Source organism: Oryzias latipes, chromosome 19 (assembly GCF_002234675.1).
Source record: "Oryzias latipes chromosome 19, ASM223467v1".
In the NCBI taxonomy this organism is placed as follows: Eukaryota; Metazoa; Chordata; class Actinopteri; order Beloniformes; family Adrianichthyidae; genus Oryzias; species Oryzias latipes.
Window position 1 is genome coordinate 21270607 of NC_019877.2, and position 72089 is coordinate 21342695.

General features: G+C 43.7%; 1 protein-coding gene and 4 long non-coding RNA genes across 14 annotated transcripts in view; 4 read left to right on the plus strand and 1 right to left on the minus strand.

Moving 5' to 3' along the window:
- Window positions 1-11946: 11946 nt before the first annotated feature.
- LOC111946470 lies at window positions 11947-19922 on the plus strand. Of its 4 annotated transcripts, XM_023949841.1 has the most exons (4): window positions 11947-18758; window positions 18833-18894; window positions 19255-19301; window positions 19551-19922. In XM_023949841.1, the coding sequence occupies exon 1, from the start codon at window positions 12409-12411 to the stop codon at window positions 18439-18441; it is 6033 nt and encodes a 2010-aa protein (XP_023805609.1). In that variant the 5' UTR covers window positions 11947-12408; the 3' UTR covers window positions 18442-18758; window positions 18833-18894; window positions 19255-19301; window positions 19551-19922. The 4 variants fall into 4 exon arrangements, with proteins under 4 accessions (XP_023805609.1, XP_023805607.1, XP_023805608.1 ...); XM_023949839.1 differs by having other exon boundaries at window positions 11947-18894; XM_023949840.1 differs by lacking the exons at window positions 19255-19301; window positions 19551-19922 and adding an exon at window positions 18990-19226.
- A 191-nt stretch (window positions 19923-20113) lies between these two features.
- On the plus strand, window positions 20114-55394 carry LOC111946473. Of its 5 annotated transcripts, none has more exons than XR_002872202.1 (5): window positions 20114-20342; window positions 20666-20812; window positions 21104-21208; window positions 22350-22520; window positions 22614-23157. It is a non-coding gene; the product is annotated as an uncharacterized LOC111946473 (long non-coding RNA). The 5 variants fall into 5 exon arrangements; XR_002872201.1 differs by having other exon boundaries at window positions 20116-20342; window positions 21101-21208; XR_002872203.1 differs by having other exon boundaries at window positions 20123-20342; window positions 21101-21208; window positions 22430-22520.
- LOC105358205 lies at window positions 40207-41557 on the minus strand. The gene is made up of 3 exons (XR_002872215.1): window positions 40812-41557; window positions 40570-40631; window positions 40207-40406 (listed from the first exon to the last, which is right to left on the minus strand). It is a non-coding gene; the product is annotated as an uncharacterized LOC105358205 (long non-coding RNA).
- On the plus strand, window positions 51377-52882 carry LOC111946474. 3 transcript variants are annotated; one of them, XR_002872208.1, is made up of 4 exons: window positions 51377-51512; window positions 51834-51979; window positions 52271-52378; window positions 52767-52882. It is a non-coding gene; the product is annotated as an uncharacterized LOC111946474 (long non-coding RNA). The 3 variants fall into 3 exon arrangements; XR_002872206.1 differs by having other exon boundaries at window positions 51378-51512; window positions 52271-52882; XR_002872207.1 differs by having other exon boundaries at window positions 51378-51512; window positions 52274-52882.
- Window positions 55395-68705: 13311 nt separating the features above from the next.
- Window positions 68706-72089, plus strand: part of LOC111946472 — a 3785-nt gene continuing 401 nt past the window's right edge. The window contains exons 1-6 of the long non-coding RNA XR_002872199.1: window positions 68706-69286; window positions 69569-69645; window positions 69822-69902; window positions 71405-71672; window positions 71767-71877; window positions 71971-72089. The exon at window positions 71971-72089 is cut by the window's right edge and continues 401 nt beyond it. This is a non-coding gene — a long non-coding RNA (uncharacterized LOC111946472). The remainder of the gene's footprint in view (window positions 69287-69568; window positions 69646-69821; window positions 69903-71404; window positions 71673-71766; window positions 71878-71970) is intronic.

Below are 72089 nucleotides of genomic sequence, written 5' to 3' on the forward strand. Positions count from 1 at the left end.
GTCTTAGTGTATGAGGTTCTGTTTGTGCCAAAAATATCAAAATGGGTTTTTGCGTCCACTGTTATGTCTTTGGTTCATGTCTATGTACTACTAAGCAATATCCTCTGCATGCCCATGCTTCTTTGATTAATACTTTGTTTTTACTTTGTGATGTATATGCTTGCTTTATGCTTAAAACTTTGCATTTGTCTTTGTCCTTACCCCATGTCATCTCACTACGGCAGTGGCGGTTCTACACTAACTTACTCCCTGGGCGAGTAACCCCACCAGCGCCCCCCCCCCTCCCCGCACACAAAATTTGACAACATCCTGCTGTGTTCCCTATCTTCTATTTAGCCATTTTACTCAAAATATGCATGAATTTTCTAGACTCGTATTACAGGGGGGTCAAACTCAGTCACACAGGGGCCTAAGTTAAAAACACGCTTAAGGTTTTGGGCCGAAGAAGATAAATGTTTACTGAACACACTAAACCTAAACTTTTAAACCTTTTAAACTGAACTTTTTGAACATAAATATGAATAAAAACAGGAACATTAATCCAGAATAACTCCAGTTAAACCTTAAATAATTTGAAATATTTTGTTCTCCATAGAAATATATTCTGTCAAAATTATACAAATATGAACATGCTGCAGGACAAAACAAAGAAAGCCTGGAAATAATAATAAGAAATTACATATCAAATAATTCCATTTTTATGCTCTTTCATCCTTCTTTAGAGCATTTTTTTAGAGCTGGACTCCTGCTTCATTTTTAGCAATAATTTCTTAATGAGTGACGTCCTGTGTGTGTCTTTGTAAAACATATCAGAGGGATTAGATCTAAAAAATAAAACTTATTGTGATTAATATGTTTAGGTCTTATAAAACATTAAAGACTAAATCTTAGAACTCATCAGTGGGATTACTCCAAAAATGTTTGGCATTTCCCTAAATTTGTGCAACACCAACAGTAGAAATCCTCCAAAAAACCTCAATCCATATAAAATGGTCTGCGCTCCCCCCCCCCCCCCCCCCTTCCCCTTCCCTCTCACACGCGGCTCCGTCTCTATGACGGGAGGCGCAGCTGCGGCCCAGAGTTGATTGTCAGATAGAAAAAGACTCCCAATCACCTGTTAGTGTGATTCAGCCAGCCACCGGCGAGTTGCGCTCCCCTCTCGAGTTTTTTGACTTGTGTTCCAAAGACTAGCGCAAAGAGGTGTGGCCGCAAGCGTCTTGCAGCAGAGGGCGGTGGTCACGTGCGCATCGGGTCTGCTGTGTCGGAGCAAAGAATTGTGGGAAATAATCTCCATTGCCTGCTTTTTTCGAAATTGGGTTGAGCACGGATGTTTGTTCTACCTAATTCCTTTTCATGTGCCTGTTTTACGTTGTTTCACTCTGAGTTATTCTTTTTTTTTTTTTTTTTTTTTTTTTTTTTTGCACCATAAGTGTGAAGAGCAAATAGGAGGAAGACATTCTTAAGAGTCTGATGTGTCAACATAAAAGTATTAAGTGTCGGCTGCTGAAGTAATTGCAAATTAAAACTTCAAGCTACCTCTTTGAATATTGTATGTAGCACATTACTCATCGGACACGCCCCCTATGAAGTGCCGCCCTGTGCGACCGCCCACATCGCCCATATCAAAAACCGCCACTGCACTACGGCGTCAGGAAAGTCCTTAGCAACCGTTGCTAGTGACGTTAGCTATGTCGTCTCACCATGTCATGTCAAAGTTGTCAGAAAGTTGTTTCCTGTACTACCACGGAACAAAACACGTTTAAAAAAACAAAACTTTATTGATATTCCTGCAAACGCACACTGCCAGAAAGGGGGGGGGGGGGGGGAGTGCATGCGTACAACGGTTTCATGTTCCCGTTTTAAGTTATTTAGTATTAAGTTATTTAGAGTATGTCTTCAGTTAAATCCGGTGATGAAACTATTATTTAAACTTCTTTTGAAAAGTAACTGATCTTTATCCAACATGTTCTTACAAATCTGATGGATAAACGATGAGCAGAGGCGCCCAAGAGCATTATACTGGTCCCGAGAGCGCCACCTCATGGTCATATAAATACATAACAGATTGAAAAGAAAAGATCAAAATCCAGTCAAAGATTTTGGCCCGTCTGCTCCTCGTTTATCCACCCGATTTGTGACGACATTTTTGATAAAGATCAGTTATTTTTTAAAAGACTTAAATAGTAGTTTCATCTCAAAATTTAATTGAAGCCAGACTCTAACGAACTTGAAACAATTAGCAAGAGTCGCGGGAACGTGAAAGTGTTGTATGCATGCGACCCCCCCTCTTTCTGGCAATAAAGGTCATTTTAAAAAATGTGTTTGTCATGGTTAACCCTAGCGCCGGCTTTAATAAACATTTATTTTTTCGTTCCGAGGTAGTACAGGAAAAAATTTACCTGGCCGTACAAAGGACTTTTCTGACGACTTTGGCAAAATTTGAACAACAACAAGATCTAACGACAAGACACGGGGAAACATCGTAGCTAACGACAATAGCAACGGTTGCTAAGGACTTTCCTGACGACAAAGTCAGACGACACAGGGTGTAACAAAGACAAATGCAAAGTTTTACACATAACGCATGGACCAATGTTCAATGAACTCAGTCAGTAGACACAGACTGTGGACCAAAGACGTACACAGTCGACACAAAAACAGATTTTTGGCACAAACGGAACCTCATATTAGTGATGTTGGAGTCCTGATGACTTGCAGGAGTTCATTCCAGGTTTAGGTGAACACAAAAAGGAGGGATTTCTGTTTGTAGCAGTTCCTAAATGCTGGTAAAGCCAAGAGTCCAGTTGTGGTTGAGTTTTAGAGCCATTGCAGTGAGTGCTGCTGAAGTGTGTCCATTTAAAACTTGGTAGCACACTTTGAGTCTGTGGCTTATTGTATCATTCTGAAACGATAAAGCATTCAACAGTGAAAACACAGAGCAGCAGTGAATCCAGCCCAGGAGTCCAGGATGGACCTGAGGCTCAGTGGTTCACACCTTTTATTTGTTGTAAATCACCAAACAGGCAGACAATAGGAAACAGTAGACATGATGATTGCCTGAAGATATGTTTCAGAAACTGACACAGACAAATGTGGTCTGATTTTACACGTAGCAAACAGAACAGGAAATACGCAAATTACAGCAATTTTTGAGATCTTTTTATGTCAAATATTCAAAGATTATTTATTGCCATTTTCAGTGGGCAGTTTTGGAATTTGCTGCGGTGCTAATGTGCGACAAAAAACACTTAAGAATAAAAAAATAAACAACAGTGAGCAAAAAAATAACAACACAAAGGACACAGCAATAAATAGAGGTACAATGGTGCAAACAGTGCAAACTGAGGATGGAGAAGGTGCGGGTAGTGGACTGGTGACTGAACATTTATGTGAAAAGTTTAAGGGGGGAGGAGTTAAAAGGTGTTCATGAGTCTGACCTTAGAGTGAAAGAAACTGTTCTTATGTCTCCAGGTTCTGGTCCTGATGGACCTTAGCCTTCGTAATCCATGTCCAGGGTGAGAAGGGTCGGCTGCTATCCGACCTGCACGCCCCGGGTTCTGGAGACGTATAGGTAGCTTGGACTTCCTGGAGCGCTCCAAAACAGACGTGTGGTCCTTTCTCCTTGTCACCTGTTTATGAGAAAACCTGTCATGTTCACTCAGTCAGTCAGCTTTCTGAACTGTTTTTTCTCTGCAGCAACATTATTTTATGTCTAGACTCCTGAAATAACAGGCATGGAAAAACTGTCAGACAGTTTTTGCCAGCCACATCATTTCCCAGCAAAAGCGTAACACCTTTTATGGGCGGGTCCAGACAAACTGCCTGTAGAATACCTGTAATTAACTAAGACTTCAGGTGGACAAGGTGAACTGGGAGAGGAGAAATCTCCATGCCAATACCACGAAGCATACAGTTATATCCACAGAAGGATGAACCAGAAAACGGTGGTGCATTTGCTAAAATCACAGTCTGGGAACCCTCAAAATGCGGTTTCTGCTCAGGGAGATAAGACCTTCAAAAGCAAAAGGTTTAAAGCAGGTGGCTGGGTGTTTCTTACCTTCACCTGACTTTAAGATGACTCCAACCCCTTTTGGACTGGAAGGACTCTGTTGAGCGTTTTCAGATTCATAAGAGAGTGCAGTCAGCGATGACATGTCCAGTTTTATGACAATAAAAACACTCGGGTGTCTCTCTGGATGCATGGGGTTCAGTGTGAGTCGGCTGAGGTACAGAAGCGGCTCTCAGGTGGTTGTTTGGCACAGGGAAGGATGTTTTATGACTCAACACGTAGTCATGAACCAGCACCGCTGCTGATGTCACAGAGTTAACTTTCTGCTCATTCAGATAGACCACAAGCCTCTCGGGTAAACTTCTTTTGGACTCCTCCTCCTCCAACCTTTGGCGATAGGCTTCAGGCACGGGTTCATATGCCTGTAAAACTGACATTTTAACCATATCATAACTGAATGAATCCTCAGGGAGCCACGCTACAACCTCTTGGACCTTTCCACTCATCTTACAGTGGAGCAACAAAGGCCACATCTCATGGGGCCACTTCAAAGTACCAGCGATGCCTTCAAATAATGCTAAATAGGAATCAACCTCCACTTCCATGAAAGCAGGAACTAGACGGATGGGTTTGTGTCATTACACACTGCAGAGCGCCCTCTGCTGGATAAATAAATAACTGTATCCACAGATGACAGAAACCCCTGGCTGCAGCCTGCAGAACTGTACGTGACACAGCAGCACAGCAAAATGGAGGAACGCATCAACAAACTCTGCCGTATTCATTCATTCCTTTTTGTATTCCGTTTAGTCCCTTTCGGGGTCACGGGGCTGCTGGAGCCTATCCCGGCCACATGTGGGGGAAGGCAGGGGACACCCTGGACAGGTCGCCAGTCTGTCGCAGGGTAGAATGTCCTCAATCACACACCTATTCATTCTCATACCTATGGACAATTTAGAGATGCCAATTAACCTATGAAGCATGTTTTTGGACGGTGGGAGGAAGCCGGAGATCCCGGAGAAAACCCACGCATGCACGGGGAGAACATGCAAACTCCAGACAGAAAGATCCCCATTGATGTTGTTTTTCATGTCCCCCAGCCGGGACTTGAACAGCCGTTTTAACCATATCATGACTGAATCCTCAGGGATTTTCATACTGAAAAACGTTTTTACTTGTTTTTTCTTTAATTTTGTACATTTGAATATTTGTGTTTTCTACACTTTATACCACATTTATGGAGCTGAAGGAGTGATTATATTTAATTTTGAAGAGTATTTCGATGTTTAGATGACTAAAGATTGTGAAAAGCACTTCCTGTTTTCTCCTAGAACAGCACATATGAAGTCAGAACGACTGACTAAAAGAGAGCTATGATCCCTTGTGCTATCCTATGGGGTCAAGATGAACATTGACGTGTTATTCCTACTATGACAGAGGTGAGAAAAGATGGAGAGGATTTCATGTTATTCCTGGAATCCAGTAAATATCACAAATCATTGAAGAAAAAAGTTTCAGGCTCCCAATTGGAAAAACTCTAAGTGCCATTCTGTAAACCAGATTATCAACAGCTTTAATTCTTTTCCTAAAAACATCGTTCTTTGGTCCAAACCTAAAACACAATTTGCAGTTCAGGCACAATTAGCAAAACTCTGAGTCTAAGCTTTGCAAGATGCATGATATATTCTGACTTTTAAATGACCTTCATCATGCAAAAGCAACTTTGTTTTAGCTTTAAGGGTGTTATTATGTTGATTTCTCAATATGAACCCCAAAGTGGTATTTTGATCCATTCACGCATTTCTGAGTATTCCTCTAAAACCCTGCTCTCTGAGCACCAGCCCCTCCTAATCCACGAAAGTGAGTGGGTCCTCACATTGTAATGTCACAAAGTGAGGAACAGCCCCTTCCAGGAAGGGCTGCCAGCACCGCCCCCAGACTAACACACACAGGCCCACTTTCAGGTAGCAATAATCGGCTAAACGCTCTCATGTCACATGCACATCTATCTTTGCAAAAGTTCGGATGTTGTCTGTTTACGTAGACGAGATGCAGACACAGTTGGCGTCATGAAATGGGCGGCACCCACAAGGAGCGAAAGGCTGAAGAATAGCTTGGTATAGGCCCTTTCAAACATGGTTGCTATTCATACCAATGTACAAGATGCCAAAACACAAATTGGCAAAACGGCTTCTATTACCATTAACACAGTACTGATCAATGGCAGGGCAGTCCTGGAAATATTGAGCGGCTTTTCAAAGATGGATAACGGAGCAAAGCAAGTCAGACCAAGAAGAGTGAACCATGAAGGAAAAAGGTCAAAAGGTCAACCGCCAACTCAGCAGGTTCACTGTTTCATCAATAATACAGACATTCAACAAGAAAATGTCAGAGAAGATGTAGCGTTTTTGTTGTCTGGGACAGTTTCAATTCTCACAAAGGTCTTCTCTTCAGACAGTGGTTTAACACAAATCCCCTATTTGCATTAGTCTTGTTTTCACCTTAGTCTCCATTCTTTAACCTAATTGGATTTGTATCAGCTGGGCGTTGGAAGGTATAAAAGAGAAAACCATCCACTCAGGAAAACTGGTTCCAGGCCACGGACATGGCTTATGGTGACATTTCCAGGGAATCCTGTACAGGTTGGATCAGGCACACAAGATCATTTTTACCCGTTGTCTCAAAAAGTAAATCCCAGATACTGTTTTACTCTAATTTCTTGGAAGGTGGGGGGCATTACTATTCTTTCTAAAGCATTGTGTTTACAGCATGATGTGTTTTGTTTCTGCAAACATGAACCTTTGGGGATTTCTTCATACATGGTGTTTTACGGTGATGTGACTGTAACTTTGCTGCTGTTACTGCAAGACTGTTTGGAATACGTCCCGTTCATGCAAGTGGCTCTAAGTTTCCCTATCAGGCCAAGACGAAGTACACAACTCCGCACCCGCCATCCTTCTCCAGGTTAAGGGTCCCGCAGTCCATCCAGTTCTCCAGAACTAGATGAATTCTAAGTATCGAGCGGTTCTGTTAAGCATCTGCACACTGAGGTGCAGCTCAGACCCTCCATGTATGAAGACAGATTTGGTCAAATATACACATATTCAAGTACTACAGTGGCTTTTTGGTCATTTTACTCTGAAAAGATCTGCTATACCAGGGGTCGGCAACCCATGGCTCCGGAGCCACATGTGGCTCTTTCATCCTTCTGTTGTGGCTCTCTGTGACTTTGGAAAATAATGAGTATTTTATAATAATTCAATTTTATTTTAGTTTGTTCATTTTTCATGGCATTTCAAAGGCGCTGCTGGCTCCGCACGAAGCGCGAGCCACGTAAAAACCAGCTTTGTAATGAGCTCGTATTTATCGGGCGAGACCTGCAGGGCTGATAACAGGAGGAGACACGCGGGGCGGCTTCAATAAACACTCCGATCTTCTGCCGGGAACTTGACGTGCTGCGGGGCAGAGACCAACTCGCTGATGACAGAGAGTTTGCGCCAGTGTTGCCAGATAGAGTCACAGTTTTCCAGCCCAAAAGTCATCTGAAAACCGTCAGACCCAGCCAAAAACCGCCCAACACAACTTTTGTTGATATTTTTTTTCCGTACTGATTTAGCAAAATAAAAGATTTTTCTAAATAAAAGATAGTTCAGACTAATAATAAAATGTGTACAATATTGAATATTTTTTCAGTGGGCCGCCTTCTTCCATTCATTTGCTTGACCCGCTCTATCCCTGCTATAACCTGCGTCCGGCTCTTTCATCCGTGTGCTGCGCTGGAGCGACCTGACTATCGTGTCAACCTATGATGACTGTATTTTGCACTCTCTGTGTAGGACACACTGAGGAGCGCGGGGGAAACAAGTCTCAGCTGCAGAGGGTGTGAACAGGTAGAGAGGAAAAGCAGGTGAAGAGGCGGAGGAGGGGCTTTGGCTTCAAACTCTGTCAGATGGAAGCACGGGCGTCAGATTGAGACACAGCTTTCCCTGCAGGAGTTGAAGCAGAGACTTTCCCTGTGATGATTTTATGAACTCAAACATGAAAACATGATTACCAAGTAGAAATCTTCAAAATAATAAACCTGATCTCTCCACATTCTCAGTTTCTACCATGCAATGATAAACGCATCGCTCCATGCAGCGATCAGACCAGAACCAGTAGCTCCTCCCAACGCGACCGCGGTATCATCCTTTAAAGGACACAATGTGCATTTGCAGCGACGTGTGCTTCAGATGATGTACGATTGGCCAATCTACATGTCAATCAAGTCCCGTACTTCTCAGTGAGGATTTTGATTGGCTGGTGGATTTTAAAGAAGTACTTTTTTTTTTAAATCTTTTCTGGCTCGTGATCTACACTCATGTCATTGAAGATCGACCGGTCGATCGCGATCGACGTAATGACGTAATTGAATAATATATACATGCATAATATATATAATGATGTCAAAACGGGTTGTGGCTCCGGGTGCTTTCTTTTTTATTAGGGGCGGTCCCAAATGGCTCTTTGAGTAAAAAAGGTTGCCGACCCCTGTGCTAAACAAAACAGTATACAGAATAACATTTTGTTTGCTTTTTATTCATTTGTAAGATTTCTATTTTATTTATTTAAAGTGTGGACGTTTTTCTATTCTCCTTGTTCTGAGCTGTTGGATGGAAATAAAACAAACGTGCCAATGAAACATCCAGTCCTGCAGCTTCTGCACGGAGCAGCTGGAGTTGTGTTACAATCAGAGATTGCACACACAGACCCGCTTTGTTTCCTCAATCCAACACCTGAACACAGACGGAGGACCACGAATCATTCAGGGCTGCTTGATCTGCTGCGACGTCACGGTGGAAGTGGGGGCCTGTGATGAGCTTCTGGGATGTCCCTGAACTGCAGAAGGTCATGGGGGGGGGGGCAGGTAGCTGTTGGACGGCGCCGGACCTCATCAGAAGACCTGGGGCCTCATTTATAAAACTTTGCGTAGGATTTGCGTCAGAAGTGGCGTACGGATGAAACATAGGACGTGCGTACGCACAGAAATATTCGGATTTATAAAACCGTGCGCACGTACATCCTACGCATCTTTCCCTTAATAAATCACAACCATTCTAAATGCAGCGCAGCTTTTGCGGCGCCATGACACGCCCATAGTTGCCCATAAATAGTCTGTAAAACGCCCACAAATGAATATTCATTGATTGCGAAATCATGGCAAATACAGAGAGGAAATCAAAAAAACGTAACTTCACTCAATGTGAAGTAGAAGTTATCTTTGGCGAGGAGGAAAAGAGGAGAAAAGTGTTGTTTGGAGGGCACAGTGTGGGCATTACTAATGCCAAAAAGGCACGTGAGTGGCAAACGGTGGCAGACGCCGTAAAGCTGTAGCCTCACAACCTCGGACCGTGGCCGAAATAAAAAAGAAATGGTCGGACATCAAAGTCGAGGCGAAAAGATGTGTAGCGCTCCATCGCCAGAGTGTGTCTGCCACGGGTGGGTGGGGGGGACGACACCGGAGCTGACCTCTCTTGATGAGAGGCTGACGGCAATTATTGGGGAATCCCTTTTAAGTGGAGTTGTGACTGAGGCGCAGGGGGAACACCGACGCGCCAGATGCACCTGGTGACACAGGTAAGAGAAATAACTAAACTGGAAAAGAGAAAAAAAGGAAAATGCAGGGAGAGGATCAGGAACGGATGAGTTTAGCTGATGTCTAAATGCCATCTGGAGTTTTCCTCCAGGTTTGAAAACACAATAATGCAAAGACAGAAACAGCTGATCCCCAGCATAAATGAGAGCCTCCAGGCTTTCCCTCTGTCCGTACTGCGCCGCCACAAACACAGGGGAGATGCCATGGTTGTCCAGAACCTCCCGGTTACTGACCTTCACCAGGATGGACACAATTTGGCCGTGACCCTGGAGGAGAGACGGCGCATTTACAGCTGTTTGTGTGTGGACGCCGTGTGTGTCCTGTTAACCTCTGCGCCCTTAGACAACAGCAGGTCAACCACGTCCATGTGCCCCCTGTCTACAGCTGAGGGAATTACACCTTTGCTACAAAAACAGCAGACAGCACCTGTCAGCGGCAGGTAGCAGCTTCACCTGCATACAGAGGACAGGACAAGTCATCTGGTGATGTCGGCGTGGGCTTTCAGGAGGAGGCGGACCACTCCCCCATGCCCCTGCTGCGCTGCCAGGTAACAAGCAGACTCCCCCTGGTGGGTTTGATCGTTCACCAAAGCTGGAACTCTTTTGCAGGAGCGGGCTGTGGTAGGGAACCAAGATGGAAACATGAGTACGGCGAGGCTTGATGGGATCGGCGGCTGCACTTCTAGGGACGTTTAAATGTCGACATAACACAGAAACAAATGCAGAGAGACATTTAGACAATGAAAAACAAGCAGAAATGAGAAAACTCTCTGAAAAGTGGGGCATATTTTTGAAAAAAACAAATTCATAGCAGAAAGATTTATTTTAAAATGGCCAGAAAGTTCATGTCAAATGCACGATGTCTTGATTTAGCTGTACAGGAGGTGGGGATGTTGGACTAGAACAAGTTTCAGCCTGTCCTACCATCTACTGAAAGATAGAATTGATCTAGATAGAATCTAAAGACCCAATGCTGTTTTGAACATAATCTTGTAGCATTTTGGAGGACACATATAAAGAAAATTTAGAACAAATTTGCATTTTGGAATATTTCTTTAGTCAAATTGTTGGGAATCCGGAGCAGACGACAAAATGTTGCTTGAAAAAGAGTTTATTTGTCACGTAGAAAATACGCCGAGTGGGCCACAAGCTGCCTGCTCCCAATGACTAATATATACATTTGAACATGGACAGTGGAAATGTGTCAGTGCTGGTTTTATTGGATCTCATTGCTGCATTTGTTACAGTTGAGCATGTTTTATTACTCAAATGTCTGGAAAACGTGGTGGGTCTCAATGGGCCAGTACTTTACTGGTTCATGCTTGGAAAACAGAAAATATTTTGTGTCCTTTGGTAACTTTACATTGGAGCCAACAGAAATGACCCGTGGAGTTTATGCTTGATCTAAATTCTGTTCTTTTTAACAATAATAATGGATTGGATTTTTCTGCGCTTTTCCAGATGCTCAAAGCACTTACATTGTGTCCATTATTCATTCACTCCTCATTCATACTTGGTGGTGGTAAGCTACTGTTGTAGCCACAGCTGCCCCTGGGGCAGACTGACAGAGGTCTGGCTGCCAGATTGTGCCTACGGCCCCTCTGACCATCACTGGGATCATTCATGCACATTCACATACCAGTGGAGCCACACTGGAGTCAAGGAGGGTGAGGTGTCTTGCCCAAGGACACAACAACATTTCACTGGTGGGAGCGGGAATTGAACCTGTAACAGTCCCAAACATTTATGTGTTTATTCTGTTGTTCTAAATTATATTTTAATTTGCGCCATCTAGTGGTGAGAGCATGTGGAACAAAGTTCAATTAAAGTTCCACACGGACACATTTAACTACGCACCCAGCTATCAGTGCATTGCTGCAGCCACGTGAAGATCTCCGGTAAGATCAGTAGAGATCACATCGATGTATAACAGAATTATCAATGTAATAATTTGTTTATTGTGTTTATTTAGAAAGTTAAAGGAAAGCTGAAGCCAAATGAGTAATTAGCCCCTCGTGGATGTCAGCCCACGAGGTTTGTGTGCTTTTATTTGTATAATTTAAGATTCATATTTTGTAAGCTGTAGAATTATTTTTGATGCATATTTGTGTTTTTTATTTTGCTGCCAGTTCTCACGGGTTGTGAAGACCAATAAACCCTGTTTTAAACACCTCGTGCTCATGCTAATTCCTCGAGGGTGCTACAGTGAGAACTCTTCTGCTCCGCATGGGTAGACGAGACGGTGCCAGCGCCGAGAGGGACAACAGCGCCACCCTGCGACGGCCAAATGCACAGAACGCAACTTCAGGTTCCTAAAGATGAATGTTGCATCAAGGACTCAGATTAATATTAGTTAATATGAAAGTATAACCGTCGACAAGAGACTGCAATAAGAAACAAGATATTTTTCGTTTCTGTTTAATCGAAGGGACTGAGATTATTTTATTTTATTTTCCTGTTCAAGTTTAAGTGAATTGTTAAAAGGTGAAATTTATCTATAAGTAACCTGTATATTGTTCATATTTAGTGATTCATAGTTACCAGGAATTAGATGTAATATTTGCCTATTCAAGACAAGTTATTGTTGCTTACTGCACACAGTGGTTTAAGTTCAATATTTTAAGTTGAATTAGAAAATTAAGACATTTTGCAATACTGTTAAGTTAAAGGTGCAGTAATTTAAACCAAAGTTTTTCTATTTTCCCTACAAAGTACATAAAACTAAATCAGTACTTTAATCTTTAAAATCAAACGCAAGCTTAAAAATGTCAAGATTGGATGTTTCATCTGAAGTTGGTGAAGATGATGTGACATTCAGGTTAAATGAGCAACCATCAGAAGCTGAGTGCGTTGGAGATGATATCCCCACTACCTCACAAGATGCACGAAGGAGCCAAAGAGTCCGTACGCTAACGGAAAAGGGGCAAGAGCTGCATGATGAGCAGGTAAAGAAGGCCGCACATCGTTTCAGCACGTGCTACGAGAAGTGGAAGGCTGTCATTAAAGAGACTAAGAAAGCTATAGATGGACAATGCTCAATGGATCTCCTGGATGAAAACATCACAAAAGTAAACAGTGCTGCTACCAATGTTTGTGCTGCATATGATGATTTAAGACGCATTGACACTCCTGACAATGACACAAGACGCAGGATGGATACCTGTGATGCAGTAACAAGGAGCATCATGGAAGCAGCTGAAAGATCCCAAACATTAAGAAACAGAGGTCAAAAGGATGAAGAAGTTTGGAAGGTCGTAGAGTCAGTGTTCAAGTCTGCTGCTTCTGCAAGGTTAAGTGTTAAATCTCATCACAGTCCAAAGACTTCTTCCAAGTGTTCAAGCAGACACTCCAGCAAAAGACAAGAGGCAGCAGCGGAAGTTGCTGCAAATGAAGCTGCCTTAGAAGTTCAACTGGAACAAGAAAATCGAATTAGGGAAATTGAAAAACAAGAAGCAGAAATTGCACAGAAACAACGAGAGCTGGAAGCAAAGCGCAGAGAAGTGGATCGACTGGAAACAATCAAAAGCCTTCAAGCTGCTAAAGCAAGACAAAGAGTATATGAGCAGAGTGAAAGTTCAGAGGAAGACACGTATGATGTGCTCCACCAGCAATCCTCTGGTAAGGAAAAAAGGGTTAAGTCAGAAACCAGTAGCTTACCCCTCAGACCTCCTTTCCCATCTCAATATGTGTTCTCCACTCCAGAAGTGAACACAAAAGAGCTGGTAAGAGCCTTCGCAGAATCTCTCAACGCAAGTCGTCTCCCAGTCCCAGAGCCAACTATATTCAATGGTGACCCACTCAGATACAATGACTGGAAGATTTCATTTCTGACTCTTGTTGACAGGAAAGCTTTACCAGCCGAAGAGAAGACATACTATTTGCGGAAGTATGTAAGTGGACCTGCAAGGAAAGCCATTGAAAGTTACTTTTTGCTGGGTACAGAATCTGCCTACAATGCAGCATGGACAGTTCTTGAAGACAGGTATGGCAATCCATTCCTCATTGCTAAGGCATTTAGAGACAAACTTGACGCATGGCCAAAGATCAGTTCCAAGGGCAGTGTGGAACTTCAAGAATACGCTGACTTTCTTCGCAGTTGTAATGCAGCCATGCCACACATCAAAGGTCTCGAAGTACTAAATGACTGCAATGAAAACCAAAAAATGCTTACAAAACTCCCTGACTGGCTCACATCAAGGTGGAACAGAAAGGTTACAGAAGTCCAAGAGCAGAGCCACATGTTTCCAAGTTTCAGCGATTTTGTTGCGTTCATCTCATGTGAAGCCAAAATTGCATGTAATCCCATAACTTCTCTCTATGCTCTGAAACCAAGAGAAAATGATAAAACAAAGTTACAAACGACCAGGACTCATGGCGCAAAGGTCATGGCACTGAACTCCAATGAAAGGGCTGTCAGTTTAAGCTGTGTCTATTGTGAGAAAGCAGGTCACAGTCTGCAGAAATGTTTCAAATTCATGAATGAGAACATTGGAGAAAGACTGAAGTTTGCACAAGAGAAGAAGTTATGTTTTGGCTGTTTGAAGGTAGGCCATCGCTCCAAGGATTGTCACAACAGAGAAACCTGTGACACATGTAAGAAAAAACATCCAACATGTCTTCACGACACACGGACTAAAGAAGAGCGAACTCAGACAAAGAACAATGAAGCAAGGAGCACTGATAAAACAAAACAAAGGAAACAAGATTCAACACTACAAGACACCAATTTCACACAAACAACAAGTGAAGCAACTTCTAACAGAGTAATGCAGAATGTTAAGGATACTCACACATCCTCTATTGTTCCTGTGTGGGTTTCAGCTGAAAGTGAGCCAGAACGTGAAGTTCTAGTGTATGCACTTCTTGATACGCAGAGCGACACGACCTTCATTTTACAGGAAACTGCAAGAGCCTTGCACACTGTAAATGAGGTAGTTCAGCTAAGGCTTACTACAATGTCATCAAGAAATACTGTTGTTACTTGTCACAAACTCTCCGGTTTACAAGTAAGAGGATTTTACTCAAATCAGATCATCCCTCTGCCAGTAACGTACACCAGAGACTTCATTCCAGCGAATCGGGATCACATTCCAACACCAGCAACTGCCAAGGCATGGCCCCATCTTGAACACATTGCAGATGAAATTGCTCCACTCCAAAGTTGTGATGTCGGTCTTCTGATTGGTTATAACTGCCCTCAAGCACTCATACCCCGTCAAGTGGTTTCTGGCAAGGAAAATCAGCCCTTTGGACAAAAAACTGATCTGGGCTGGAGTATCGTGGGCTTTGGCAATCCACGTCTTGATTATGGTGATGCCTTTGGAGTAAGCCACAAAGTCATTGTGAAGCAAGTGGTTCCAGGTGTTCAACCATCTTCAAGGTTCACCAATGAAGTGCATTACGTGTGCAGAACTCAAATAAAGGAAATGGTCTCACCTGCTAATGTAATCAAGCTGCTGGAGTCTGACTTTGCGGAAAGAGCTGCAGAAGATGTTAAGATCTCCCAAGAAGATCTCAGGTTTCTGACAAAGATGAAGGAAGGCATCAGGCTCAAGGAGGATGGACATTTTGAGATGCCACTTCCGTTTAAGAGTGACAAACCTAACTTACCTGACAACAAATCATGTGCCATACATAGGCTCAGATGTTTGGAAAGAAAGTTGAGACGAAACAAGCAATACTACATGGATTACAAGAAGTTCATGGAAGAAATCATCGCTCACGGCGACGCTGAAAAAGTTCCTGAGCAAGACATCAACAATACTCCAGCATGGTACATTCCCCACCATGGGGTGTACCACCCACAGAAACCAGGAAAGATTCGCATTGTCTTTGATGGCTCTGCTAAGTTTCAAGGAACATCCATTAACGACCATCTTTTGACCGGCCCAGAGCTTACAAACACCCTGCTCGGAGTCTTGTGTCGTTTCCGTAGAAGCCCAGTGGCTATAATGTGCGATATTGAACGCATGTTTCACCAGTTTCACGTGTGTGCTGCTGACCAAGACTACCTACGGTTCTTATGGTGGGAGAACGGCGACCTCGACACCCCATTTACCATCTACAGAATGAAAGTTCATCTGTTCGGTGCGGCATCTTCTCCAGGCTGCGCTAACTATGGCCTCAAACATCTGGCAGCTGAAGGAGAAGGACGCTTCAGTAAGGAAACAGTGAAGTTTATAAAAACAAACTTCTATGTCGACGATGGCTTAGCAAGTGTTGATACGGAAAGCCAAGCAGTACAGTTGGTCAAAGAGGCACGTGAACTCTGCAGCACAGGCAAACTTCGATTACACAAGTTCATATCAAACAGCACAAAGGTCTTGTATTCCCTTCCAAAGGAAGAATGTTTAGTATCTGCCAAAAATAAGGACATGGCATTGAGTGAAATCCACATAGAGAGAGCACTAGGCGTGCAATGGTGTGTGGAATCAGACCAGTTCCAGTTCAGAGTGACTGTTAAGGAAAATCCACTCACTCGAAGAGGAGTTTTATCCACAGTCGCCTCTGTGTTCGATCCACTTGGATTTGTGTCACCCTTCATCCTGCTAGGAAAGCAGATCCTGCAGCAGATGTGTCGAGATAAACTCAGCTGGGATGACACCTTACCTGAAAATCTTCGACCTCAGTGGGAATCTTGGCTGCTTGATCTAAGGAATTTGGCAAAGGTAAAGATTCAAAGATGCTACACTCCAAATAACTTCAAGGCAGAGCATTATGAACTGCACCACTTCTCTGACGCCAGTGCTTCTGGATACGGCATGTGTACCTACCTCAGAGCAGTAAGCACATCTGGTGAAGTCCACTGTTCCTTGGTGATGGGAAGATCAAGAGTTCCACCATCGAAAGTTACAACCATTCCCCGACTTGAGTTGTCAGCTGCTGTAGTTGCTGTTCGCACTGGTGATATGCTGAAAAAGGAACTGGAAGTTGAAATGTTGCAAGAAACCTACTGGACCGATTCAAAGGTTGTTCTAGGATACATCGCGAATGAAGCCAGGAGGTTCCATGTTTTTGTTGCAAACAGAGTTGAACGTATCAAACAAAGCACAGAGCCTGAACAGTGGAGGTATGTGGCGTCTGAAGAGAACCCAGCAGACCATGCCTCTAGAGGTCTTACAGCTGAACAACTTATATCCTCAAACTGGTTTCAAGGTCCAGATTTTCTCTGGCAGAAAGTCATGTCCAGTGGTGAGATCAAGGTGGGAGAGATATCAAGCAGTGATCCGGAAGTCAAGAAGGTTCAGGTGCTCAAGACACAAGCCAAAGAACAAAGATCTCTCCTGGATCGCATACACAAGTTCTCAGACTGGTCAAGAATGATCAAAGCCATTGCTAGACTCAAGCGCCTTGCAAAAGAAGTGAAGGAACGCAAGAGAAGATCTTGTGAAGTCAGTAATGTGGAAGAAAGAAGGGAAGCAGAGCTGACAGTTATCAAAATGGTTCAAGGTGCTGCCTTCTCGCATGAAATAAAGTCCCTTCAAAATCCCACATCAATACAAACCAAAGACATTGTCAAAAAGTTACATAAATTGAGTGCATTTCTGGATGACCAAGGCTCACTTCGAGTTGGAGGACGTCTCAAGCATGCTGCTTTACATTCTAATATCAAGCATCCAGTTATCTTACCAAGAGACAGCCATGTGTCAATGTTACTCATCAAGCATTACCATGAGAAAACTCACCATCAAGGACGAGGGATCACTATGAACGAGCTACGCGCAAGTGGATATTGGATCCTTGGCTGCAGCAAGGTTGTATCCTCTTATATCCACAGATGTGTCAAATGCAGAAAGTTCAGGAGATGCACAGAACAGCAGAAAATGGCAGACCTCCCGAAAGATCGGATGGAGACTACTCCACCATTCACCTACTGTGGGATGGACTGCTTTGGTCCTTTTTATGTCAAGGAAGGCAGGAAGGAGCTAAAGCGTTACGGCTTGTTAATCACCTGCATGTGCTCAAGAGCAGTGCACATAGAAATGCTTGATGATTTAACCACCGATGCCTTCATCAATGCACTGCGTGCATTCATCGCCATAAGAGGCTCAGTTCGTCAGATAAGATGCGATCAGGGAACAAACTTTGTTGGTGCAAGAAATGAGTTTGCAGAGGCATTCAAGGAAATGGACCAAATCAAGCTGGAAAATCTGGAATGCGAGTTTCTCATGAACACCCCAGCTTCAAGTCATATGGGTGGTGTCTGGGAACGACAAATCCGCACCATAAGAAGTGTTCTGTCATCCATCCTTGAACAATCAGCTAAACAACTTGACAGCTCCTCTCTAAGAACTTTCCTTTATGAAGTCATGGCAGTGATAAATAGTCGACCTCTTACCACAGATCAACTATGTGACCCATCAAGCCCAGAACCTCTGACGCCAAACCACATATTGACCATGAAGTCCACAATCATCTCTCCACCACCAGGCAAGTTTGTCAAGGAAGATCTTTATCTTCAGAAGAGATGGCGTCGTGTTCAACTCCTTGCCAATACCTTCTGGACAAGATGGAAAAAGGAGTACTTGCTGAATCTTCAAAGTAGACAAAAATGGACTAAACAATACCGAAATGCCCAAATCAATGATATTGTGCTTTTGAAAGATGAAATAACACCACGAAACCAGTGGAAGTTGGCAAAAATCGTTGATGTGTACCCTAGTAAGGATCAAAGAGTGAGAAAGGTCAAGCTACTGATGAGTGATCGCACTCTAGATGAAAAAGGAAAGCGTATCTCCAAACCTGTTTATCTGGAAAGGCCCATTCAGAAGACAGTTGTCCTTTTAGAAGCAAATTAAGGAGACTGAACTCTTAATACTCTAAATAAAAGAGTAACAAGTCATATTCCATAATTAGTTCACAATTCATTGCATATTAAGAATAACTAGTTCATAAGTTTAAAGGCAATATTTAGTTCTATAAATCACAAGTGATTGGTGGGAGTGTAACAGTCCCAAACATTTATGTGTTTATTCTGTTGTTCTAAATTATATTTTAATTTGCGCCATCTAGTGGTGAGAGCATGTGGAACAAAGTTCAATTAAAGTTCCACACGGACACATTTAACTACGCACCCAGCTATCAGTGCATTGCTGCAGCCACGTGAAGATCTCCGGTAAGATCAGTAGAGATCACATCGATGTATAACAGAATTATCAATGTAATAATTTGTTTATTGTGTTTATTTAGAAAGTTAAAGGAAAGCTGAAGCCAAATGAGTAATTAGCCCCTCGTGGATGTCAGCCCACGAGGTTTGTGTGCTTTTATTTGTATAATTTAAGATTCATATTTTGTAAGCTGTAGAATTATTTTTGATGCATATTTGTGTTTTTTATTTTGCTGCCAGTTCTCACGGGTTGTGAAGACCAATAAACCCTGTTTTAAACACCTCGTGCTCATGCTAATTCCTCGAGGGTGCTACAGAACCGCTGACCCTTTGATCATTGGATGACCCGCTCAACCGCCTGAGCCACTGTCGCCCCATTTCTTTTAATGTTTTATGTAAAGCAATTGCCTTTGTGTGTTCATGAAATGTGCTTGCCTCGTCTAAAAGGGTCTTTTTTTTGTTTTATTCTTTTACAACTCAATAAGTGTTTTCTTGACTCTTTTAGTCAGACGCCAACATCAGCCTTTCATCCAAGGATGAGGAAATGGACAGGTGAGTCTGACAGATCCTGCAGTCTCTGTGGTGGGAGGAGCCAGAATCACTTTATTTAGAGGTGTTTATCATCCTTACTATAAAGGCGGTTTAAAAATCTGTATCAACCGCGATCACAGCTTTAATCAATGAGGAAAACTAAGTTCTTGTTAGTCCTCATCATCAAACCAACGACTGCAGTGTGAGCTGATGCACCGTAGACTCTCCGCGCACGCCCAGACCTCCAGCTTCTTCCTTCTTACTGTGCAGGGCCGCCAGGATTTCTCGCATGCACGCACTGTGGCCGCCTTGTGCAGAGCGGTCCAGCATGGATGGATGGATGGATGGATGGATGGATGGGTGGGTGGGTGGAATAAGACACCCACAGTGTAGAAACGAGCACTACTGCAGGTCTGTCATTCCCACTGCTATCAGACTGCACAACTCTGTATTATCAGGTCATCAAAAATGTGCACATATATAAATGTACCTATTTACTGATTTGTTTGATCTGATATCTGGTGATTTGCAATTGTACTATAACTTTATTTTTCTTTGGGCTTCCTTGATGGGTAAATTTCTCCCTGAGAGATAAATAAAGTTCCATTCAATGTCTCAACCAAAGCAAGAAATTAATTTTCTATTTTTAATTTCATTTTACTTAATTTTTGAAGAGAAAACAATTCCTTCTAAATGTAACCCAGGTTAAAATACCCTTAAAAATAAATAATCCAAAAAATAAAAATATATTAAAATACACGAAAAACATAAATGGGAAATTGTTCAAAATGTTATTTCATATTTGTTCTCTTTTATTTTGAAAAGTTTTGCAGTCTCTGGGTGACGCGATCCACGTGACCGACAACAGCCAATCAGGTTTTTTCAGATGGGAGAGCTTTCCTGTACGTTAGCAGAGCAGCCATTATGCAGCTTATCAAACGAGGGAGAAGATGAGATGATCAGAGATCGATAAAAGTTTGGTTTTTGTTCATTTTACTCGGTGGTGAAGTTGGGTTTTGCCTGAAGAAAAAAATACTATTTTCATGTACTCAACGGGACTTGGTGAGTGTGTTAAAAATATATTTTATTTGCATAAATTTCATATTTAACAATGTTTTATTAGTAAATGTCGTGAAATAGCAGACTAAGACAGTGAATTTATGTTGTTTTATGATTTTTTAGTCAAGTTGTAGATGTTTTGGCGCGTTAATGTAGGCCTCGCGCGGACATCCAACCGCCATTACGTGATGCGTAACTTGAAATAGTTCTGTTTAAAAAATAAAATTAAAAACAAGGCGACCTTATTTTTATTTATTCGTACTGACTGCCTGGTGTTTATTTTGCTTATTTGAGTGTATTTTATGTTTGTCTGATGGGCCATGAAGGTTGGGCCGAATAAAGCGGATTCTTTTCTGAGATCCATGAGCGGAAGAAACAAGATGGCGAACCAACCCTGAACCATGAAAGTGATCCTAGCGAAGCACCAAGCGCCCTCTGCTGGACACTGGACAACCCTTACTCTACTGGAACTGGTAGGAATGGAAGCGTTTCTGTAGAATAACTGAAAATATAAGTCAATACCAAAAATGCTTTTTCTTTTTTAAAATGGCTTAATTCAAATATATATCTGGTGTGTCAGAAGATTCATAATCTCTGTTGTAAAAGTAAAACATGTTAAAGTGGCCTTTGAGCTCTCATTTGTTTCCTCAGCTGTAATAAAGAAAAACAGGAAAGCATTTAGTTGAATTCTTTATAGCATCAACCAAATGTTTTCCCTAATGTTTAAGTGCCTTACGGGTGAAGTTACACCTTTCCACCAGCAGGTGGCGTTTGAGTCTGTGAGGCGGTATGGAGACGTTAGCCAGCATCAAAATGGCAGAAGGACCAGAGTCATCGTCAGTCGACTTTGTTGCTCTCCAGTCTTACAGGTTGGTAAGGCAGTGAGATACGCAAAATGGATTATAGAAATATAAATATTCAACACATTTAATTGAGAGGTATCACTTTAGTGAACAAATACTGCACTATTTTTTAGGGGTCTAACAGTACACTAATCCCCCAAGTATTGTTTACGCGTTTAAGATTCCATCCAAACGCCCTTCATCATCTCCAGATTGTGGAAATGAACCCAAACGACAGAAAAAGGTTCTGATTCTGCAGAGGCTCTGGGAGTTTTAAAACAGCGTCAACTATTCGTGGATTTTCGTTAATCGCGGGGGGGGGGGCGCTGTGGTTCACATAGAGCTGTTCTGAAAGTGTCTGAGTCTCTGTTCACTGAGCTGAAGGCTGGCTGGCTTCTGCTGCTATCAGGACATATATTCTCATCATTTTGTGCTTTAAATAAAAAGATTTTTACTTTTTTTCCCCATAAGTGTTGTTTTTTTTTTTCTGAAAAAACTCAACTTTCAGGATTTGTTCTGTGGTCCAGAGTTCATGGGACAGCTAACAAATCCTGTGTGCACACCTGTGTTTGGGAAAAAATAATTTCTGGATGCTTCTTGTTGGTTTAGTCACTAACCCTGTTTAACCATTGATATTATATTTCATCCACACATTTCTGAGACCTCTATCTAATAACCAGGATCCAAACTTTCCTTCAAACTCCATTGTGTAGAACGTGGTCCATGTTTTCTAAAGATTTGCCTTTTTTCTGAATATTTTTTCCTCTTAAACTGACATTATTGAGAACAAAAACTGATCATGATGTAGAAATCTTTCTCATTAAAAATGACATTAAATATCCTGTAGTGGATTTTATCAAAGGTTTAAAGTCCCACTCTGATCATCTTTTCATTCATTTTCAGAGTTTCCAGTGGTCTCTTCACTATTATTTAGCTAAAATCACTAAACCTGTCTTTTTCTAGGACATAGTTTCTGCAGAGCAGCAGGACTTCATTAGAAATTCACCTCTGAGCTGTGGGCGGGGCCATTAGCATGGAGCCACCTCGCCCCCTTCCCCTAGCAACAAAAACAGCCAGAAATATTAGAGCTATGCAGCCGTACAGTTTGGATGCAGATTCCAGCTCAGACCAGGAAAACAAAGACCTTCATGGATCTATTTGTCTGCAGGATGGTGTTTTCCAGGAGGGGGGTGCCGTTTATAAAAACTTGTAAACTGGCCCACGTGGTTTGTATTTGAATAAAAACAGAAGTGCCTCAAGCTTCAGTCAGTGAGGCCAGAGAACATGGCGGCGTCAGTCAGCAGCTCCGATTCCATTCCTACAATAGGATGGCAACCCAGTAAGATATTCAGAAAAAAGTAATATATTATCATATACGTATAGCCTGAGATATATGTCCTTTAAATCAGCTGTCCCCTCTGTCTCTGTTTAGGATGGGAGCTTCCAGGAGGGGGGTGCCGTTCAGCAGTGGATCCGGGTTTGTGGTGTCGTACGATGGCCACATTTTGACCAACGCCCATGTCATCAAAAAGAGAACAGGAAATAGATCTGATTGTGTCCTCACCCTTTTCCAGGTGGAGCTGAAGAATGGGGTCCCTGACCCCTGTAGTAGGGGGTGTCAAAGATCTGCTCAAATCTGCATTGACTGACACATCACCTGACCTCATCTTAACCCTAACCTCCACCAAACCAACCCCCCCCCCCCCCCCCCATCCATAGCATAACCTCCACCCATCCCTGACCTGACACTAATCCTAACCCCGACCCCAACCCAAGTGACCCCCCCACCCCTAATCCTAGTTAGGTTATGTGTATATTTGTGTATGTTCTAAAGAATGTTGTACATTTTTATCACATGTATTAAACTGCCCTGCTATGTGTGTTTGTGTGTATAAATGTGTTGCTGTTTCTCATAGTTCCATCAAATGTCTAAATGTGTAAAATCAGAAAAAGTTAATAAAGGTTTTATTGTTTCATTCTGTAGATTTATTGTATGAATTTATCAACAGTTTACATGAAGTCTGTATTAAAACTATTGCTATAAAGAAAATCAACTTTACTGCTTTTCATGAATGGAAAAATAAATGTTTATCCAGTCTGTGATGGATTCAAATAAAGAGATGATAAAATCTTTTTTTTTTTAACTTGTCCTGTCCAACAGCTGGGCAGGCAGATGAGAGCTGAGGGCCTCTTGTGTTGGACATATTTTACTTTAACAAGAGGGGTTATTAATCTTCATACAAACCAAAGGTATGTCTGGATAAACCCCTTTTGTAATTGAGGCCAAACTTTATAAATTTAAACCATGTTTGAAAATTTTGTGTGTTGGACCGGACGGAAAGAAGGGAAGAAAAAGGGAGGGATGTTAGAGAGGGGGGTAGGAGGGTGATAATAGGAGGGGAGGGGGGATAAGACCATGAAGCAGCATAAAGCAACCAGTTTACTGGTTGTTTATCATTACGGTAAGGTTCAAATGTAGTACAAAAAGGGCGGGGCCTGTCCACACACACACTGAAATGTTATCAACATACTTGCTAGCTGCAAAAATGTCAACATGTACACAAAACAGTGTTCACACACGCATACCTATGCCTTTAAACCAAGTAGTGTGAAATCTTTCATTCATTCAATCATGCAAACTATTAGTGCAAAGGTGAGCTAACACCTGTGCTCATGTGAGTGTTTATGTTCTTCTAAAATGGATGGTGGAATGTGAAAAGAAGGAGGAGGAGCGCCCAGCCACACCCAGACCCCCGCCGCAGCGGCAGCCGGAATCCCCCCAACGCCACACGGGAACAGGGAGGGAACAACCGCCCCCCGGGCGACCAAGACCGCCACCCAGGCCAGGGCCAGCAGGATCGCCGCGAGGCCCACAGAGAGCTGGGAGGCATGGAGGGAAAGAGAGCGCCGCCCCAGCCCAACCAGGAAAGCAGCCCCCCCTGCCGGGCCGGGAGAGCCCAACGCAGGGCCCCACCGGAGAAGGACGCCCACAGCCCCAGACGAGCACCCCATCACCACCCAGGAGTTCCGGGCATCCCCCCGCCCCAACCCCAGGTACGAGCCTGAAGTTCTCCATCAGGTCTTTGTTGGTTATTCCATGGAACTGGTCCCGGATCTGTTAGGATTCAGGATTCTTTGTTGTCATTTCACCACAGAGATGAAAGAAAACTTGTATCTCTGGTCCCGGGCCAGCCGTTTAGTGACAAACAGGAAGAGACATGTCAATGTGAAATATGATGATTTCTATAGAGAATTGCACAGCGGAGGATATATGATAGTACTGCACGGGGGGGGGGTTTCCAGTGATCTTCCAGAGTTCAGCGTCTGACTGCTTCTGGGAAGAAACTATTCCTCATCTGGTGGTCCTGCTCTTTATGCTCTGCAGCCTCCTGCCTGAGGGGAGCAGGAGGGAACAGAGTGGGTGAGGGGTGGGTGGGGTCTTTCAGGATGGGGGAGGCTCGTTTCCTTCATCTGGTCTCATAGATGTCAGTGGTGGTCTGCAGGTTGCAGCTTTAGTCACTCGTTGCAGAGCTTTTTTCTCTGCCGCAGAGCAGCTGCTGTGCCACACAGTGATGGAGGAGGACAGGACGCTCTCCACCTCACACCTGTAGAAGGACAGGACCTTCTCCACCTCACACCTGTAGAAGGACAGGTTGCTCTCCACCACACACCTGTAGGACAGGACGCTCTCCACCACACACCTGTAGAAGGACAGGACGCTCTCCACCCAGGAAATAGAGGCGCTGATTTGCTTTTTTGGCCAGACAGGAAGTGTTGGTGCTCCAGGTATGGTTGTTGGAGATGTGCACGCCCAGATACCTGAAGCTGGAAACTACTTCCACCACAGCCCCTCCAATGTGAATGGGGTGGAGGGGGGTGTCTGTCCTTCCTGAAGTCCACGATCATCTCTTTGGTCTTCTTCACGTTGATGCAAAGGTTGTTGTCTCTGCACCAGCCCTCCAGATGTTCCAGAAGAAAATGCAGAGGTAAATTTGCTGAAGAAATGGCTGAAAATGTGAAGATGTTGAAACTCTGAAACTTAAAAAAATAAAGAAATGATCAAAGTTGACCATAAATAAAGTGAAAACAGCACAAGAACAAAGAAGATATGTTAGTTAAAAATGGGAGCATCGGGTATCATCAAAGCAGAGAAGTTGTTCAGCACAGCTCACGTGTCTCGCCATGACGACGCCACCAAGCAGGTACAGTGGACAGGAGCTGTTCTTCATCATTTAGTGAGAAAACAGCTGTTTGTTTTGTTTGTTATTCCCTCTACAGTCCAGCAGGGGGCGGTGTAGGAGCAACAAGAAACAATGTTTTTCACTAAAAACAGAAAACTCGTTAAAGTTTCCAGAAGCTGCTGGATCAACAACTGTGGGAGTTCTTGTCAGAATATTCTGATGAAGAGTACAGAGTAGATCAAAAGGCTGGGTCTGGATGTTTCTTCAGGCTGTGCTACAGCGTCTACTCTCAGGTGTGATCTCACTGCTGAGCGGCACGCGGGCTTTGACCTGCTCCGTTTCCGGCCTGGGCCGGTTCACCCGTCCTTAGACGACCTGGTCTCCCCGGGCTCCCCCCGAAAGACCATATCGGTACCGAACTCAGTGCAGACACCCGATCAGCACAGTCCACTGCAGCTCAGAGCTCCTGAGCTCCAACCATCCTCCAGCCTCAGCCTCCATGAGCGCAGATTACAGGCGTGCGCCACCACACCCGGCAGGAAACACAGATCAGCTGTTGGACTAAGATGCTGCAGTCACAGCATCTTAGTCCAAGAAAAGATGGAACTACAGAACTCTGAGATGGAATATCCAGACAGATGCCATCACTGAAGTTGGGGGTGAGTCTTTTTGCCTGTGCAGGTGGGGGTTGGCTTTTATTGGGGGGAGGGGGGCTGCCCTGGGGAGAGTCAACCCTATTGTTGCACTGCCTCGGTCCCGTCGAGGCCTAACCAGGGTTTTCCCAGGGGCGGTGCTCGGGGGCGGGGCCTGGGTTTGCTCCGGGGAGCGGCGCTTTCTTTTCTCCTCTCTCTTTGTGTGGGCTGGGGTGGTGGGGCATGGGGGCACTGCGCTTTGGGAGATGGGGCCCGTGGGCTGGGGAGACCTTGGCCCAGTCCTAAGCGGGGGCTGGGGGACAGTTTTTTCACCAACCGGGGGCCAGTCTACCTGCTGTCCCGACTTGCCCCCTTCCTCATATAATCACTTATCAGGGTGATGGGGGGGGAGGGGGTCAGCCTGCGATGCACCTTGTGGGGAGGAGCTACCTGGTAATGGTCCGCCTCCCATGGTTGCCGTGTGGTAACAGGCTCCTCCCCTCTCGGTTTTAATTGAACTTAGACATGTAGGACCCTTGGTGGTGGTGGTGGGGGTGCTTGGACATCACTGCCAGCAAGCAGCAGATGTCTTCTCAGTGCTCCACCCTCCAGTTCTAACTGCACCCTTTAGAAGACACACACACACACACATACACACACACATGAAAAGGATCTTTGGTAACGATTGGAGCAAAGAGGACCCCCCCCCCCCGGGAACTGTGCTCTGTTCTCTTCGTCACTCTCTACACTTTGAACTTCATGTAAAAAACCACCAGCTGTCATCTCCAGAAGTACTGTGAGTCTGAAGGAGGTGCTGTGGAGGAACGGTCAACCATCAGGAACTTTGTGAGCTTGTGTGAGAGCAATGACCTGTGCTCAAACACCAGCAAGACCAAAGAGATGGTGGTTGACCCCAGAAGACCAAGAACGGTGGCCCACTTCCCGGAGAACATCCAGGAAGTGACATTGACATGGTCGACAGTTTCAAGGAGGTGTACAACAAACTGGATTGGTCCCTCAACACAGATGACCTGTAAAGGAAGGGCCAAAGTCTCCTCCATCTTCTAAGGAGACTGAGGTCCTTTGGAGTGTGCAGACCTCTGCTCAGAACCTTTTCTGGCTCTCTGGTAGCCTCTGCCTTTCTTTATGCTGTTGTCTGCTGGGACCAAGCAGCACGACCGGGACAAGAGGAGACTGAATGAGCTGGTCAGGAGGTCCAGCTCTGTCCTGGGCTGCTAGCTGGACTCTGTGGAGGAGGTGGGTAAGAGGAGGATGTTGATCAAGCTGCTGTCCATCAAAGACAGCAGCTCTCACCCACTGCAGGCGACTGCAAAATGACTGAGAAGTTCCTGCAGTGACAGATTTGGACACACACAGTGTAGAAACGAGCTGCAGGTCTCACATTCCCACTGCTATCAGACTGCACAACTCTGTGTTACCAGGTCTTAAAAAATATGTAAATGTGTAGATGTACCTATTTACTGATTTGTTAGTTTGATCCAATATCTAGTGATTTGCAATCGTGCTATCACTTTTTTTTCTTTGGGCTGCTGCTGGCTACATTTCTCCCTGAGATAAATAAAGTTCCATTCTATTATTAATACAAAGCAAGAAGAAATTAACTTTCTATTGTTTTTTTTCTTTTAATTTGTTTTGGAGGGGTTGTTAAATACGACAGAGTTTTAGACCCACCAAAAAAAAAAAGTAAATTTACGAGTTTTTATCTCCCAAATTTACGAGAAGAAAAGTTTTAGATTAAGGAGAAAACACCGAAGTTGTCCGTTTATCGGAATCTAGCTTGAAGATGAAATATGTGGAGCCTTTTGTGAAGCTTTATTTCCGGATTATTATAGGTTTAAAACAAAGAGATTCTGAACCTTTTGGCGACTCAAAATCAGATTATTTTCCGTGTAGCCGTCTTTCTGGGGTTCGGTGTTAGTAAAGCGGAGTTTCATATGTAAAACAAGGAGCTCAGAGACACGTTTGGGTGTAGAGGATCGCTGCAGCCTTTATTTTCATTTTCATTTTTTCGGAATCTCACATTTCAGAATCAATATTTTCCAAAGTAGCTTTGCTTTTATTTCACATTGCTGTTTTTCAGAATGAATTATTTATTTCTTGATGAGCTTTTTCAGCAGAATGAGTCTGTCTGTCAATCACTGAAAGAGGGTGGGTCTAAATGTTCATTGGCTGATCCCTGAACTGACTCATATTCCTGGATACCCGCTCTGCTGTGTTCCACTTAGAGAGATGACATATTTCAGCGACATCTGCACGGCTTTGCTGACATTACCTGATTAAATAGAGACAGACAACCTGTCTGCTGCAGAAGATGCAAACATCCACGACTCTATTTTCTAGTTTGAGGGTTTGTGTGAACCACAGAGGAACTTTCTTTAAGCGCCGGTCGTCCACGTCTAGAAGTTCCCGTTGAAAAACACAAGAACAAAAAAGACAGCTCTTTAAATAATGACAAGACATGAAAGAACTAAACACAGATGCAACTGACCCCAGTAGAACCAAAGGAGTCAGGGCCTGAGAGACAAAGAAAGACCCAGAAACCGAAGACACAAGAGACAAATCAGAAGACACACTGCACAGCAGACATGTGGGGAGCAGCAGCACTGTGAGACAGAAAAGAACCACTGTACATTGGAGCAACTCAGACCAGAGACAAGTTTGTTTATGAGAAATCCAGGAGCAGGTCTTTGGAAACTGGGCTGGAAGCTAAACTAATTTGAGTAAATATTAATAATTATTGACCTCTGAAAACACAGAAGAATGTTTCTGCTGTCTGAATAGTCAGCTGTAAAAATGGTGAGTGAGATTCGGGAAAAGATCTTAAAGGCAGTTTCCTTTCCAACACATGTATAGAGCTCTGCGTCTCTGTCCATGATCACTGCAGGCTTTGGATTGATTTTCAGCACTGGACAGCTCCCGTGTGGCTTCACAATTGCTGCAGAGTTTGAAAACAGCTCTTGTTCTTGCTCTGTCCTCTGAGAGTCATCTCCAATGGATGTTAAAAAAAAGACTACTGCCGCCTGTGGAAAGAACACTAGTTAAAAGAAATCAACTGACATTGAGATCCAGCTTCAAGAAGAGGAACAAAACTCAAAGGTTTCCATGAATCTGGAAGATGTGGAAGGAGCTTCAGAAGAACTTCATCTCCATCAGACAGACCCAATGACACAACTGTTGGTAATGAAGTAAAAACTATTGCTGGGGAAGGTCCATCACCAACAGAACTTCTAGAAGGACAGGAAGGCTTGGCTCTGCTGTGAGACAACAGTATCTGGGAATCTCTTCATACCAAGAGGCAGCTCAGCCGTACGAGCATCGCCGCAGTGCCCATCCAGACCGGGACAGCAAGGGGTCCAATTCACAGCCGGGAGGCTGCAATGTTAAACTCCAGCTGCCCCAGCAAGGGCAACAACTGCAGCAACAACCACCGACCAAGCCGGCAAGTCCTGGCATTGAAAAACAGACCTGACTCAGTTTAAAAGTGGTTTTCAGGAGGTTCTTGCTCTGCAGAACAATTAACTCAAGACATTCATCACACATACCAAGACAAAACAGAACAATCCTACAATCATAAACAGTTCAAGAAGAGACAGCATGAGGGCAGTTAGAAGCAACGTCAGTGGTTGCAGCTGGATTTCCTTCAAACAAAGTAGAAATAGTCTTAGTGTATGAGGTTCCGTTTGTGCCAAAAATATCAAATGGGTTTTTGCGTCCACTGTTATGTCTTTGGTCCATTGTCTATGTCTACTGATCGTGTTTTTGCGTCCACTGTCTATGTTTTGGGCCCATTGTTTATGTCTATTGAACCAGTTCATTGAACATTGGTTCATGTCTATGTACTACTAAGCAATATCTTCTGCATGCCCATGCTTCTTTGATTATTACTATGTTTTTACTTTGTGATGTGTATGCTTGCTTTATGCTTAAAACTTTGCATTTGTCTTTGTCTTTGTCCTTACCCCATGTCATCTCACTACGGCGTCAGGAAAATCCTTAGCAACTGTTGCTAGTGTCGTTTGCTACGTCGTTTCCCTGTCGTCAGGAAAATCCTTAGCAATCGCAGCTAGTGTCGTTAGCTATGTCGTCTCACCATGTCGTGTCCTTAGATCTTGTTGTATATCAAATTTTGCCAAAGTTGTCAGAAAAGTCCTTTGTACGGCCGGTAAATTTGTTTCCTGTACTTCCACGGAACGAAAAAAGAAATGCAAACAGTGCAAACTGAGGATGGAGAAGGTGCGGGTAGTGGACTGGTGACTGAAGATTTATGTGAAAAGTTTAAGGGGGGAGGAGTTAAAAGGTGTTCATGAGTCTGACCTTAGAGTGAAAGAAACTGTTCTTATGTCTGGAGGTTCTGGTCCTGATGGACCTTAGCCTTCGTAATCCATGTCCAGGGTGAGAAGGGTCGGCTGCTATCCGACCTGCACGCCCCGGGTTCTGGAGACGTATAGGTAGCTTGGACTTCCTGGAGTGCTCCAAAACAGACGTGTGGTCCTTTCTCCTTGTCACCTGTTTATGAGAAAACCTGTCATGTTCACTCAGACAGTCAGCTTTCTGAACTGTTTTTTCTCTGCAGCAACATTATTTTATGTCTAGACTCCTGAAATAACAGGCATGGAAAAACTGTCAGACAGTTTTTGCCAGCCACATCATTTCCCAGCAAAAGCGTAACACCTTTTATGGGCGGGTCCGGACAAACTGCCTGTAAAATACCTGTAATTAACTAAGACTTCAGGTGGACAAGGTGAACTGGGAGAGGAGAAATCTCCATGCCAATACCACGAAGCATACAGTTATATCCACAGAAGGATGAACCAGAAAACGGTGGTGCATTTGCTAAAATCACAGTCTGGGAACCCTCAAAATGCGGTTTCTGCTCAGGGAGATAAGACCTTCAAACGCAAAAGGTTTAAAGCAGGTGGCTGGGTGTTTCTTACCTTCACCTGACTTTCAGATGACTCCAACCCCTTTTGGACTGGAAGGACTCTGTTGAGCGTTTTCAGATTCATAAGAGAGTGCAGTCAGCGATGACATGTCCAGTTTTATGACAATAAAAACACTCGGGTGTCTCTCTGGATGCATGGGGTTCAGTGTGAGTCGGCTGAGGTACAGAAGCGGCTCTCAGGTGGTTGTTTGGCACAGGGAAGGATGTTTTATGACTCAACACGTAGTCATCAACCAGCACCGCTGCTGATGTCACAGAGTTAACTTTCTGCTCATTCAGATAGACCACAAGCCTCTCGGGCAACAAAGGCCACATCTCATGGGGCCACTTCAAAGTACCAGCGATGCGTTCAAATGATGCAAAATAGGAATCAACCTCCACTTCCCTGAAAGCAGGAACGACACGGATGGGTTTGTGCTGTCACATACTGCAGAGCGCCCTCTGCTGGATAAATAAATAACTGTATCCACAGATGACAGAAACCCCTGGCTGCAGCCTGCAGAACTGTACGTGACACAGCAGCACAGCAAAATGGAGGAACGCATCAACAAACTCTGCCGTATTCATTCATTCCTTTTTGTATTCTGTTTAGTCCCTTTCGGGGTCACGGGGCTGCTGGAGCCTATCCCGGCCACATGTGGGGGAAGGCAGGGGACACCCTGGAGAGGTCGCCAGTCTGTCGCAGGGTAGAATGTCCACAATCACACACCTATTCATTCTCACACCTATGGACAATTTAGAGTTGCCAATTAACCTATGAAGCATGTTTTTGGACGGTGGGAGGAAGCCGGAGATCCCGGAGAAAACCCACGCATGCACGGGGAGAACATGCAAACTCCAGACAGAAAGATCCCCCATTGATGTTGTTTTTCATGACCCCCAGCCGGGACTTGAACCGGGGGAGGGCCTGTATTCATACTGAAAAACGTTTTTACCTATTTTTTCTTTAACTTTTTATATTTGAATATTTGTGTTTTCTACACTTTATACCACATTTATGGAGCTGAAGGAGCAATGATATTTAATTTTAAAGAGTATTTCGATGTTTAGATGACTAAAGATTGTGAGAAGCACTTCCTGTTTTCTGCTAGAACAGCACATATGAAGTCAGAATGACAAACAACTAAAAGAGAGCTATGATCCCTTGTGCTATCCTATGGGGTCAAGATGAACATTGACGTGTTATTCCTACTATGACAAAGGTGAGAAAAGATGGAGAGGATTTCATGTCATTCCTGGAATCCAGCAAATATCACAAATCATTGGAGAAAAAAGGTTCAGGCTACCAATTGGAAAAACTCTAAGTGCCATTCTGTAAACCAGATTATCAACAGCTTTAATTCTTTTCCTAAAAACATCGTTCTTTGGTCCAAACCTAAAACACAATTTGCAGTTCAGGCACAATTAGCAAAACTCTGAGTCTAAGCTTTGCAAGATGCATGATATATTCTGACTTTTAAATGGCCTTCATCATGCAAAAGCAACTTTGTTTTAGCTTTAAGTGTGTTATTATGTTGATTTCTCAATATGAACCCCAAAGTGGTATTTTGATCCATTCACGCATTTCTGAGTATTCCTCTAAAACCCTGCTCTCTGAGCACCAGCCCCTCCTAATCCACGAAAGCGAGGGGGTCCTCACATTGTGATGTCACAAAGTGAGGAACAGCCCCTTCCAGGAAGGGCTGCCAGCACCGCCCCCAGACTAACACACACAGGCCCACTTTCAGGTAGCAATAATCGGCTAAACGCTCTCATGTCACATGCACATCCATCTTTGCAAAAGTTCGGATGTTGTCTGTTAACGTAGACGAGATGCAGACACAGTTAGCGTCATGAAATGGGCGGCACCCACAAGGAGCGAAAGGCTGAAGAATAGCATGGTATAGGCCCTTTCAAACATGGTTGCTATTCATACCAATGTACAAGATGCCAAAACACAAATTGGCAAAACGGCTTCTATTACCATTAACACAGTACTGATCAATGGCAGGGCAGTCCTGGAAATATTGAGCGGCTTTTCAAAGATGGATAACGGAGCAAAGCAAGTCAGACCAAGAAGAGTGAACCATGAAGGAAAAAGGTCAAAAGGTCAACCGCCAACATCGATAGTGCAGACATTCAACAAGAAAATGACAGAGAAGATGTAGCGTTTTTGTTTTCTGGGACAGTTTCAATTCTCACAAAGGTCTTCTCTTCAGACAGTGGTTTAACACAAATCCCCTATTTGCATTAGTCTTGTTTTCACCTTAGTCTCCATTCTTTAACCTAATTGGATTTGTATCAGCTGGGCGTTGGAAGGTATAAAAGAGAAAACCATCCACTCAGGAAAACTGGTTCCAGGCCACGGACATGGCTTATGGTGACATTTCCAGGGAATCCTGTACAGGTTGGATCAGGCACACAAGATCATTTTTACCCGTTGTCTCAAAAAGTAAATCCCAGATACTGTTTTACTCTAATTTCTTGGAAGGTGGGGGGCATTACTATTCTTTCTAAAGCATTGTGTTTACAGCATGATGTGTTTTGTTTCTGCAAACATGAACCTTTGGGGATTTCTTCATACATGGTGTTTTACGGTGATGTGACTGTAACTTTGCTGCTGTTACTGCAAGACTGTTTTGAATACGTCCCGTTCATGCAAGTGGCTCTAAGTTTCCCTATCAGGCCAAGACGAAGTACACAACTCCGCACCCGCCATCCTTCTCCAGGTTAAGGGTCCCACAGTCCATCCAGTTCTCCAGAACTAGATGAATTCTAAGTATTGAGCGGTTTTGTTAAGCATCTGCACACTGAGGTGCAGCTCAGACCCTCCATGTATGAAGATAGATTTGGTCAAATATACACATATTCAAGTATTCGGAGCACAACTGAACAAATCCTGACCGCGCTGAAAAACTTCTCCTGCTGCTCCTGCTCCTTACAAGTGAGGCTGAAGCAGGAAGGACGGCTCCAGCCCTGAACTCAGGAGCACCGGAACCCAGAGGCAGGCAGAACCGCTGCAGCTTCCAGCCACACTCAGCATGCGCCTCAGCTCCTGCAGCGTCAGCGTCCTCCTTCCAGAGCCCTTGGAGACTCGTTTCGTAGAAAGCATTGATGCTGGAGGATGAGCTGCAGCAGCTGTGAGCTGTCAGAGACAAAGACCTGGATCCAGTCTTGCTCCTCTAGAGCAGCTCCTGCAGCCACCAGCAGACCCACACACTCCCTGAAAGACATCCAGGCTGGATTATTGGACAGGGAGCCCTCTGCAGGGAAACCTCATGGATGCACACCTGTCCCGGCGGGAGACAGGTCAGGGCTCCGTACCCCGTACGTCCGAATTCAGCCGCTGCATGGATGGGAAGCTGAGGCCATTCGTTTCTGCAGGCCTGGTTGAGATCTGCCTCAAGGTCTAACAGAAGGTCGACGCATGCCATGTGACCTTCCTGTGAGCCAATAAGGAGGGGGGTGGCTAGATCAGCGGCTGGGCTGTTGACATCTGCACCAGGAAAAGAGAAAAAAAGGAAAATGCAGGGAGAGGATCAGGAACGGATGAGTTTAGCTGATGTCTAAATGCCATCTGGAGTTTTCCTCCAGGTTTGAAAACACAATAATGCAAAGACAGAAACAGCTGATCCCCAGCATAAATGAGAGCCTCCAGGCTTTCCCTCTGTCCGTACTGCACCGCCACAAACACAGGGGAGATGCCATGGTTGTCCAGAACCTCCCGGTTACAGACCTTCACCAGGATGGACACAATTTGGCCGTGACCCTGGAGGAGAGACGGTGCATTTACAGCTGTTTGTGTGTGGACGCCGTGTGTGTCCTGTTCACCTCTGCGCCCTTAGACACCAGCAGGTCAACCACGTCCATGTGCCCCCTGTCTACAGCTGAGGGAATTACACCTTTGCTACAAAAACAGCAGACAGCACCTGTCAGCGGCAGGTAGCAGCTTCACCTGCATACAGAGGACAGGACAAGTCATCTGGTGATGTCGGCGTGGGCTTTCAGGAGGAGGCGGACCACTCCCCCATGCCCCTGCTGCGCTGCCAGGTAACAAGCAGACTCCCCCTGGTGGGTTTGAGCGTTCACCAAAGCTGGAACTCTTTTGCAGGAGCGGGCTGTGGTAGGGAACCAACATGGAAACATGAGTACGGCGAGGCTTGATGGGATCGGCGGCTGCACTTCTAGGGACGTTTAAATGTCGACATAACACAGAAACAAATGCAGAGAGACATTTAGACAATGAAAAACAAGCAGAAATGAGAAAACTCTCTGAAAAGTGGGGCATATTTTTGAAAAAAACAAATTCATAGCAGAAAGATTTATTTTAAAATGGCCAGAAAGTTCATGTCAAATGCACGATGTCTTGATTTAGCTGTACAGGAGGTGGGGATGTTGGACTAGAACAAGTTTCAGCCTGTCCTACCATCTACTGAAAGATAGAATTGATCTAGATAGAATCTAAAGACCCACTGGTGTTTTGAACATAATCTTGTAGCATTTTGGAGGACACATATAAAGTAAATTTAGAACAAATTTGCATTTTGGAATATTTCTTTAGTCAAATTGTTGTGAATCCGGAGCAGACGACAAAATGTTGCTTGAAAAAGAGTTTATTTGTCACGTAGAAAATACGCCGAGTGGGCCACAAGCTGCCTGCTCCCAATGACTAATATATACATTTGAACATGGACAGTGGAAATGTGTCAGTGCTGGTTTTATTGGATCTCATTGCTGCATTTGTTACAGTTGAGCATGTTTTATTACTCAAATGTCTGGAAAACGTGGTGGGTCTCAATGGGCCAGTACTTTACTGGTTCATGCTTGGAAAACAGAAAATATTTTGTGTCCTTTGGTAACTTTACATCGGAGCCAACAGAAATGACCCGTGGAGTTCCCCAAGGCTCCATCCTGAAGTCGCTTCCCTTTCATTTCTAAAAATTCTGCAAGGATTAAAGATCTGGACCTGGAAAAACTAGCATCATTAGTTAACCTGACCACTGTAACAGTGTTTTTACAGGACTACCAAATAATAATAATAATAATAAAATCAATCAGGAAACTGCGGCTTATTCAGAACTCCACTGCTCGGGTTCTCACACATCAGTCCAGTTCTGAGGCCTTTGCACTGGCTGCCAGAGGATAGACTTTAAAATTCTGTTGCTGGTTTATAAGGCTTTGAATGGTTTAGCACCAAAATTCGTGATGTATTGACTTTCTGGTCATCTGGATCCAGTTTTGACTCAGTCCCTAGAGTCAAAACCAAAAATGGAGATCTGGAACAGACTTCCAGAAAGCCTTAGATCAGCTGAAACACTCTGTATTAAATCTGGGTTAGACACCCATCTGTTCTCAGCTGCACCTGATTGGTTTGTATTCAAAAGTTTACAACCGCACTGTTTATCTATGCTTAATTTAAATTCTGTCCTTTTTGATGTTCTTTCAATCTTATTTTAATGACACTTCTGTTGAATGTTTCTTTTAATGTTTTATGTAAAGCAATTGCCTTTGTGTGTTCATGAAATGTGCTTGCCTCGTCTAAAAGGGTCTTTTTTTTTTATTATTCTTTTACAACTCAATACGTGTTTTCTTGACTCTTTTAGTCAGACGCCAACATCAGCCTTTCATCCAAGGATGAGGAAATGGACAGGTGAGTCTGACAGATCCTGCAGTCTCTGTGGTGGGAGGAGCCAGAATCACTTTATTCAGAGGTGTTTATCATCCTAACTATAAAGGCGGTTTAAAAATCTGTAGGAGACGCTGGTTCAACCACCATAACAGCTTACCATCCAATGAGAACACTTCGCTCGCAAAATGCAGGACTGCTTGTGGTTCCTAGAATTAGTAAAAGTACGGTTGGAGGTAGAGCGTTTAGCCACCAAGCCCCTGTCTTATGGAATAAACTCCCAGCTCATGTAAGAGAGGCCGACTCAGTTTCTACATTCAAAGTTAGACTGAAAACATTCCTCTTTGGACAGGCTTATTGTCAGACTAGTTAGTATTCAGAGATTATTTAACTTAATGTTAATTTGTTTAAATTAAACTTAATAACTATTTCTTTTAAAAGGCTGCTAGAAGTTGAAGCTGGGGTAACTATGGTGCACTGGGGTTCTGTCCTCTTTTCTTTTCTACTTCTACCCTTCCTCTCCTCTATTCTTGATCATCATTTTTCATTTAGTTCTCCATGCCTCTGTCTGGTACAGTGCGATTCATGTATTGTCCCTCTTTTCCTCTCCCCTCCTGGGGAGTGGGAGTGCTTCCAGACTCCAGTTGGCTCATCCGTGCTCCTGTTCCTGACCGTTTACCTCGCCTTTGCTCCTGCTCCTACACCTGGCTGTGGATCCTGCCTCTGGCTCATCTCTGGCTCGTCTCTGCTCTGTACCTGACCGAGTACCTCGTCTCCACTCCTGCTCCTGGCTGTGGTTCCTGTCTCCGGCTCGACTCGCGCCTTTGACTGTCCCCACAACCACGGCTGGATGAAGCTCGTCTGCTGGACTTTTATATATGTAGTTGTAGATTTAGATAAGTTAATTCTTCTCTAAGAGTTCTGGTACATCGCCTGTCCGTCCTGGGGGAGGATCCCTCCTTCATGTGGGCACCCCTGAGGTTTTTTCGTTTTTTCCGGAATCCGGTTTTTTTGGGAGTTTTTCCTTACCGCGCAGGGGGGTCTAAGGGCAGGGATGCCAGTATAGTTTAGTTAGTTTGTTAGTTCATTTTTGTATTTTCCTATTGAACTCTTTGTATTCATGATCCTTTTGAGTTCATGTTTTACTTCGAAGCCCATCGAGACGACTGTTGTTGTGATTTTGGGCTATACAAATAAAATTGAATTGAATTGAATTTAATGCATTAATCCATTGATCCATTGATGCGGATGATGGCGTCCCTCTCCTGTAGCCCCGCCCTGCAGAGACAGACACAGCAGGTGAGGAGCTTCCTTCAAGAAGACAAATGCAGACTCATCTCTACATTCCTGCGCTTCCACAGTCCAGCATTATTTTGTTTTGTGATCAAAATATGCTAATGAGGTGGGCGGGTCTTCCTAACCTGATTGGTTTGATGAAGTTACAGCAGAACCTTCATGGGTCAGTAATTCATAGGAGTCCATCTGGTGCTCCTTGTGTAGAACCGACCCAGCTGACCTCTTTGGATCACTTTTCCCACACAGCAAACATTTGCAGGCACAGAAATCACAGAAATGAACGTACAAATGTGGAAATAATTTAACAAAACTGTAAATAAAAGAGTCAAAGCAATAATGCTGAAGATGTTGTGACCAACATGTTTCCATTCTTTAAACTACTGTTGTGTCAGGAGACTTCAGAACTGAATGTTTTCACTTTGTTTCAGTCAGACAACTCTTGCAGTAAGAAATATTTATTTGACATACTTAATTTTCCACATTCTTTAAGTTGGCATTCACATCTTTTCGTTTGGCATAAGGCTCCGTTCAATTCCATGAGAAATTTCCATAAAACTTTCGGGTAACAAAACCCACAACACTAAAATCATCCAGAAGAAGAAAAATGTGAATTTATAATCCGTGTGTAATAAAATGGGGTGTGTTTTCGGCAGCATTCCATTTTCATTTCATTTCATTTTCATTTAAGTATACGCCATTTACCATATAATCGAAAAATTTACATTCATTCTGCTGTTGACATTGATTGATTAATTCAGTCAGAAGTGTCATTGGAATGCAGAGGAGGTCCACCGCCCTTTCACTTTCAGTGCAGCAATAGGTACGTCGAGCAGTCATCGTTGCAGCATCAGATCAAGGAATGCATGGGTGACATCCTTTCCTGGAAACGGAGAAGCTGATCGGGGCGTAGGGGTTCGCAGGCTCAGGATGCGATGCATAGATAAAAACAAAGCAGTATTAGTCTTGACAAGAATATAAAAATAACCCAGAAACTGATCAGTTTCAAAATGATTGAGATAAATGAAATAACAGTGCTTTTAAAGAACAAATCTGAGAAAGTGAAATTTAGTAGATAGTTAAGGAAAAGACCCATTGTGCATTCATCACACCCTAGAAACCATAATTACAAATTCCAACAGTGAAATGATAGTGAAATATATTACCTGCACGAAATCTTAACACCAATTTTTTTATATACTCCAATGATAAGAACAGTAACCTTTGACAGTTTCAGAGGGACCGTTTATTCCCTTTCGGGGTCACGGGGTTGCCGGAGCCTATCCCGGCCACTTGGGCGTAGGCAAGGGATACCCTGGACTGGTCGCCAGTCTGTCGCAGGGTGGAATATCCTCAATCACACATCCGTTCACTCTCACACTCACACCTATGGACAATTTAGAGTTGCCAATTAACCTATGAAGCATGTTTTTGGACGGTGGGAGGAAGCCGGATATCTCGGAGAAAACCCACGCATACACGGGGAGAACATGCAAACTCCAGACAGAAAGGTCCCCCATTGATGTGTTTTTCATGTCCCCCAGCCGGGACTTGAACGGGGGGCCTTCTTGCTGTGAGGCAAGAGCGCTAACCACTGCGCCACCATGCAGCCCGTTTTGATATTAGTGGTTCTCAAATTGGTGGACAACAAAGTACAGACTACTGAAATTTTAATTAGCCAAGGGCGTCTGGATATTGCAAAAGAGAACTTGAGAGCCATGAGGGATCATAGGTTTTGATAGTATTTTTGCTAGACTGAACCTCAAGCATTTAGAGGCGGAGTATAACAAGCCTCTAAATGGGGATGCATCTATCAGAGTGTCATCTGCTTGAGCAAGGCAGATTGACTGAATTGTGGACACAAGATTTAACTCTTGAACTAAGCTTGAGAGCGCAAGTGATATGTTCCCTACGGTCAGGGTAGAAATTGCTCAAGGCGTTATTTAAACGTCAACCAAGTCAACCGATGACACAATACTATCATTCACTATTGAAACAGCCTTAATATAATCTCCAAGGATGAAATAACTGGACGACCCCTTAAAAACCATCAGAGCTGTAGATTCTGGTGGCCGGACAAACACAAACGACTCTTCTTAAATCCTTTTCCCCCAAACCAGAAGGCGCAGACTCAGAAGAACAAGTGGAGGGAGCCTGAAGACACGACAGTCATCACAAAACCACTCCAAGCATAGAGAGGGAAAGATCAAACGCAAAACACGAAAATCCAGAACAGGAACACGGGGCCCAGGATCGAACTACCCAGAACAAGAACACAAGATGAACGGATGACCATATGTGACCGGTCGCCCTCTTACATTTGCACCTCAAATGGAGACTGGATTTCATAGAGGTTAAAAATATACAATTTATTAAAAACTTGACACAAATTCCATAAAAGAGAAAGTTAAAATAGACTCGGACAGTTGGACCGCACGCCAACACTGCATGAGGGCGGCTGCCTCCAGGATCGCCTCAGCCCCACTGCACCGGCGGGTAGCCACAAACACCACCAAGGGAGATCTCTGATCCAAACTCTCACCAGGAGTACCTGCTCAGTGCCCAAAATGCACACAAAAACACACCACAACCCAAACAGTGATTTAAAAGAAAATACAAAACAGAAGAGGTGCACCTGAGCAGGTCACCACTAATTTATGGGCCGAAAAACAGGGGGGGGGTCCCCCTTACACAACACTATGTATGGCACCCACCAGCTATCATAAGGATAAAAGGAGGAGGCAGCCACCTTCAGCCAGGTCCAACCACCAAGGTACTAAAATGAGCACAAAACAGTTTAAAAATGGATAAAAGCAAGGGTGTCAAGCTTGATTAAAACATTAAAAACAATGACTAAAAACACTATAAGCAAAACAGCAGTGGCAACTCTGCTTGAAAAGGAAAAATAAGTTAGTTCTCCCCTGGGACAAACATGTTTTACAAACCCTTATATTACCTCTCATGCCCCAGGGTCAGAATTCATGCCACCACCTGTTAATATAAATAGAATTTAAAATGTTGCAAACTCAAATGCTTAAAAACTTTAGTAAAAGGACTCAAATGATTAAAAGCTTTAGTAAAAAAGGTCCACATGTCAAGCTTACCCACCAAGGCCAAACCAGGAAACCAGCATCTAGATGGAACTCCCACTGCTGCTATTAATCAGCCTTGTGAGCCAATCACAGCTCAACAGACAGGTGCTGGCCATAAATGTTAAACTATGGAACACCATGAGGGACAAACCACCACCCACAGCCCTGTCTGTCACACATAGGACCAAAGCCACACCAAATGTCAGGTGGCCCAATCATTGACAAATCATATTTAACCAAAATAAAAATGAATAAACGACACGCTGCACAAAAGCCAGAGATGACATAATGGGGAGAGACAAGCATCAATAAACCATCCAGATCCATAGAAGAAAAATAAATCCGGATGGGTGGAGGACCATACATTATAGACAACGTGGAGACCCAGATTCGAAATTAAAGTTTTTTCCACAGAGATTCAAAAGACCAGGCACACAGAGGAAAGTTGGCCACCAAGAAATCATAAATAACTCGCAAAAAAAAAATGAAGGGCACCCATCACCTACAAATATCCAGTACAGGGCTTCTGATAATAAAGTCGATATTATGAGGACTGCCACGACAGCGGAAAGGTGAACCGACAAACACTTAGAGCGCCAACTGAAGGCCAAGAGACGCCACTGAGAGGCATAGAGGCAGAACAGTGAGACCATCAGTGACAGTCATCCTCAGCCTTATATCGCGTTCGGAGGAAAATTGGGACAGACAGCATGGGGAGCTGAAGAAAATGTATACTAATCCTGAAGGCGCATGGGGAACCAGGCCACTGATGCCCAGAAGATGAACTGCGAGGCGCTAACAGGTCCAGATCAAGTCACGTCAACCTGAACACTTCCCAGGGGCCACCCTCAGTGGCGGCTTTGAAAACGATGCCCCGGAAGAATCCATCACATAGCCCCCACAAACCTCCAAACCAAACCAGAGAGAGAATAACAAATTAACTGTCCAGCCGAGAAAACAAGGCCGCGACGAGACTAACACATTCACTAATGCATCCGACGCAAGTCCCTGAAGCCAGGGCAGGACCCACTGGGGTACACAGAGCGGGGAAAAACAGGCGGAGGAGAACCAGATGCAGAACGTGTGGGGGCAACGAACAAGGATCGCTGAGTGAATAAAATGAGCCATAGACGCTGCATAAGAGAGACCAATCATAGGGAAAATGTCCACAGAGCAGAGACGGGTCCAAGAGACACTGATTCACATTCTGACTAACCAGCAGCAACAACAACGAAGAAAATAAACAGAAGAACCGCCATAATAATAAAGCCAGCATCATATTAAAGATAGTAAAGATTCACACTGACTAAATATTTTCGTCATTATTTTCGTCACGAATATTTTTTTGCTGACGAAAACTAAACGAAAACTAGAAAATGAGTCACTGATGGGGACTAAAACTATGACTAAATTGATTGACATTATCGTCAACGAATAGAGGACGGGACGAAAATAGACTGTGACGAAAATCAAATCAGCAGACGGGAGACATAAACAAAAGAACCAATCGGCAAAACGGGAGAGACGAAACTGCATGAGAGAAGAGACCAATCACAGCTTGACTTATTTGACTGAGCTCCCGGGAAGACGGCATTTAAAGAGCGACAAAATGTCCAAAGCTGGGAGAAAAAGAAGGGGAGACTTGTGGGCTCACTTCACTTTTGACGAAGAAGAAAAAAAAACAAAGTGTAAAGCATGCGGAGCGATCATTCGTGGCAAGAACACAACAAATTTAAAAAGGCATTTACAGACGAGCCACCCGGATATTTTTCTCAAAGGTAAATTCACAACGATGTTTTTTTGCTTATTAAGCTACGCAAAATTGGAAGACTGCAGTGGCAAGATGTTGAAGCATTAAATATTACGAACTGAAAAATACTGTAAGATAGCTCCTTCTTAAAGTTAGAGATTTCCGGTTCCGGGTTACACGGCAGGACGCGTGGCGTGCCTCTCTGCGAATACAACTATCTTCAAATTACTTAAAAGGTTGATTTTCAAAAAAGAGAGCTGACCATGCCCCCGAAGAAACCCCAGGAATACAAAGACCTCAAAAAGACTCTTGACATTATTCAACAAAACGCCAAAAAGTTTTATGGAACAAGTGTCGGGTAAGCTAACGCCACTTTGGGATATGATGGAAGAGTTCCGAAGATTTCGGGCTCAAAACGAGCAGCGAGAAAACCGGGTCGAGATTCTGGAGAAAATACTGGACGATGTGGAACAGCAAGTAAGGATGAATAATGTCATTCTCACTGGAGTACCAATCAAGCCTCGAGCTAGCACTGCTAATGCTAGCGCTAGCGTAGCTAGCAGTGCCAATACGGAGATCGGTGCAGTGTCTTTGGAACAGCAAATACATTCATTTCTCACATCTAAAGGGATTTCCCTGGATCTCAATACCATCGAGACCTGCCACCTGCTCCCCAGGAGAAAGGAGACGGATAAACCAGCGATCCTCATCAGGTTTGTGAATCACAAACACAAGCTAGCTTTGATGACCCAAAGGAAACACCTGAAAGGTTCGGCTGCTTATCTGAACGACCATCTGACCAGAAGTAATGCTGAAATCTCAAAACATGCACGGCTTCTCAGGAAGCGTAAGCAGAGTGAGAACACTTGGGTTAAAGGCTGCAGGATTTATGTCAAACCGCTCGGTCCAGAGGACCGGTCCAAGGTTCTGGTTGTGAACACCATGAAGGACTTTGAGAAGTGTTTGATCACGGTCGTCTGAAACAACATGGAGCAATAAACCAAAGAGCCAAATAATTTCAAGAAATATGACACGTGGATTCCTCACTTTCTCTGTATGTCTGACGTAACCTGAATAACAGCAGAGTTCTGACCTGCAGACAACTTGACCTCAACTTTCACCGTCGCTGATATCAGCTGAAGAAGGATATGGACCTGAATCTAATGTCTGCAGACATAACATCGAAGAGAACTATTAACTGTTTTGAACCCAGGAGATCAGCTGTTATCAGTAAAAGAAGAAATACCAACCTTGGACAATCGACAGTTATGGACCCTTTTTACTCTTCCCCTACAGCATTACTTTATTATAAAAAAAAAAAAATACAAAAAAATATTTAAAAAAGTAAAACAAATGATTAATCACTTATTGAAAATTGTTAAATTGATTGACTTTTAATGATATTACTTCACTTTCTCCAAAACTTGATAAATTGATTCAAAAATCTTTCCTAATGTAGCATAATTTTGCACGTTTTTAACTTTTGATACTTGATGAAATTTTTGCTATGAAAATTCCTGAAACAGTGTTGTCTGCTTTACTGATATAGTATTATGTTTTATTCATATGAATGGCTTTTATAAGTAACATAATCTGCATATAGTTCAGATGACTCATCTGCATTTGCCATGTTGATTTCTAAAATAGTTATTTTTGACGTAATACTTAAGTAATTCATCTTTGTCATGTGCTTTATCGATATCTTATGATTCTTAATTCTGTCTGATAAAAGCTAGGAACCGGATATTGATAAATCATGTAATAAAATGGCTACACTATAACGGGGTGGGATTATATAAGTTCGCTTCCTCCCACTCCCTTTCAAGCAATATTTATTAATATGTCTAATTATCCTAAGTTTGATTAGTTACTGTATGAATGTATAAATGATGTTCATATTGCTGTTGTGTATTATTTCTACTTAATTGCTTGAAATAAACCATTTCAAATCAAAAATCAAAAAGATGAGAGCACCATATACTAATACGTAATACTGTGCTATACAATAGATTAATACTAATGTTTAGTATATTTTATAATGTTCTACTTGTTGACAATATCATATATATTTCTAGATTAGTCATGTAACGTGACTGTTCACATCCTATCGTTATACATACTAATCTAGCAATATTGTGGTATTTAAAACATACAATATTGCTAGACAAATGAATACCTTATAAAATCTTTTTTCTTTATCCACCTAGCTGCCAACTTAATAAATATTTACTCTTTTCATACTTTTATTTGCTTTTATTGCTTTAATATTTACTGCTTGCACAAATAAAGTGATTAAAATGAATACATAATATAAACATATTTAAATTATTTTCCTTTTTTATGTCACAGCTCCAGAAGTCTCCTGATGAAGGCGGTGAACCAAGCGCAAAAAAGGCAAAAATGTCTAATCAAAACATTGCTGAAGCACTGTTAGGTACTACAAAGTACAAAAGCAATGCCAGAGAACAACAAGTAAAAGAGGAGGCTATAGCAAAATGGATTGGACGGTCAGGGTTACCACTGACTACAGTAGAAGATGAGGACTTTTTTCTCATGATAGAAGTATTTGATAAGAAGCTGACAGTGCCAAAGAAAACAAAGATAAACAATCTGATTGAAAAACACTATGAGGAAGAAATTACAAAGTTTAAGAAACGGCTGTGTGGTGCTCGTAAAGTGTCAATTGGAATTGACCTATGGACTAAAAAGGGACTGTCTGCATCATTCCTTGGCATAAGTTGTTGCTTTTTTTGTGTTGATCAAAACAATCCAGAACACATCCTGCTCGCTCTTGAACAAGTTGCCCATCCACACACTGCCCAGTCCATTAAGGCCTGCGTGGATAAGTGCATGCAGGAATGGGGCATTTCAAATGACAAAATTCTGACTGTAATAACAAACAATGGTAGCAATATGGTAGCAGCATTTAAACACACTACTCAAGAAGAAGAAGAGGCTAGCTCAGGGGATCAAGAGGAGTCCCCCCGAGGTGAAAGTGATTCAGAGGAGACTGAAGACCATCAGTAAGTCACTTTTATTCATAATTTCATTTGACAGTAAATTAATGTATTAACTCATTTACCTGATTTGTTTTTACTTTCTTTTTGGTAGCTATCAAGACATGGAGATGGATATGGAAAGGATGCCATGTATGGTTCACACGCTGCAGCTTGTGGTCCACATGCTAAACAAGGAGTCAAGTGTGAAGCGAATCTTTGACAAAGCATGATTAATTGTGAAGCTCTTTCGCAAGTCATCTGTTGCAACACAGAAGATTTTGGATAAGTGTGGCCTAATTGTTTTGAATGATTGTCCCACGCGCTGGTCCAGTACATATCACATGATTGCACGACTCCTCAAAGTTAAAGATCCTCTTTGTGAAATAGCAAATGAGATGGGGTGGGACAACTTACTTTCTAGTGAGTGGCAGAAGCTCAGCTCATTGCATGAACTCTTGTTGCCTTTTGCCGAACACACACAGACTCTTCAGAGTGACACAATGTCTATGTCACTGATCGTCCCTGCCCTCTTGGATTTGCATAGCCACCTTACTGATTTTGAAGAAAACACAAGTCATCAGGATTTTGCCACTCTAGCACGAAAAATGAAAGTTAATTTAAACCAGCGCTTTGCCTGGGTATTGGATTCATCAGATGAAAAGTTCTCTCCAGTTGTTGCCGCTGCTTTCTTTCTCAACCCTACTGTGTGTGATACTCTCCTCGATGCTGCTGATGACAGTGTTCAGGAACTTTTTAAGCAGCAGAGGGTATGTGGTCCAGTGCACTCAGAGTCAAGAGACTCACCCTGATGATGATGATGTGGAGGAACTGAATAGACCAGAGCCTGATCCTGAACCACCATCCTCCTCCTCAAGGCAGCCAGTCTTCAGATTTCTGTCCAAATGTCGTGCAAAGCCTAAACCGAAGTTATCCACATGTAGCATCAGGCAGCAACTGAGCAAGTATAAGGAAGAGCTCTCACAGCCCATTACTTGTGATTCAGGAATCCAGTTTTGGCTTGGGAAATGTGACACATTTTATCACAGCTTGAAACCATTAGCATTAGATCTGTTGGCTATGCCGGCTTCGCAAGCTTTTGCAGAGAGAGTTTTCAGTGTCACAGGTGACCTAACCAGGGGAAAGCGTAACAGAGCAAAAGTCACTTTAGCACCAAGTGCTTTCTTGAAAATGAATAGAGGTAAATAAGTGTTGCTATTCTGTGGTTGAATTGCCAGCATTGTGGTAGCAAGAAGAAAATGTCGTTCAGTGCACTTTAGATTCTAAATTAAAAATGTTTGCAGTTATTGTTCAGCTCAGCTGTAAGCTTTAAGGTCATGGACCTAACTATTTTTCTTTTATTGACGGTGAATTGGCAGCTAGTTATTGTTTGAATTACCATGACAGTGCTTGTTGCTGCAAAAAAACTTTTGATTTGAAATAAAGACACCGTTGTATTGACATAAACTTGAATTTGTGTTTTATATATTTTGGTTAAGTTTGTTTCCTATACCAAACTTTAAAAATATTGTAAAAGATTGTCTAGTAAATCTGTCATTGATTTTAGTTGACTAAAATACCAAGCAATTTTAGTCGACTAAAATAAGACTAAAATTAAAACAAATCAGATGACTAAAACTTGACTAAAACTAAAAAGAATTATAGTCAAAGGACTAAGACTAAAACTAAATTAAAATTTTGTGTCAAAATTAACACTGCTCCCAAAGAAGAAAACAGCAACAGAAAAAAATGCTAAAAGCCACGATAAATTCAGCCAGCATGAGAAACCTGTCCAACGAGGACCGCCAGCCTTCACAACCACAGAAAAGACCCCACAACCCCTGAAACAACAACCGGACGACGCAGAACTTCGCAGCAGAAAAGGAATCAGAAGTGCATCATGAAGGACCATGAGACAAAACTACAATTCCCAGGGTCCTTAGGGGCGTGACGTCACCGAAGTAAACAGGAAGCAAGAATGCAGCCTTAGAAAACTACACGGGAAAAGAACCGCATGCCGCTCACCGTAGAAATTCGGCTGACCACGGCAGACGAAAAGACCCGGACTGCTCCTGATCGGGGCCACGGACATCCCGAACATCGCGGAAAGCACCCCCCCTGCAGATGCACGCGACCGCAGCGAAACGAACGCGCTGTGCACTCTCAGCTGCCCGCTGATTGCCGCAAAAGGAGAGCAGACGCGACGAAACAAAAACCCCACATCAGAAAAAAGGGGATCATCCATCCAAAGGACGGGGGGAACACAGGAAGACGCCGAAAGACATGGAGACCCGCGGGCACGGAGACCGGCGAAGAATGAGCGCTGAAGGTAAGAAAGAGAATGAACGACTGCGCACCTGGGCTTAAATAGGACGCTGAGCAGGTGAGTTAATTGACTGAACCACCCTAGGGTATTTACCTGTAAAACACTGCAGCGAGTATCTGCCTGAAATACAATAAATCGTCATTTCTGGTCAACTTTAATCATTTCTTTATTTCTTTGTTTTTTTTAAAGTTTGTAACATCTTCAAATTTTCAGCCATTTCTACAGCAAATTCAGCTCCTTCCAGTAAATAAATATTGTCAAATGTTTTTTTTAGTAAATGTCCCCACTGCTTATTTCTCTTTGAACGTAGCTCTAGTTTTCTCTTTTAGGATCTGTTGTCAGTCAGTTAGAACCTCATAAATGTCTAAAGTTTCTCTAAAATGTTCAAATGTTGCTGCAGTGTAGAGACAGGTCTGTGATTTGTGACGCTGTGCTCATCCTCAAACTCATACAGTGGAATAACTTTTGCTCTTTTCTTTCTGTTGGGAAAATGCCCTTTAGTATTGCTGTTGGCCGCACAAAAGTCTTCAACAACTTTTAACCATTCTGACTTTTAGTTTTTGACTCAGGGGTCTGCAACCTGACAGAGGTCACCATGAGAAAAATGAGCCTCTGGGAGCAACACTGTCATAGACCAGCAGGTGGAGCAGCAGTTTGCATTAGAGAAGTGACTTCTAATATGTCAAAGTGGACGAGCTTTTAGATTTGATGTGAGAAGTTGTAAAATAGGATGTGAGAACTTGCGCACCAAAAATCTGCATCTGTGAGTAAAAATCTTCAGCTGTAAAGTTTGACAAACAAAATCGAAACTGACAAATTACCGTTTTTATGTTTTCATCTAGAGTTACAACCTCCAACTGGTGTTTACAACTGCTCGAATTTGCGGCTACGAACCACAGCTCGCTACAACTGCGCTCGGACTTTTGACACGTTCCCTGCGAGTGTCTAAATGGATCTGTGTCCAATAGTGGAACATGGGGGGCAAGGGGGTGTCAACCAATCAGAGTGCAGGACTCAGAAGACTTGGTAAAGTTAAAAAGATCTTCCCAGATTCAGACTTCCAGACTCAATAACTCTTCTAATAAACGTTCAAATGGGACAACAAGTCTCTCAATCATTTTGTATGAACACAGAGTGAACTCCATTTACAGCTGGAGAAGAACAATTCTCCTTAGAAAGCAGGAAAAAACATCTTTTTTCTTTGGAAATGCATTTGTAGTTATTGAGATTAAAAGCCCTCGCTCATGATTTCATCACCATGAGGCACCTTTCAGAGGACAGTAAGGAGACTTATGCTGCCAAAGAACAAAACCTCATGAGAGAGGCCCAGTTTTCAGGAATGAAGGTAAAGTCTCCAGCAGCTGATGGTGCCTCTGTGGATGTGAGTGAGGTGCTTGAGGAAGAACTGCAGGATGGAATGTCAAATGCTTCAAAATCATATATCAAGATCAGTGACACAATCAGACAGACACAATGACACAACTGTTGGTAATGAACTAAAGAAATATTGCTGGGGAAGGTCCATCACCAACAGAAGAGAAGACCAACAGAACAGAAACAGCAAAGAGCCAGTTTTCATGTCCTAAACCAGGGGTCGGGAACCTATGGCTCGCGAGCCATATATGGCTCTTTTGATGGTCACATGTGGCTCGCAGACAAATCCTTAATTATACTTTTTTTTTCATTAGACCAGTCCTTTTCGGGCGCGATGCGATGCCAGAGGCGCGCAGTAGTAGTGGTGCTTGGAGAGAAAACTATCAGTTTACTGTTATCTATTATTTCACAGAGTTTGTACCACCCGCAAACCTGTGAATTGCTGTGCCTAAAACTGCGCGCTCCCGTCTCTGAGAAAGAGCGCACAGTTGCGGGGACGGGATGTGTGAGGAAGAAAGCAGGGGGTGGGGGGGACAGGCAGCAGGTGAATTGCGTAGGGATGGTAAAAACGTAAAACCCACTGCCCGTCACTCACTGCGGCGTGTGAGTGTGTGTTTGTCTCCACATCTGCATGTGATCAGTCTGTCTCACATCTAAAGAACATTCAGACCTACGATCACGTTTAAAGTCTCAACGCCTGCATGAAGCAGAAACTCACCTGGTATCAGCCAGACTAGACAATCAGCAAAACTACCACGAGAAATACTCATCATTTATCAGCAACAGTATAACAATGTTATTCAAAAGAATCCACAGACTTATTGTACTTTAAAAGTGTTGAAATTACATCAAAGCACACATTCACTTGTACTTTTAGTTTTAAACATATTGTCGCGGTCTGAGTTTAACTTGGCTATTGGGCAGCGTTAAAAGTTCTGGAGTTCATTGAACGCATCAAGCAGAGATCTGATTGGCCCTCAGTTCTGTCGCTCAGCCTGTTGTTAGGGAGTTTGGACCAATGGGGTTCAGCTATGGGCCGAATAAGGGAAATGGGAGGGCTGGAGCGGGAGCAGGGGAATGTAAAATTGGGAGAAGCGCTCTCGTCTCGGCGGGAGAGATTCAGGAGTTGCTGAATTAATTGTATGCCGTTTGTTGCGGTCTCCAGTAACCAGAATAAAGACCCTTAAAAGAGTTTAAGTCTCCATGCCTCAGTGTGGGAAAGGGACGCTACATTATTGTATGGCTCTTTGGAAATTACATTTAAAAATATGTGACGTTTATGGCTCTCTTGGCCAAAAAGGTTCCCGACCCCTGTCCTAAACAAAAATTCTGGAAGGATGGATGGATGACTGGATGGATGGGTGGGTGGATGGATGGATGGGTGGGTGGGTGGGTGGGTGGATGGATGGGTGGATGGTTGGGTGGATGGGTGGAATAAGACACCCACAGTGTAGAAACGAGCGCTACTGCAGGTCTGTCATTCCCACCGCTATCAGACTGCACAACTCTGTATTATCAGGTCATCAAAAATGTGCACATATATAAATGTACCTATTTACTGATTTGTTTGATCTGATATCTGGTGATTTGCAATTGTACTATCACTTTATTTTTCTTTGGGCTTCCTTGATGGGTAAATTTCTCCCTGAGAGATAAATAAAGTTCCATTAAATTACTCAACCAAAGCAAGAAATTCATTTTCTATTTTTTATTTCATTTTACTTAATTTTGTAAGAGAAAACAATTCCTTATAAATCTAACTCAGGTTAAAATACCCTTGAAAAGAAATAAAAAAAATAAAAATATATTAGAACAGAAGACAAACATAAAAGGGAAATTGTTTAAAATGTCATTTCATATTTGTTCTCTTTTATTTTGAAAAGGTATGCAGTCGCTGGGTGACGTGAACCACGTGACCGACAACAGCCAATCAGGTTGTTGCAGATGTGAGAGCTTTCCTGTAAGTTAGCAGAGCAGCCATTATGCAGTTTATCAAACGAGGGAGAAGATGAGATGATCAGAGATCAATAAAAGTTTGGTTTTTGTTCATTTTACTCGGTGGTGAAGTTGGGTATTGCCTGAAGAAAAAATACTACTTTCATGTACTCAACGGGACTTGGTGAGTGTGTTAAAAATATATTTAATTTGCATAAATTTCATATTTAACAATGTTTTATTAGTAAATGTCATGAAATGGCAGACTAAGGCAGTGAATTTATGTTGTTTTATGTTTTATTTGTCAAGTTGTAGATGTTTTGGCGCGTTAATGTAGGCCTCGCGCGGACATCCAACCGCCATTACGTGATGCGAAACTTGAAATAGTTATGTTTAAAAGATAAAATTAAAAAGGCGACCTTATTTTTATTTATTCGTACTGACTGCCTGGTGTTTTATTTAGCTTATTTGAGTGTATTTTATGTTTGTCTGATGGGCCATGAAGGTTGGGCCGAATAAAGCGGATTGTTTTCTGAGATCCATGAGCGGAAGAAACAAGATGGCGAACCAACCCTGAACCATGAAAGTGATCCTAGCGAAGGACCAAGCGCCCTCTGCTGGACACTGGACAACCTTTTTCTGCTGGAACTGGTAGGAATGGAAGCGTTTCTGTAGCATAACTAAAAATATAAGTCAATACCAGAAATGCTTTTCTTTTCTTTTAAAATGGCTTAATTCAAATATATATCTGGTGTGTCAGAAGATTCATAATCCCTGTTGTAAAAGTAAAACATGTTTAAGCGGCCTTTGAGCTCTCATTAGTTTCCTCATCTGTAATAAATAAAAACAGGAAAGCATTTAGTTGAATTCTTTATAGCATTCAACCAAATGTTTTCCCTAATGTTTAAGTGCCTTACGGGTGAAGTTACACCTTTCCGCCAGCAGGTGGCGTTTGAGTCTGTGAGGCGGCATGGAGACGTTAGCCAGCATCAAAATGGCAGAAGGACCAGAGTCATCGTCTGTCGACTTTGTTGCTCTCCAGTCTTACAGGTTGGTAAGGCAGTAAGATATGCAAAATGGATCATAAAATATAAATATTCAACACATTTAATTGAGAGGTATCACTTTAGTGAACAAATACTGCACTGTTATTTAGGGGTTTAACAGTACACTAAAATCTCAAATCAGTTCAGAATTTCAATGGACTCTGCTCAATACATTTTTTTTCTGCCTTTTTTGCTACAAAAAGGCAGAAAAAAAAGTCTTGCGAAATGCATTTATTGGTTTTATATAAGAATAATAAAATTAACCTATGGTGGTGATCTGCTATATAAAATAAAACAACTATTTGATGTCAGGAACCAAAAACTTTGGATACTTAACAATGGCCTCAAAAAGACAAAAAACATTTTAACTTGCACAATTTTCTTTCTTGTAGACCCGATTTTTACAGTCTGGTGATGCCGTTTTAAGTTGGATAACAGATTAGATGTTATCTGTGGCTGATGCTATCTTCATGTAAGAATAAAATGTGGAAACACAGCATTCAACTTCTCCAGCTGTCTTTTCCTTTTATCCCCAAAAAAATCCAAAGTGTTCCCACACAGGAGAGCATGAGGGGGGCGGGGGTCCATTCTATTGCCCTACTCATAATTTGTATTCATTGCCAACATCAAGTTCATCGCTGACATAGTGGAGAACACCACACCTCACCAGTGCAAATTTCTGGGCTATGTCAACCCCTGGATATTATATTTTATTTCTGAGACCTCTATCTAATAATCAGGATCCAAACTTGCCTTCAAAACTCTTTTTCTAGGACATAGTTTCTGCAGAGCAGCAGGAGTTCATTAGAAATTCACCTCTGAGTTGTGGGCGGGGCCATGAGCATGGAGCCACCTCGCCCCCTTCCCCTAGCAACAAAAACAGCCAGAAATATTAGAGCTATTAGAGCTTTTTTCAGATTTTCCAAAATCTTCATTGCGATTCCTTTTGTCCAGGTAAACGCAGCTGAGGCATCAACATCCCATCACTCCAGCCAGCCTTCAGCTCAGGGACCAGAGGTTCAGGCACTTACCTCCAGACACATGATATGAACACCACCGCTGGCATTGTGGCCTCAACCATGTCTGGTAATCCCTATTCCAGCAATAACAAGGACCCTCTGCTCAGCTGACTTGAGGGGGGGGGCAATGGAAAGAAATCCTTTTTCCTGTTGCTCTAAATGGATAGCTATTAATACACTTATTTAATACAGTTAATATCATCTTATTATACTCTGAATGTCAGAATCCAGCTTCTGCTCTGATGAACATCAATCCCCATATTAATAATGGCCCCCCCCTGAAAATCCTCCCTAAAAGAAAAGAGGGATAAGCTGCAGTCAGAAAGTTCTGAACGATCCTCACGGACACACTGACCCAACCACGGTGGGAGCTCACCTTAGTCGGGCAGCTGTGCTGCAGCACGGTCCTCCCTTTCCTCAGCCTGGTAGGGCTGAAGATTCCAGAGGAGACAGTCCACGGCAGCCCCGAAGGGCAGCCGAAAACAAGAACTGCCTCCCCTGGCCGTGCAGCCGGACTGCTGCCGAATTCCAGGGAGGGCGGGGGGATCTGTGGGAGGGGGATGAAGACGATGCAGATTTGAGCAGATCTTTGACACCCCCTACTACAGGGGTCAGGGACCCCATTCTTCAGCTCCACCTGGAAAACGGTGAGGACACAATCAGATCTATTTCCTGTTCTTCAAACAATGATGAATTTGGGTTTTAGTAAAACATCGTTGCTGTCGCTCACCTGAATCCTGTGGTTCCCCTTCACCACGTGGACACAGGTTATGATGTCACCATAGGGCGATATCATAAAACCTGTGCCCACACTCCTAAACAAGTTCAGGAGGGATACACTTCTAACGAGATGTTGCATATTTCTATTTTAGAATAAATGTTGTATATCTTACTGGGTTGCCAACCTATTGTTGGAATGGACTCGGAGCTGCTGCCAGACATTGTCATGTTCTGTAGCCTCACTGACTGAAGCTTGAGGCACTTCTGTTTTTATTCAAATACAAGTCACGTTTTATAACAATATAAATAAATAAATATAAACGATACGTTTTTATCAATGGTTAAACAGGGTTAATGACTAAACCAACAAGAAGGCATCCAGAAATGATTTTTTCCAAACACAGGATTTGTTAGCTGTCCTATGAAGTCTGGACCACAGAACAAATCCTGAAGGTTGTTGAGTTTTTTCAGAAAAAAAAAGAAAACAACACTTATGGTGAAAAAAAGTAAAAATCTATTTATTTAAAGCACAAAATGATGAGAATCTATGTCCTGATAGCAGCAGAAGCCACACCACAGAAGGAATGGTGGCGTCCACAATATCAGGGATAACCTCCCGCCTCCTTAAAAGGGGGACGGAGCTCCCTTCAGGTGAGGGGGGGCTTTGAGAATCTATTGTAGTACTTTTAAATGATTGATAAGAAGAAAAGGGAGAGGACAAAGAGGAAGCACATTCTCACCAATGTTGTTACATGGATGAGGGCGATGTCATTATCCTCATCCACATTTTCAATGGTGGCCTGCAAATAACCCCCACTCTTCAGCTTGACCTGAATCCTGTGGCTCCCCTTTACAACGTGGGCACAGGTTATAATATCACCATAGGGTGAGATTATGAACCCTGTGCCCCCACTCCTGAATGTGCTCCTAAGGGATGCACTTCTAAAGAGAGACAGAGGGGACAACAGATTTAAAGGGCATGTATGCCATGCAATTCTTAAGCTTACATGCATATATATATGACAATATGTTACCTTTGGCTCACTTAAGAACGATTTTTGAAAATAAAGTTAGTTATTTAAGTCGCTTTTGCATATTTGTATATTGGTATATTTGTGTACATATATATATTTGTATATTTATATATTTACTTTTGTGTGTGTGTAAGATAATTGTTGTTTTCTTCTTTCTCTTTACACCAATGTGGGACAGTTTGCAATTTTGTTGTACTGTTGTACCAAGTGTGTGATTGTACAATGACAATAAAGCTTTATCTATCTATCTTTATCTATCCATTTAGATTTACGCAGAAACATTAAAAAGTAGGGGTGTGTAATGGCAAGAGTCTGGCGATACGATGCGGATACCGATATTGTACTGGAACTCATTTTCTTTTTTTAAATATGACTTGGAAAAAACTCTACCTGATTTTTTTTTTTTTTTTAACTTGTCCTGTCCAACAGCTAGGCAAACAGATGAGAGCTGAGGGCCTCTTGTGTTGGACATATTTTATTTTAACAAGAAGGGTTATTCATCTTCAGACAAACCAAAGGTATGTCTGAATAAACCCCTTTTGTAATTGAGGCCAAAATTTATTAATTTCAATCATGTTTGAAAATCTTTGGTGTTGGACCGGACGGAAAAGGAAAGAGGGGAAGAAGAGAGAGGGACGTTAGAGAGAGGGGGGGGTAGGAGGGTGATAATAGGAGGGGAAGGGGGGTAAGACCATGAAGCAGCATAGAGCAGACAGGTTTACTGGTTGTTTATCGTTACGGTACAGTTCAAATGTAGTACAAAAAGGGCGGGGCCTGTTCACACACACTCAAATATTATCAACACACCTGCTAGCCGCAAAAATGTCCACATGTCAACATGCACACAAAACAGATAGTGTTCACGAACGCATACCTATGCCTTTAAACCAACTAGTGTGAAATCTTTCATTCATTCAATCATGCAAACTATTAGTGCAAAGGTGAGCTAACACCTGTGCTCAGGTGAGTGTTTATGTTCTTCTAAAATGGATGGTGGAATGTGAAAAGAAGGAGGAGGAGCGCCCAGCCACCCCCACATCCATACTCCCGCCGCAGCAGCAGCGGCAGCCGGAATTCCCCCAACGCCACACGGGAACAGGCAGGGAACAACCGCCCCCCGGGCGACCAAGACCGCCACCCAGGCCAGGGCCAGCCGGACCGCCGCGAGGCCCCCAGAGCCAGAGAGCAGGGAGGCGCAGAGGGAAAGAGAGCGCCGCCCCAGCCCAGCCAGGAAAGCAGCCCCCCGCCGCGCCGGAAGAGCCCAACGCAGGGCCCCACCGGAGAGGGACGCCCACAGCCCCAGACGAGCACCCCACCACCACCCAGGAGTTCCGGGCATCCCCCCGCCCCGACCCCAGGTACGAGCCAGGACCCCCCAAGGGAGACCCGCTCCGCACTCCAGGCAGCCACCCACCCGGCCCACGGTTGGTCCAGGTAGGAGCAAGGCAGGGGCCCGCCGCCCCCGCCCAGGAGGGGGGAACCCCGGGGAAAAAAGGGCGGCCCACAAGGGATGTTATAAATATGGCCCGACCAGGCTCGGCCATGTTGGAAGTTTGGCGGGGCCCAGCGCCCAGGGGCAAGGACCAGGACCCACCCCCCAGGGACACGAACACCCCCGGCTCAGGTGTAATATGAACCCCCCCACCGTGCGGAGAGAGCACCGCCGGGCCCAGGAAGCCGGCACCCAAGGGACACGGCCGCCATCGCCAAGGGGCCCGCACCCCCCACCAGGGAAGGGGTAGGGGACAGATGGACCCAGGTCCCACCTTCCTTGTAAAATGTGTGTGCGTGTATGGGTGTTTGAGAGGGTGTTTGTGTGCATGTGTGTGTGTTTATGTTTGAATGTATATATTGAAGGGGGAGGGGTGTGTGTACTAAGGGGGGTGCAGTTAAAATTGGCGAGTAGGGCACTAAGGGGACATCTCCTGATTACTCACAGTGATGTCCCCTCACCCTCCACACCAAGGGGCCCTAAATGTCTAAGGTGCGGTTAAAATTGGCGGGTAGGGTGCCAGGAGGACATCTGCTGCTTGCTTGCAGTGATGTCCAAGCACCCCCCCTACCAAGGACCCTACATGTCTAAGGTGCAAATAAAACCGAAAGAAGGGGGGCCCACTCCATACGGCAACCATAGGAGGGGGGCCACTCCCAAGTAGCCCCCCCCCAAGGCGCATCGCAGGCTAGACCCCCCACCCCCTCACCCTAATATGAGGTTATATAAGGAAGGGGGTAAGTTGGGGACAGCTGGTAGACTGTCCCCCGGTGGTCAAACAGCCGTCCCCCAGCCCACCCCCAGCAAAGGGGCCAGGGCCACCCAGCCCAGGGGCCCACCCCCGGAGGCGCCGACACCCCAGGCCCGGCACCACCCACCCCACACAGAGAGAGAGGAGCCAGAAAGCGTCGCCCCCCCCCGGAGCAAGCCCAGGCCCCCACCCCCAAACGCCGGCCCTAGAAGAGCTCTGGTCAGGCCTCGACGGGACCGAGGAGGCCAACCGGCCGAGGCAACCACTGATTGCCTCAGCGGAGACCCCGACCCGCTAGCCCCCCCGACCCGTACTAATAATGGGCCCCCCCTCCCCCCAGAACGCCCCCCCACAGGACAGGGCCGACAAGCCCCCCACCCCACCCCACCCCAGACCCCGCAGCCGAAGCGGGTGACACCCAGAGCGACCGGGGGCCCCGAGAGGGTTGTCCCGTCCCGCCCCAGAGCCAGGGAAGGGCCGATCCCAGCCCCAGGTGCAGATGGGCAGCCCATCCGGCGCCGCTGGGCCCCCCCCACCCGAGCAGGGCCCCCCGCCAACCCCACCCAGCACAGGCAAAGGGACCACCCCCCCAAGCCAAGCCAGACCACCACCCCACCCCCCCACCACGCACCCCCACACCCAAGCCCAGAGGACCACGCAGCGCCCCAGCCCGCCCCACCCAGGCACCGGACCCGACCCCCCGACCAACGGAGCCCCCCACCGCCCCCGCCAGGCACCGGAAGCCCCGACCCCCACCCCAAACCACGGCAGAAGGGCAAGGAGCAGCGACGACCAAGCCCCCCACCCCCTAAGTCATGGAGTCAACCACAGGAGACCAGAGAGACTGAATTCTTTCAAAGTTACTTGAGCTTTGGGCTGACATTTTTTCCAAGCTGATATGATCAAACAGCAGATTTCTGTGTTGACTTATGTTTATATTTTTCTTGTTTTTCCAATTTATTAAAATAGTTTTTTTGGCAATACAAAGAGTTATGAAAATGATAGAAGCTAATCCTTCTTCTATATCGATGGCACTCAACCTGATTTTCAATACGTCTTCAATTGTAATAAAATCGACAAATTCAGTTTATTTAATGATTACGATGTTAAGCACTGCGACTGAATCTCATAAGTTGCTTTTCCCCAAACAATTTCATAGTGCTTTTATTTTGGTAACTTTAAACATAGAAAGGTAACGGTCAACATTGTCTAACTCCCACAACAAAATAAATGGTAAATGGCGTATAGCCATATAGCGCTTTTCTACCTACAAAGATAAAACGCTGTACAGTCACAGACCCAGTCACACACTGATGGCCGCTCCGCTGCCAAACAGGCGCCCGCCTACCACCAGAGGCAAGATGGGGTTCAGTGTCTTGCCCAAGGACACTTCGACTCATGGGTGTGCAAGGCGGAAATCAAACCTGTAATCTTACAATCATGGGTCGACCGCCCTACAGCTGCACCACGGCTGCCCGTCAATTTCAGTATAAAAAAACTGGAATGAATGTGCTTCAACCAATAAGGTTCTAAAAGTATGATTGGGGAAATAAAGGGCTGTTTATTTTCATCATTGCTTAATGTAGCTTCTCCAGGACTTTTAAACAGTTTTGGAGTCTGGATGGTGCTTCAAAAATAAAGGGGGAAAAAACAATTCTTTCCAGAATCAAAGTGTGATGATGAGGCAGCATAAGAGAATGCAGCAGAGTTTCTTTGATGTGGCTAAGATGCTTTGTTTACATGACAGTCTGCACTGCACCGCTGCAGCCAGGCTTTCTCACACGCAGAGGTAAACTAGTGATGGTCATCGTTTTTTCAGACCGTTGTACACATCAGTCTCATCCAATAGGACGCTTAACCAGAATCTTTTGCTGGGAGGTTCTGCAGAACCTTGGCCCGCTTTGCAGATGCTACGTGCATTAGCCACCGTGCAGCTGCACTGCATCACTCGTTTTTATCTGTGAAGAACCGCAATCCACGTTTTTATATGTAACTGGCAGCAACGTGGCACAGAGTTTTGGTTCGGTACCATCCTAAGTAAAAACTAAGTAGTTCATGTTTCATTACAACAGAACAAGCTGGTTCCCGCTGAGACCTTGTAGTGGTCTTGTGTGGTGTAGAGCTGCTCAAAGAGCCTCAGTGGGCCATGCTAGCAATTAGCTGAAAACGAGTCAGATACTGATGGACGCTCAGACATAATTAAATAAACATCGTCCAGACAGCGATGTGAATCAATGCAAATATTACTATTGCGATGTTTGGCCCAAACTATTATTTCTAACAGCCCTAGTTATGGATGCTGAACTGATAAGCCCCGCCTTTGATCCCCCTTTCTACACACTGGAACTTGCATGAGTTTGACACAAGAGCGGGGGGGCATAAATGACACAGACTGACAGTCTCTATTCTCAAAGATTTATCTTTAGCGATAAAGAAAACATTTAAAGTGACATGTTTTTGGTTCCAAATTGACACTTTATGAAAAATGTGCAGAATGACAAAACAAATGTGTGTACCAGACCCTGCTGTTACACACCAATTACACACACACAAACTTTCATGAGCCCATGAAAACTAGGAGAACTAGGTGTGTGGCAGCTAATGGGACTTAAACTTTAAGTTTAATTTTAAACTGGTGAGGCCAACAATAAAATCCAGCCTTGGGTGCACTGGAAAGCAGGAATGTGCCATCTTCTATTCCTCTGCACCTGAGCTGATGTGCACGCTGGACGGGGCAAATCAGGGAGCTTGTGCAATGTGCCTGTACCGTTGTGATTGACAGCGATTTAAAAGGAGAAATTCTCAGAAATGAAGAAATGAAGGTTTTTATTTTTATTATTACATTTGTTTTCTTTTATAAGAAAGATGCAACAGGTACATGTTAAAAACAATTGATTTTCATCTGAGGGGGACTTTAAAACTATAAATCAAATAACATGTTTTTTTTTAGATTTAAAAGTAAATGCTTTTAATTTGATGGGTTTTCCCTTCGAGGTATTAACTGTCCAGCAAACAGTCACTATGAGCTGTGTGGAACAGACTGTGGCCACACCTGTGTCTCCAGCACTGATGCTACCTGTCAGCATGCTTGTTCAGAGGGATGTTTCTGTGATGAGGGATTCATCAGAAGTGGTACAACCTGTGTTCCTGAGGGGAGCTGTGGATGACGCCTTCTACTATAATGGAAGTCACTTGTTTAACAAATTGAATCATTATCTGTATTTACCATCAAAAGGTTTTTCATACAGAAATGACAAAAACTTTTTGACTGATTTCAATTTTTCTTCTTTGCCTGAAAAAATTAAAATCCCATTTGGTAACAAACAAGAACTAATTTAAAAATATTGCTGTTGTCAAAACTTTAACAACTTTTCAAAATGAAACTATATCCAGTATCTGGTACCCAATCTCTGACACAAACTGAAGTTGTTATGTAAGGCATGAGAAATCAAAGGTATTTATTCTGCATTCTTAATCATCCTTTGTAAACGGATGCCACACCTTTTCTTAAACCTGTTCTGCAGGTTGGAGAGTCTTTCTGGAAAGATGGCTGCTCTGAGCGATGTGAAGGTTTAGCCTCTGATGTTGTGCACTGTGCCGCTGCATCCTGCAATCTTGCACAACAGTGCACCATCAGGAATGGCCAGCAGGGATGTTATGATGGGATGTCCACCTGCTCTGTCTGGGGAGACCCGCATTACATCACCTTTGATGGCGCCCTGGCTCATTTCCAGGGAACATGCTCTTCTATCATTACTGAGACTGGGAGTCATGGCAACAATCACACCCAGTTTGAGGTTGTAGCCACCGTGGCAACAACCATCTGTCCTTTGTGTCATCAGTGGACATACATCTAGGCCCCATTTACACTGCATGGTTCAAGTGACCCAATTCCGATTTTTTTCCTCTCGTGTGGCACAGATCGGATATGACCGGTGAACGTGTAAGCAGGACAAAAGCGCATGGATTCCAATTATCTCAGATCGGAATCAGGCCTCACTCATATGTGGAAATGAATCGGATATTCCCCAGTCAGTCGTACGTCAGTCACGTCAACTCAGGACACCACCAACTGAGACATCACATGACATATTAAGGTGCTTTTGTGCGCTGATTTTGCTGTTCGAGGACAGCTGGATTCCCATGAGCTGTTACCTTTCAGCCTCAGGCTTCAGACGGTGGGCGGAAACCGCTGTTATTTCCGGTCCGGTCCCGGTCGGGACGAAAACGGTAACTAATCAAGCGGGACACCGTTGCACTGGAACAGGCTAGAAGCAGTTCATTTCTTTGCTTGGATCAAACTGTTAGTACAGTACAACGTCTGCAAACACTTCCTCATTCAAAACTCAGCAAGACCACATAAGCCGGCCGAGCAGCCCTCCTTTTTCCCTCTCCCGTGCATCCCCTGCCTCATCCAGGAGCGCCCAAGGCAATGCTTCCTTCCATTGCTGCGTTGCCTCTATGACAACCGCAGTCACACAAAAGTCCGAAGGACACCCACGGACGGGGAAATGCTGCTATGTAGTCCTCAAAACATCTACGTTTGAGTATTGTATAGTGTAAATACAAAAATCGGATATGGGTCACTTTTAAAAGATGATGTAAGTGGGTCGTCAAAAAAATCAGATATAGTCAGAAAATTGGATTTGGGCATCAAGAGCTGCAGTGTAAATGCAGCCTTATTTAGTGAAAAAGAGATGCTGAAAACAATTTTGTTGTGCTCAGTATAATGGTAATAAAATATTCTGATTCTGCACATTTTGCAGGATTGCATTCTGTAGATACTGATGCTATAAAGTACCATGACTCTGAGATGTGTCATCTATAGTATTCTCGTCATTATCTGGAGCATGGTGCAATCACCAGAGAAAGCTGCTCAGCATTAGATCAGGGACGCCACCTGCTGGCCGGTTAACCGTAAGAGCTGAACATTTTCCCATCAGGGTTTCTTGTCATAATACTGAATGATAAATATCAGGGCTCCAGACTAACTTTTTTCAGTAGGAGCACTGTGGCCCCTAACTGAAAATTTTAGGGGCGCAACCAGAAAATTTAGGGGCGCATACCGTAAATCAACATGCTAACCAAATCTACTAATTTCCACTGTATTACTAATAAATACATTAATAATAGATGCAGAAATTACAATGTGCTGTTTCAAGTTCACCGTGTCCCTGTGACCAAGGTCTAACAACAAGACCAATGATTGGCCAGTGATTGGCAGCACAGCACGCTGGGAAACGGGACGTACTGCTATTGTTGTTATGCTACAAGCTAAAGGTAAGTGCTTTAGGCGAAGCATCCAGCTTAATATGATATTTTCAGATTTTCATCGAGAAAATAACAGATCTACCATTCTTGCTTTTATTTTTACCCCTATTGAATGCTCACAGAGACACGGAAGTAGCGGCAGGAAGCGGCTTTTGCAGCAAGATGACCGGAGGGCGTACCAGATGATGTGAACGTGAATACGATGGATGCTTTTGTGCTTTTTAAAATAAATAAATCTGTTCTCTAAACATCCTGCGTGTCTTCAATGCAATGTAATGAGACACACACAGACATAAATGTGAAGGTATCTGCTGTAAATCTATGACGTAAATTAATAACAGGAAATGATCGGCTAGTCAGTTAGCATGTAGCCTAATAGCCTTCGTATGTAAAGATACTGACTGCTAAAGTTAATAAAAGACAAGTCCTGAATATTATTATTCCTATTCGACCCTAAACTACAATATCAGCTGTCTGACAACAGACCAGCCAGTTGCCCAAATGCCGGCATACATCAAAGAGCTCTGCGGCGGAGCTAGTAGTAGCCTAGCAGGAGCTATCGTATGACAAAGCAGCCTAGTTATCATAAATCTTTTGATATTTTTCTTATATTCATTGAGACGGTAATAAAGTGATCATTTTTGTTTTTCATGTTCCTTTTTTGAACGAATATGGGTCACAGAGACACGGAAGTTACCGCTGAAAGCGGCTTTTGCCGGCGTACACAGAGCATATCCGCGTGAATGACTTATGACGTGAATAATTACTGCGTTCGAACGACATAATTATTGCGTTCGCACGAGTTAATAATTTCGAGGGAACGGAATAGTATTTTGAGGGAACGCAATAGTATCTTGTGGGAACGGAATAGTATCTTGTGGGAACGGAATAGTATTTCGTGCGAACGACATAATAACCTGTGGGAACAAGATATTAATCTGTGGGAACAAGATATATTTTTATATCTTAATGTCAGGACACGGGCTCCGTACGTGTGGGCTTGCGTCTCATTGATTATTTCATTGATCATTGACGTGCCCCTTCCACGTTTAATGTATAAAAAATACGAAGGGTGGGGGAGGCAAATTTACTGGTCGCGCATGTGCGACTGGATGTAAAATTCAGTCGCACACTCTCAAATTTTGGTCGCAAAATGCGACCAATTGCTCGCAGTCTGGAGCCCTGAATATATAGGCAAAGCACGCTTGTGCTGTCAGATGACTTTGATAGAACAATAGTGCTGGGCATTAAAGTACAGAAAACATTCTCTCCTGATCAAGCCATTGACCTCACCGTAGCTCTCATTGTTTGGTCCATGATGGTGCTCATGGCAGAAGCAGCCGTACTCTCCATTTTTCTTCCCACACCACTCATGTTCTGCACAGTTCAGCTGTTCACAGGGATCTGATAAGGCTGAGAAAATGATAGGTGTTATTGTCTGCATATGGTATAAGGACACATCATAATAATAGAGCCATACCACAGTGTAAAGCAGGGCGCCATTCTGGGATGTTCAACCCTAAAACAGTTCAAGTTTTCTCATAGGCTGAAACTGCAGAACACAGCATGCCATTGGCTGGAGAATAGAGACAGAGATCATAGACACAGGAAGAGAAAAACGGCTGTGGGTCAGAATGCAGGTGACAGGCACTGAATGGACGACTGGTGTTGATGATGATGCTGTGGAGTTCAGAGTATTCCTGTGAAAAACGACAGTGTGTATCTTCATTTATTTCATCAGTGGATCCACGTCTGGAGAACAATTACAGATGTCTAGTCTGATACAGCACCAATAAAACACTGTACGATATGATGATGCTTGTGTTCAGAAGCTCACCCTGGCTGGCTGGTCTGTGACCTCCAGCTGTGTCCAAAGACTTTATCATCTGAAGGATCTCCGTTAAAGTTCCCACACATCCCACTGACTTTGTTCTGATAGTGCTGACTCATTCTGACCAATAGAGTACTCTGGCCATCAAATTGGACAATAAGGTCAGCTGCATTAAAGACTACAAAGCCTTCCTGTGTTGACACTTGAGCTATGGCTCCTACAGTCGTGGGAAGAGACACATCAGATCCATTTACCTGGAAGAGGAGAATTCAACAGAGTTAAAGAAGACGTGAGAACAGAAGAACAAAGCAGTTTGTTCTGAGAGTTGAGTTTACCTTCACTCTTCTGTTTGGTCCAATCCTTATACGCACACTCTCTGCATCTGTAGAGAAATAAGCTCTTTTCCAGTAAATAATTGCACATAGACATTAAAAAGTGCAGCCAGAGCATTGTCAACAGAGTAGTGACAGAGGATTAGTGGGTTATATTAAGATCTAAAAGATCTAGACATCTACAAGTATGAAAAACAGAAACAGTATCAATGAACTTTGCATCCATATTTATCAATGGATTTTTTAATTTATTCTGTTTGTATTTTGTCTTCTGAGATTTGAACGGCCTCTGTTTCCTTTGGAACGATAACTTAAGAAAACAAAATCATCTCAGCCGATGAGGCAGGACAGTGGAATGCGCTTTTGTTTGATTGTATTTGCCCAGGAATGCCACAGGAACAGTGATGTGTAAAGCTGTATTAAACCTCTTCTTTGCCCTTGGTGACATCAGGGAATGAATGCTTTCACAGAAATCCCTATATGGCGTTGCACATTGAAGTGGGAAGACGATTTCATTTTGTGTCCTTTGGTGTTAAATAGACCATCCATCACCTGTGACAGCAGCTCAGGGACCATGTCTGTGTCCCGCTGCCAGCTGTTTGAGGCCGGCTTTCACTCCAGTGCTCTCCATCTTAAAGATAGCTCCTGCAATGGAACTGTTCAGAATGGAAGACTTGTTTTCCACTTTGACCATGATGGTCATCTTTGTGGAACAGTTCTCAGGGTCAAACTTAAAGGCTAACCTGTTATCAAAACTGACTAAATGTGATTTCCTTCATCAATTCCCTTTTCATTTTAATGTCCAGAGCAATGGAACCCATTTCATGTATGAGAACACCATTCAGGGGAATGTGGATACTCATGGAAGTATAATAAGCTGTCAGAAGAACGTCCATTTGGGCTTCTGCTGTTCTTACCCTCTGTCCCAGGCCCTGTCTATGGATGTGGGCATAAACCCCCTGGAGAGGTGATTGGACTGTCTTCTTTTGATGTCCATTTAATAGATTGTTCACCAATCATCAGAACATGCTGAATCTCTTTCAGGGTCACAGGGTTGCTGGAGCCATTTGATAGAAACTTGAAGATTCTCTAAAACATTTGATGTCATTTGATTTGAAGCTCTCTTTTCCAGTGTAGTGAGGAAGAAGCTTCCAGCTGGTGTTGGTCATGAGGATGACCCCCTATCAGGACGCAGCCTTCTGCTTCCCCTTTACCTACAAACATAGAAATGGTGGTAGATGAAAGGCTTTACATTGAGGTGTGGACTGAAGGTGTGGATCAACAACAGATTTCCACTGTTCCGCACTTCCTTCCTGCATCACTGTTATCCTGGTCACCCCACACGTTTCAGGAGGGTCTTGTCCCATCATGACTCTTCAGCCATCTCAGTTGGACCACTTGATCTGAAGCCACGTAGCTTAGGTAGAACACCTTGATCACCTTACTATTGTAGATAAGGAGGAGCTTGACTAAACTGACTTATTGTCCTTTTTCCCTTTTACAGGAAGGATCCAGAGCAGCAGTGCTCCAGGACAGATGACATCAGTCTTCACCCTGGTCATTGTTTTGCTGACTGTCAAAATTCTGATCCAATGAGTTTAAAGAGAGCTGATGTGTTTACCAGCTCCCTTCTTTAATATTTATTCAGGTTTTTCATTTGGGTTTGTTTTACGTCAGCAATCAGGTGGTAGTAATAGCCTTGCATAAGGAAGAAGGGTCCTTGTACAACACACATGACGTTCATAATGAACTTACTGTGAATTTTAAGCTACTCATGAATTAACTCAAGCAAGGGGGTGATGGGATACGATGACTTTAGTGGGGTGTAAACGGTTTTGATGTATTGAAAGTTTACAGTAACTACTGTATCTGTCAGTCAAAGAAGTCATCCTAGAAGTCCTGATACATTTGTTCATCCAAACAGACATAATTTGTGGAAAAAAAGAATAACCATCTTCGCTGTGTTAAAAACTTAAATGTAAATATTTATTAAAGCTTCATCTGCAAGACACTCTTGAAAATGATGTCTTCAAACATGCAAAATCAACAGTTTCCTCAATGAAACATTGTTAGGAGACAAATGTGTGTATTGGCATTTGTTATTAAAATGACATGCATGCCTTTCCAAGAAAACTCACACCTACCTTCAACTGAACCCTGCTTTGGAGAGCAGAACATGATTTCTGCTTTCCAAACCATTTCCATGATCTGTTTGTCATTTTCCCATTGTAACAGATTTTAATGATACATTGATTCAATTCTAAAATGATGGAATATTTTATGTTTCTACTGTACTATGTACAGAATGGGTGATGCAGTCTGTCCCACCACACCATGTAGACCACAGGGACATGCAGCCAGGAAGGCAGGTGAGGTCATCATCCCCACCTGCCACCAGACAAAGTAAACTAATGTTAAAATGAATGTGTTATAAATACTATTTGGCTTATTCTAATACAGTTTATTATTTTTATCTTCAAAATTGCTGTAATTTGTAATTCAATTACATGCAGGCTCCAATGAGAGGTGATATTCCATGAAAACTGGGTTGAATCATTTATTCAAGACACAAATAAAGAAATGGCTCATTGACAATCAGAGCATCCATCCTTCTCTACCTCTCTCTAGTGCCTCTGTCCTGCTCTGAGGGGTTCACAGAGTTCAGGTACTACAACGGCATGTGTCTCAGATGGACTCAGGCGCCTCCTTGTCTGAAGTGGACTGAGTTTCCACATTATGTCATGCAGTACCCGGGTCGGGGTCTGGGGACCACAGCTACTGCAGAAACCCGGGCCGGGAGTCCAACCCATGGTGGTTCTTCCGACAGAGTTCAGGTGCCATCAGCTGGACAAACTGAGACTGCACTGAAAGAAAAACAGGTAAAGTAAGGTTGTTCATTTAAAAATATTAAGCATGTTTGTTAAATATTGTAACGCCCACCTGGAAATGCACGTGACCGCCACTACGATACGAACCAATTATTGTAGCGATCTGGGGGTTAGCCCCGCCTTCAGCCCCTAAGATTCATGGGAAGTGGGGAAACCTTGAGTGAGAGGGTTGTGAATTGAAGTGAGTTCTATGCTGTTTGTGTCAGCTTGAATAAACAGGCGTTATTCTCTAAAGGGAATTTGGGTCTCTTCCTGTTTCTGAGTGACGTCATTCGACGTTGAGTACTCTTCTGCGCATGCGGGTCAACTCTGGGTCGTTTCACGGTCACACTGTAGATCACAAAAGTTCGGTTTTACTTGGAAATGTGAACGGTCTAGCAAACAATTCGGATTTTTTCAAAAAATCGGAATTGAGCATTAAGCCCTGCAGTGTGAACATAGCCTTAGACTTTGACGCCGCAGGCAGATTCAGCGGTGATCGCAGTGAGTTCCAGTGATGGTGTGGAAGAGTGGTGAGTAGTTCTGCTGTGGGAATTTGCTCCTGATGAAGGGGCAGTAGATGATTGGGGAAGAAAGTGCGTGTAGTAAAAAGTTTTAAAGTCTTAAAACGGTGGTATTCCTACTTTTCATATTTCGCTTATTTTGGGGTAAATGAGGGAACACGGTGTTTAATGTTTGGTGAATTAAGCTTTTGCTTTTATAATTGTCCCTGCTGCTGTCCGTAGTACTGATTTACGACTGTCGCAAAGCAGAATATTAATGTACGTCATGTGAACTAGTCTCGCGACTCTGCTAAACCATATCTGAAGGATATATAAATACGTTACAGGGTGGTTAGTTACTCCTAATCTGCTAGCTTAATTTGCAGTTTCCATTTAGATATTAGCATGGGCAGTTTGAATCATTGGGGGGGGGGGGGGGGTGTATTTAGTTTTTGTGTAATTTAGTTTTTTTTCCAGCTATTTTAAAAACAACGCAATCCATTTAGTACAATGATGAAACACAGCTGTGGACTTGTTACTACTGTGAAATACTGTGAGTGACGTTCATCTGAGCAGAAGCTGGATTCTGACAGTCAGAGTGTGACGCTGTGATTGGTCACTAAGAATCATAAAGGAAACGCTTTGGGTGCAGACTTGTCACTTCCTGTATGTTTGTACAGTGAAGGTCAATCCAAACTGTCATCTGTACTATGAAGATGACTGGGTTCTACTGACTCACTGGTTTAACTAAATGGGTCCAGGTCATTGTTTTCAGAACCAAATTGCTTTTTTGTGTCCTGCAGTTCTGGACTGAAAGACCAGATTTTTTTAGTGATTCTTCTTTCTTTTTACACTTTAAGCGAAAATTTGACCCTCACCATGAACGTCAAAACCCACCACAATCTGCACTCACATTGTACCTGATAAAAATGAATTTTGGGCTTAGTGAACGACCCATGTTCATGGATTGATGGCCATTCTTTTTTCTGTCGTATGGCTCTGCAGGACGGGGAGGTCCTAGGGGTCCACAGGAGCCACAAATATCCAGGGATTTCTTTTGGAGTCCCTGCAGATGTTGTCCTCCAGTTCCTGGTAGGTTTGTCTCGTCAGCCACAGCCTTCTCTCAGCTGGAAAATATGTAACGTGATGCCTTCATGGTCATTGCTGCTGGTTCGGTTGAAGACCAAAGACCATTTACTGATTTTTGTGTGGATATGCAGATGAAAGTGTGTCATGAACACAAAGCACAACAACTTCTTGTACTTTTTCCACAACAATTGAAGATGTTCAGTAAATCCAGACAGCCGTGGCCACAGTTATCTCTTCATTCTTTGCTAGAAACTCCTCTGATCTGAACTTTTTCTGTCTCTGCAGAATTCTACACCAGCAGACGCTTCTCAACCGCGACCTTCTGCTCTGGCCTCCTTGTTCCGGTCCCTCCAGCCCGCATGGTGGAGCCATTCATTTTAAATCAACTAAATGTTAAAGACTATAAAACAAACATATATTCAAAATTCTTCTTTTAAAGTAATAGATAAAACCTAAATCAGGTGTTAAAGGTGTTAAATACGGTTCAGTTTAAACCAATATTTGTGGCATCCCTAATAATTTGTGCATCTTTTTCCAGTCGCATGGAGGAGAGCAATAGTCCCATGGCCCCCCTGGACCAAACACAACCCTGCCAGCAGCTCCAGCACCAGTTCGCCTGGTGAGCACTTGGGCTACGTTCACACTGCAGGCTGAAACGACCCAATTCCGAATTTTTTGCCCCTAAGCGGCCCAATTCCGATCTTTTCATGACAGTCTGAATGACACAGATCCGATCTTTTCAATTGCGACCCAGGCCCCGTGGGTTTGCCGGCCTGATTCCGAATTGTAGCCGTTCTTTTCAATTGCGACCGCCGTCTGACCGGCCAGGCGACTTGATTCCGAACTGTACGTCATCGACACGCAACAAACGTCATCATTTTGCGTTAAAGTAGGCAGGAACGAGAACGTTTCCAGATAAATGGCAGAGCGTGGTGTTGAACCTTTACGCGATAACTTTTTTTTCTTTCTCCCATTTGACCGTGCTCAAGCGCGGGGGTCCCGGGCGATCCTCCTCCTCCTCCCTGTTCTGATCCTTATATTCTCCAGAACGGGTTAATAAAGAGTCCATAGCATTTATTTTGGGGGAAACCTTCTTTTATTACCGTCCTCCGTAACACACAACATGAATGCGCGCCCACACTGCCCCCCCCCCCCCCCCTATTCTCTATCGCGGCACGCGCTTGCACACACACACACACGCGGGCGCGCGGCCCCAACACATACACATTCCTCTTCCACTACAGTGGGTACAGACGATCCAGACTCCATTGCCTTCTTAAAATGAGAAGATTGTAATTGTGCTGCTCCTTCGTGAAAATAAATTTAATATTACAAAAAGAGCTCCGCTTTTGACAACACTGTTGTTGACATCTGCTCCGCAAACAAGTGACGTCGTTCACCGTTGAGTATTCTTCTGGCTTCTGCGCATGCGGGTCTCGTTTGGGTCGTGTCACGGTCACACTGGAGATCACAAAAGTTCGGATTTACTTGGAAATGTGAACGGTCTAGCAAATAATTCGGATTTTTTCAAAAAATCCGAATTGAGCATTAAGCCCTGCAGTGTGAACGTAGCCTAAGACCCAGGGGAACACTTCACCCCTACGTCTGCCCCCACGACCCGGTTCTGAAGAAGATGAATCGTTCAGAACTTTCTGACTGCAGCTTTTCCCTGTTTTCTCTTGTTACTATGGTGAGTGATGTTCATCTGAGAAGAAGCTGGATTCTGACATTCAGAGTATAATAAGATAATATTAACTGTATTAAATAAGTGTATTAATAGCTATCCATTTAGAGCAACAGGAAAATAGATTTGTTTCCATTGCTCTCATAGATTGTCATAACCCCCCCCTCAAGTCAGCTGAGCAGAGGGTCCTTGTTTTTGCTGGAATAGGGATTACCAGACATGGTTGAGGCCACAATGCCAGCGGTGGTGTTCATATCATGTGTCTGGAGGTAAGTGCCTGAACCTCTGGTCCCTGAGCTGAAGGCTGGCTGGAGGGGGAGGTTCTGGGCTTTACTGAGGGAGTGGGAGCTGTAGATGTCCAGCAGAGATCTTCTCTGGTGTAGTAGGTGGTGTCAAGGATCTTCTAAATCTGCATTGTCTTCATCCCCCTCCCACAGATCCCCCTCCCTATCTTAAGTTTTGCAGCGGTGCGGCCAGGGGAGGCAGTCCTAGTTTTCGGGAGCCCTTCTGGATTGCCATGGACTGTCACCCCTGACATCATCAGCCTGGTAAGGAGGAGGAGGAGGGCCACCATGCTGCAGCACAGCTGCCTTACAACTGTGAGCCCTCCAATCCATGAAAACCAGCGGACTGTCATACACATGCAAAAATGGAGCTGCAAAAGTAACTTTTTATTTTCAAAAATCATTCTTAAGTGAGCCAAAGGTAATATATTCTCATATATATATATGCATGTAGGCTTATGAATTGCATGGCATACATGCCCTTTAAATCAGTTGTTTCCTCTGTCTCTCTTTAGAAGTGCATCCCTTCAGAGCACTTTGAAGAGTGGGGGCACAGGATTTATTATATCACCCAATGGTGATATTATAACATGTGTCCACGTTGTAGAGGGAGCCTCAGAGTTCAGGTGAGTGACAGCAACGATGATTTACTAAATCCTCAATTCATCATTGTTTGAAGAACAGGAAATAGATCTGATTGTGTCCTCACCGTTTTCCAGGTCAAACTGAAGAGTGGGGGTTATTTGCAGGCCACCATTGAAAGAGTGAATGAGGAGAATGACATCGCCCTCATTCATGTTAATCCATCGGTGAGAATGTGCTTCCTCTTTGTCCTCTC

Excerpts from the sequence above, each read along its gene's own strand:
- LOC111946470 (XM_023949839.1), top strand. The coding sequence starts at position 12,409 with ATGTCAAGATTGGATGTTTCATCTGAAGTTGGTGAAGATGATGTGACA.